The 72,089-nt window shown below is 32.6% G+C and overlaps 2 protein-coding genes across 8 annotated transcripts in view; both read left to right on the top strand.

Annotated features, from left to right (window-relative positions):
* Nucleotides 1-11,951: 11,951 nt before the first annotated feature.
* LOC114760866 (uncharacterized) lies at nucleotides 11,952-20,194 on the top strand. 4 transcript variants are annotated; one of them, XM_028950165.1, is made up of 6 exons: nucleotides 11,952-12,217; nucleotides 13,204-13,274; nucleotides 14,822-14,927; nucleotides 15,900-16,032; nucleotides 18,274-18,420; nucleotides 19,887-20,194. In XM_028950165.1, the coding sequence occupies exons 1-6, from the start codon at nucleotides 12,141-12,143 to the stop codon at nucleotides 19,887-19,889; spliced, it is 537 nt and encodes a 178-aa protein (XP_028805998.1). In that variant the 5' UTR covers nucleotides 11,952-12,140; the 3' UTR covers nucleotides 19,890-20,194. The 4 variants fall into 4 exon arrangements, with proteins under 4 accessions (XP_028805998.1, XP_028805997.1, XP_028805999.1 ...); XM_028950164.1 differs by lacking the exon at nucleotides 19,887-20,194 and adding an exon at nucleotides 18,601-18,694; XM_028950166.1 differs by lacking the exon at nucleotides 19,887-20,194 and adding an exon at nucleotides 18,604-18,694.
* A 48,572-nt stretch (nucleotides 20,195-68,766) lies between these two features.
* Nucleotides 68,767-72,089, top strand: part of LOC114760882 (RING-H2 finger protein ATL7-like) — a 6,652-nt gene continuing 3,329 nt past the window's right edge. For 3 of the 4 annotated variants that reach the window (XR_003742096.1, XM_028950189.1, XM_028950188.1), the window contains exons 1-3: nucleotides 68,767-69,347; nucleotides 69,483-69,565; nucleotides 71,751-71,931. Coding sequence is in view for 3 of the 4 variants with exons in the window: in XM_028950189.1 (XP_028806022.1) it covers nucleotides 69,111-69,347; nucleotides 69,483-69,565; nucleotides 71,751-71,931 (501 nt within the window). In the remaining variant the exon portion in view is untranslated. The remainder of the gene's footprint in view (nucleotides 69,348-69,482; nucleotides 69,566-71,750; nucleotides 71,932-72,089) is intronic. The other variant, XM_028950187.1, reaches the window with a different exon arrangement.

The raw sequence follows: 72,089 nt of genomic DNA on the forward strand, positions 1-72,089 counted from the left end.
ATTACATTGTTAAGGGGTTTGGTTGCTTGATTGATTTGTTTAATTTTTATACAAATTTGGGATTTGTTAGATAAAATATTAGAATGGAGGACCTAAGTGGAAAATATTTTACAAAAATTTACTTTTAAAGTATATATTGTTTTAATGTATTTTTCCAAAAAACTAAATTTTACATACAAATATATTTTATGTATTTCTATAACATTAAATTAGAAACAAGTGTTTGAAAAAAATTATATTAAATTAATTTAATATTTTATAAAACTTTATGCATGTTGAAATATGTTATGAAGAATAGTTTTAATTTTGATTTAAATAATTTTTGTTTAAAATTTTTTCATAACTTATATATGTTGTTTGATTTTATATTTTTATCAACATTTTGCTCATTCACTATATATATCAATTTCAAGAAATAGCTTAATTAATTTTTAAAAGTAATTATATATTTAATTTTTTTATAAATATTAATATATTTAAATAATTACTTTTAAATTTTTTAAATATATTTAATATAATTTATAGTTTAAATAATAGATATTGACTTTTTATATTCATACATAATTTTTCCTTTTGTTATTTATTTATTTAAGGGGAAATTCTGTCGAATTTTTTATTTTAAAAAAAAAAGACATTCCTTTTATTTGTAATTAAGTGTTACCCAATTTTAATTCATTGACTAACATTTAATTATTTTATTATTTTAATATTTGAATTAAGGAGTTAGAATTGAGCTTGACAACTATATTCATTGACTCTATAAAACAATGGATCGTAGTTAGATGAAAGCTAAGAGAATTAGTAAAGAATATGAGGATAAGGTTGAAAGGTTTCTTCAATTTGCTTAAAGAAATGCTCCTAATAAAAAAGATGGATTGTACTATTGTCCTTGTGTCAAATGCTTAAACAATAGTCGGAGAAGCATTTCTGAGATAAAAAAGCATCTTATTTGTGATGAGATAAATTTGAGGTATGCAAATTAGATATGGCATGGAGAAATCAGAAAGACTACAAAAGACTACACTGTCTGGAAAAGAGAGAGTTGTGAATGAAGACTTTAGTGATAGAATTTCGGATATGTTTTATGACATAAGGTCTGAATCCTCTACACAGTTCTCTCCCACTTTTGAAACTTTATATAGTAATGCAGAGACGCCTTTATACCCAGGGTGTAAAGATGATTACAAAAGTTTGACAACTATGTTGAAATTGATGAACTTGAAGGTAAAAAATGGTTGGACCGATACTAGTTTCACGGAATTACTTGAACTGCTGAGTGATATTCTTCCAAAGGGAAATTCACTTCCAAAACGAATGTATGAGGCAAAGAAAATTTTGTGTTCGATGGGTTTGGAATATGAGAAGATACATGCGTGCCCTAATAATTGTATATTATTAAAAAATGAGTATGAAGGGTCGAATAAGTGCCGTAAATGTGGGACTTCAAGACACAAAGTTAAGAAAGATGATGGTGATTATAATAAGATGATCGAAAATTCTCCTTTGAAGGTTTTGTGGTATCTTCCAATAATACCACGATTTAAGCGTCTATTTGCTAATGCCACGGAAGCAAAGAATTTGAGATAGCATTTCAATGAGAAAATATGTGATGGAAAGCTTTGTCACCTAGTAGATTCTTCTCAATGGAAAACAATAGATCAAAAATTTTCTCAATCGGTAGCAAGCCAAGAAACTTTCGGCTAGGGCTTTGTACGGTTAGAACTAATCCATATGGTAATCTTAGTAGCACACACAATGCTTGGCCGGTGCTCCTCATAATTTACAACTTGCCTCCTTGGTTATGCATGAAAATAAAGTATATCATGCTATCTTTGATGATCTCAGGGCTAAAATGGCGGGGGAAACAATATCGATATGTATTTAGCACCTTTGATTGAGGATCTAAAGAAATTATGGGAGGAAGGTGTTGATATGTTTGATGCATATAAACAAGAGACCTTCAATTTACGTGCCATGATTTCACCACGATAAATGACTTTTTGGTATATGAAAATTTGTCAAGATACAATGTTAAGGGGAATAAAGCATGTCCGATATGTGAAGAAGGCATCCACTGCATGCAACTTAAAACATGGTAGGAAGACAGTCGACCTTAGTCACAGAAGGGTTTTTAGTCGGCACTACCCTTACCGTAGGTTGAAGAAGGCATTTAACAGCTCACAAGAATATCAAATGACTCTAATACCATTAACTGGAGAAGAAGTTTATCAACGGGTAAAGGGAATTATTATACGGTCTTCAGTAAAAAGAAGAAGAAAACTGCCAGTGAGAGGAATATGTGGGAAAAAAGATCTATCTTTTTCGATCTTCCATATTGGCGAAGTCTCGATGTGATGCATGTGGAGAAGAATGTGTGTAAGAGCCTTGTTGGCACACTTTTACATATAAGTAGAAAGACTAAGGATGGAATCAATACAAGACGAGACTTAGTTGAAATTGGAATAAGAAAACTCCTCCACCCACAAGAAAGAGATGGTAGGAGGGCTTATTTATATCCAGCTGCGCATACATTATCAAAAGAAGAGAAAAAAAGTTTTTGTGGTTTTGTCAATAGCATTAAAGTGCCACAAGTTTATTCTTCTAATTTGAGCTAACTTGTTTCAATGCAAGATTTGAAGATAACGGGGATAAAGTCTTATGATTATCACGTGTTGATGCAAAAATTACTTCCACTTGCTATTTAAGGCATTATGAAAACCGATGTGAGAAGTACTATTATAAGACTTTGTATGTTTTTTAGTGCCATTTGCAGCAAAGTCATTGATTGTGCTGAGTTAGATGAATTAGAAAATAAAGGTTATGTGATCCTCTCCCAATTGGAAATGCACTATCCTCTATCATTTTTTGATATTATGGTCCACCTGATAGCTCATCTTGTGTGAAAGATAAGACTTTGCAGCCCTGTGTGTTTAAGGTGGATGTACCCGTTTGAGATATACATGAAAATCCTAAAAGGGTACTCTAAGAATCCTTATCCACCTGAGGTATCGATTGTTGAGAGATATGTAGCTGAAGAGACAGTTGAGTTTTGTAACGCATATCTTAATAGGGTAACGGCAGTTGGACTTCCTCAGTCTCGATGTGATTAGGGGAGAAGCAAGGGAACATGGGGTGTCATAATGAAGTCTATGTCAAGAGAAGTTGTAACACAGGCACATCTATACATTTTAAACAATACGGATGAAATTTTGCCTTACTTGAATGCCCACAAGAATATACTGAAGAACTTGAATCCAAGAAAGAATGATATGCAACTAGCTAATGAACATAATAAGTCATTTGTAGAGTGGTCCAAGCAAGAAGTATTAAAATATGGCAATCCTTCTGAGACAATATAGAGGTTAGCTGCAGGGCCTTGTTTTGAGGTTTTGTGTTGGGACGGATATGACATAAATGGTTATTCATTTTACACAAAACCCATGACGATAAGAGTACCACGCATAACAAGTGGGGTGATGGTAGTCTGAAGCTATGCACTTTGCTAGTTCTAAATATAGAAACCCAATGTTGGCAGCAATGTCCTATTATGGAATAATAGAAGAGATATGGAAGGTTAGTTATACCAAGTTTAAAGTTCCCGTCTTCAAATGTAAGTAGGTTAATAGTAATGTTGTGCAAGGAGATAAAGAATTTGGATTTGTTTCAGTCGATCTTGAGAGGTTTGGATATGGAGATGAGCCATTTATTTTAGCTAGTCAAGCGAAACAAGTGTTTTATGTTCCCGATCTAGCAAAGAAAAAATTGTCTATTGTGTTTCAAGATAAGAGGCAAGGAGTTGATGGAGATGATGGTGACTCAGAGTTTAATCTTGATGACCACCTCGCCTTTCACAACTACTCGACCTAAAACAGTTGAATTAGATTTGATAGATAATGACTATATTGTTAGAGATGATCATTGTGAAGGAATTTGGGAGGATAATCGTTGTAAGGCCTAAATAAATTATTTGATGTTTCTTATTAATTCATTTCATATTATTATTATTATTTGTAATATGATTTTTTTTGTTATATATACTTAATGTTTTATTAACTTGATATTTCTTATTCTTATATTTATTAACCGGGTTGTTCTTTGAATAGGAAATGGATAAATCCGATCAATAGGACTCTACCAACGACAGCTCCTTTACTACTAGCCAGAGAAAGGATAAAGGGCTAACCCATATGAGGCATTTGGCTTTACGTGATGAGACCACACAGCCCATGAGGATTACAGTGGAGTTTGATCATGGTTTGGAGCCTATAGGAAAGACTAGGGCTCAATTTACTAGTTATGTGGGTTATGTTGCATGCAGTAAGATTTTGATTGACATTTCTAGCAGGAAGAAGGTGGATAAAGATTTGAAGCAAAACATTTGGAAGGATATTTTGGTACATTACGAATTCTTTTATCACTTGATTGATTAACAACTTAGCAGAGAAACAGAAAAGCTCATTTTGTTATCATCAAAAACTTTAACAAAAGAGAGAACTACCATGAGATTCTAAGAAGGAAATTTAATTACCAAAAATTCTCAATGACAATTGACAAGTGATGAGGCTGAACTTGTTGTCATTCTTTACTATGAAACTTGTCATTACATGCTCTTTAATTATTAATAGGCTCTTAAGTAGTTAAACCTTCCTTCAAATTTGATTATAATTTTCCATTAAAGAATAAAAGTGAAAGGCAGACCCATTTTTGTGCATCCCCTCCTAATTGCTTCATGAGAAGCAAAAAAATTTCAACCAAAGAAATAGAGTTCATTGATCATTTTCTCCATCATCATTATTGAAGTCGAAACACCTTCCTCTTCACTGTTTCAAAGATTTTTGGGTTCACAACATTCATCTCTCTCTTCATCATGTTCTGTTAATAATTTAAGTTGGGATTTTATTGTGAATGGGTAGGATGATGAATAGATACTCTACTTTTAGGTATATTATGGGTGACTTGTTCTGTTTGGCTAATATGACGAGTTAGGGTTAACGAAAAGCTAGCTCGCCATCATACAGGCCTTTTTAACCCATAATGTTTAACCTTAATCTGCTATAGGCTAACCTTCTAGTTGGCGCATATTACCACCCCTAGTGACAATACACCCTAACACTTAGTTTATTACGCACCAACACTTAGTTAATATTGGATACATGTATGTTTATTTTGGATAGATTGTGTAAATTGATGTAATTGTGAGTCGCTTCGAAGGAGAATATTCCTTTAGCCTTTGTCCCAAGCTCTTTTGAGACCCATTATGCATGCCCATAACTCAGCAGTTAGTGCATCCCTTGCTTCAAGTTTGAGTTGAAAACCTTCAAGAATATTGCCATGAATACCTTTAATGATACCACCATAAGCCGTAGCCTTACTGAGACAAGAAAAGGCTCCGTCAACTTCAACCCAGCTGTTGAACTCCATTTCTGGGGGTGTGGGTGTTTGTAGGTGCAGTATTTGGGAATAGAATAGTTCCGTTGAGCTTCCTTTGAACCGCAATGGTGCTGTTCAGAATTGTAGATGCTCTAGCGTTAACAGCCTCCATAATTAATGGTAAATAAACATTTTCAGAGTGATAATTAATTTTTTAAAGATCAATAAATAGAAAAGAATTAACCAAAAACATTTAAGTAATAGCTATGGTAGGAAGAAGAAAACAATCAAATAGAAATCTACCATAATAAAAAACAATCAATAACAATCAATATCTTTAACAGAGTAGTAGCTACTGTTCTAGAATCGTAAAGATAAATAATCAAATAAGAAAGGGTCTAACACTTGATTTTTCATGTATGTATCAAATCTACCAACAATACTTTGGAATCTCAAAATACAGTTAAGACCAGTTGTAAATGGGCTAGGGTCTTTGAAGCTCATTAGAATAACAATCACTACTGCCCATAACAATCACAACCAAAATAAAAGTCACACGTGTCAAAAAGGGCTCCACCCAACAGCACAATTCCAGAATATAGCGGAAAAGTTAAAATTATGTCAAGTATAACAAAAAGGCCCTAAAGTTTGGTAATATAGATCAATCAAATCATGTATACCAAAACAGAGGCTATACAGAGTGGAAAGGAAAACTCAAGCCTCGAACAACTTCCCTTGGGGACTAACACCTGAACTCTCGCCTGAAAAAAATATTAAATAACCATGGGGTGAGTCAAATTGACCCAGTAACCACAATTCCAATTCAACAAGTATACAGGCAGTTATTACAAGATAGTTAAGCAGGAAAAATATAATTTCAAATAAACATATAGGGTAAACATCTTTACGGAAAATAATATATAGTAATTCAAAAAGTAACTTGCATGCACGGAATTCATCAACCATCCTTATAACCTTCTTGTAACCTCTGACAGAACCCATGGTCTATTCACACATCATAAGATTCGTCTCTTTTGTAAGACTGCACCAAACTCTCCAATAATGAGGTGTGACTCGGCCAAAAGTTACAGAGCTCATATCGGACCATGGGTTCCCTTTCCTTGGAATATGGAAAGGTGTCATGTCCCTTAGACTGACCCTTGACTCGACCAAAGAAAGGGTGATACCAAGGGCCCTATGAATGTTAAAGCTAGCCACTGGGTGCCAAGTAATGGCTATACCAGGTGGTATAAATAATCAAATCTCCCACAATTACATTTCAACACAACCCAATACAACTCCATAAACATTCCAACCATCCAATTCCGCATAATCCAATATTCATAAAGCATCCTCAAATTCAATAATCAAATTTTTGTTCAATATCAACAGGATATTCACAAGATAAAATAATTCATGCCCACTTAACTGATAAATTTATCAAAACATAAATTTTCATATATATATATTTCACTTTTTATACATAAATCACCAAAACATATAATAATAACATCTATAATATCAAAACATGCATATAATCACATCAACAAGCATACAAGGTAAATTAGAAAGTGGTTACCTCAAGTTTTTTGACACACACTACCAAAAAAAAGGCTTTTAACAGCAATTATTAAGGGTTTTTAACAATGAAGGCGCAATGGATACAATTGACGTTGAAAGGTAAATAAAATACGACGGTTCTGATAAAAACCACCATGCAAGATCAAATTTCCATGGCGGTTATTAATAAAACTGCCGTGGAAAATTCATTTTCCACAATGGTTTTTAAAGTAACTGTAGTGGAAATTCAATTTTCCACAGCGGTTTTTGGAAGAACTGCCGTGGTAAATATTTTTAACGGTTGTTATTTTAAATAACAGCCGTTAAAAGTGTAATGTTTTTTAATAATATTTTGTTTACTTTTTTTTGGCTCCCTGTAGTTTACAGTTCCAAATAAATGCAGACAGTGCAGAATATAAATACAAAACTATTTCAAAATGACCATATAACTAGCTGGTTAATACATACATCGTAGTAAGCATTGAAATTTCTTTTAACATAGGCACAAAGAGCTTACAAGGGTTCGAATCTATCTAGGCAGGATAGAAACCAATCCTATAACTACAAGATGATACCTTAGCTTGCTACTTCTCCTAACAACAAGTAAAGGCATAATTCAAAGAATAGTAACAAGCTAAGCTAATTATGTCTGCACAATAGAACTAAGGAACATGTATAGGGGGAACTAAGAGAAAAAAATCTAACAATGAATTTTTTGAGGAATGATCTAACTATTTCAAATTTTCAAAACTCTATAGAAATGTTGTTGACAAAGTATCTCTCATCAAGTTGATTTCTTCCATTTGATATGGCGCAACATTTTGAAATACCTATAAATCAAAAATAACATATCAACTTAATCAAAAATGTGAAAAGAACTGAAGAATTACATGTGACGTAACTTATCTTTACCTTATCTAATTTCTTAGTCACCCATGTCTCAATGATGTCATTCATGTAGCAGATAACATAATATCTACATTCAACACTCTTGCTGATAACGGTACTAACAAAATGAAATATAAAATTGAATATTAGACTTTAATTATAAACATTAACTTTAATTATTGAAAAATATTTAACAGTATATATTTAGCTCAAAACAACATACTTTTGGGAGAATCTATGTTGGTGGTTGTCTATTTTGCTTCTTTGCCACAACATTGAAACTATGAAAAGCCCTATCAACAATAAAATTTAATGATGTTAGAGCATGTTTTTATAAACTTCACACGTAATAAATATATAAACAAAAACTAACGTGTCGATGACATCTTTGGTTTCTTCAGATGGACTTCCATAGAGGGAATCGAACCAGTAGACTTTGTTATCAAAAAGGGCACCAACAATTAGGGTCCAATGATAACTGCAAAATACAAACCATGTTAATTATAATACTATACATACAACTTGTGTATCTCAAATACAATAATATACTTACCTTCCACGTAAGGTGCAAAATATATTTGCTTTCTTGTCTGAGTCATTGTGGTCATCATGTAGATCGGCCTCGCTTCCATAGTATTGACTATTTTCTGCACCCTTTGCAGACACATAAAGTCATATGTTCCTTTAAGTCCTCTTTGCCGAGAGATTTGAGTAAAATGCCTGTTGTTCAAATAAGAAACATTAGGACATGTATAAGTATAACATGAATTAAGAAAATGATATTGTAACTTACAAAATAGCCAGCTGTATAAGGACTATATCCAGCTCCTTAAAGTTGAGGAACTGAACGAGGTCCTTCTTGTCAATAGTGAAGTTGTATGTTATATTTGAACCCACAATCCCTAGCAGCATCTTGCAAGTAACGGGCTTATCCATGTTTGGCACTATGGAATGAAGAACTCCAAACTAGAATACATAAGGGTAAGATCACTAGGAAGAGGCAGGAGTACAGGATCTGATAATGCGCTCTTCGCTGTCACCTTTTTCGTCAATGGCTTTGTAATAAGTTTCTTTGGCCATAAAATGAAATGTCCTTTAGCCTAAGCTAATAGTCGAACCTCATCAGTAGAGTTGGGTATTGGTGTACCACCATGACCACGAAGAATCCTATCCACTGTCAGCCTTGCTTGATCCTTTGGAACTTTCATGCCATGGATCATTGTGCCCAAGAATGCTCGACCATTAGTGACATGAACACCTAAATCTCCAAAGTCCACATAAAGAGCACACGGCATTCTATCATCTTTGACAGGGTTAGGGCTACGGTCAGGGTTAGACACTGTCAGTTGCTACATCTAATTATTACTACCCTTCCCACTTTTTATCATAAGTGAACCCTAAAACATAATATGAAATTAGTTAAGGCACATTAAATAAGTTTAAATGGATCAAATGAACCTTTAGAAGATTTGAAAATATGTGTGATTATTACCTGGGAAGGTTCAGATACTCGGGGCATCTAGAATCCGGTCGTGCCCATCATCATCATAGCCTATTGAAACTTAACGTCGAACTCCTCACGTATCTTTTGCATCTCCGTCTTGTGTTGTTCACTGAGTTCAGCTCGAACTCTTTCTCTTTCTTCATGTAATCATTGGTCGAGCTCCTCTTTAGATACCATTTAGCAAAGAATGATCCAGTGCTTCTTTATGAACCAGAGCCAAAAAATTGTTTAATACTAATCCTTTCAGGGGCCCCTCTCACTCTGCCAGGATGGTCAGCCTTTCCAATAACAGTGGCTAAGATATCCATCTGTCTTTGAGGGATGAATGTGCCTTGGGATAATTGCTTCTCAAGTGTATTTTGTAACATTAAAGCAAGAAATTCAATTTAAGATAATTAAAAAAAATCAATTTGAAGCATAATGTATAAATATTACTTACAATCCTCTCAGCAACATCAGCAGACTCTAGAGTAATGTATTGACCCTTTTGATCACTGGTTAACCAAATAATTGTCAGATAACTGCTAATTCTTTCTTAATCATTTATTGTTAAGCTTGATCGAAAATGTGTTAGATAATTCAAATTTATGTGTTAATCAATCATGTGAACGATCATTAATAACACTGATTGTGTATAAGATGTTGCAGCAAATTATTGATCATTTAATCGATAATTTATTGATCGATAAGCTGTCGGGTAAAGATATAAACTACCATGAGTATAACATAAGGATTATCGATCACTTGATCGATCATAAAGTAATCGATGAAGACTCAGATAACTGGTAAAGTTTCCTTGACTTATTTACTGTGTTGAATAGTTCTTTTATTATCGATTAGTGCTTTATCAATAACTTATTCGAATTTTATGTGTCAAAACATTTTTGGTTAATCAATAATGTGTTCCATCAAAGTATTTTACGATATTTTGCAAAGTAAATTTTTTCACAATCTATCATCGATCAATTGATCGATCATCCTTTTATCGATAATATGATCGATCATCATGGTCTTTGTATCATCTTTTCATATCACATGATCGATCAAAGCCTTACTCTGGAATTTTCTAAAAACAAACTTTCCACAGGCATTTATTGATCACTTAATCGATTAATTATTAATCGATCTATTAATCAATCATCAACTCTTCTTTGTGCATTACTAGGAAAATATCTTTAAACCACTTTTCTATCACTTATTCGATCACCCCTTTATCGAAGAAGTGTTCGATTGTCATAGCTTGAAAATGGGATTCACTCTAGCTTAGCTTAATCAATAATATGATTGATCAAATGATTTTCAATCATCTATTTGATCAATGCATTATTTCATCACTTAAACAGTTCTTCACGATGATTCTTTATAAACCATATGAACATTATTTCTTCAAGCTTTTTTCAGCGTTATTTAGTCATACAAATCTCTTATTAAAAGGCATGCAAATTTGGAAGAAATTAGCCTTACACAAAATACAGAAGCATTTCACTTGCTAAGAACACTTTGGCTATATTTTGTCATTTATCGATGACTTGTTCTATCATTGAATGATCCATAACTTACTCGATAAATACATACATCTGTTAAGTCTATTTCTTTTGCAATTAATCAATAATATGATGTATCAAAGGATTATCAATCAAGACACCGATCAAGTAAGTTCAGTTTATTTTCTAAGTATTTGGTGATTGATTTTGTGTTTTTCAACTATTGCATCAGTTTCAAGATTCATCACTCCTTCTATCACTCATTCCTATTTTATTGAAGAAGGAAACTTACTTGTGCCAAGAAACTTCTGCAGATTACGATGCGCAACGGTTATTTTATAGCCTTTAACCTACTATGTCAGAAGTATTAATGGCGAACTACTGTTGTAACTGCCGAACACAAGCAAGCGATCTTCCAATGACTAGAAGCTCTTCAGTCTAACGGATAATTGAAATACTCCAACTATAAAAAGCGCAAAAAGCATTGAATGAAGAATTGAATATGTGAGCTACTGTTTGCTAAAAATTTACTGTTGCATTCAATACTCTATTTTATCGAACTTCAGTGTTTATCATTCAAATACTCTGTGAAATGATATATCTTTTTTACTCAATTCTGAGAGTAACTCAAGAGTGTGGACTCTTGAGGGGATTGTAACCTTACGAATAGTAAAGGGGTGATTGAGAGATTCAATTACTGTACTGAGGCACCAAAAGCCCGTTTAATCTTGAGGATATAGTGGAAGTCTCAGAGGCGTTCTGAGGACTAGACGTAGGTCAAGTGGTCGAGACTAAACCAGTATAAACTCTGTCTTCATTCTTTGGTAAAACCTTCCTGACTCATCTCCTCTGTTTTATTTGCTGAATTATTTTATTTCGTTAAATTTTTATACCTCACCTAATTCACTCCCTTCTTGAGTGAAAGTGCTACTAACACTTTTCTCATTCATTGAGGATAAAAAAGTAATTGCAGCTTTGCATTTTTATGTAAGGAGGTCCCTCGAACCTAAATGTGTGACCTGGCCTTTATGTAGCATTTACTCCTCCTTGGGACTCAGCACCATTTCCCCTAATTTCAATGTTAAAAATGTTATTACGAAATTTTGGTTCCTTTTATTGTAATATTCCCCACCGAAGAATGGGAAACTCGGGTCATGAATCCGAGATAATTAGGATTTGTTTTCCGATCTATGAAAAATGTTATTGATTTCATGTTTGATATGTGGTAGAATTAAAAATTTTGGGAACTTTTAAAGCTGGGGGTTTCTGAAAATTTCATCTCAATTCAATCAGATCGAAAAATTTAGTCGAAACTCGGTTGGGTTGGGACCAGGATGCCGCTTAAAACTATGGGTCTAACCAATTGGTTCCAAAACAAAATAGTTGATCCTCTGCTTCTGATTCTTCGCAGGTAGTTTTCCTTCCCAACTTGTAATTCATGTTTCTCACGTTTCAGGTGCCATATACTATTCGTTTGTAGTGATCTCATAACTGATTTGTGTGGGATTCAACTGCCATTCTTTTTTTCTTTTCTTTTCTTTTCTTTTCTTTTTTTTGGTTTACGTGCTATTCGAATATCATAAGCAATTAAGAATATGAAACTGATGTCTGCGAGAGAAGCTCAAAAACAATGAAACCACATTTGGGTTTCTCTAATTGTGTTGGGGTATCTTGTTTGGGCAGCAGTGGTGGATTGGTGCTTCTATGAGATAACAAGATTCCTATGCAACTATGTTCTTTTCCAGAATGTCATATTGTTGGGGTTTTAGACTTTCAGTACGTTCTCAGCGGTTTGGGTTTGTAGCTAACGAGGCTGCCCACTGGCTTGCCTCTGTTGCCTTGTAGGGTATGTGGTAAGGCCCTCATTCTCGTAGGCAGGGATTTTGATGCAAAAATCTTTCCTTCAATGGTTGGTGTGCGATGATGGAGTTCGAAGATCTCCCTGATTTGTTTTTCTGTAGTTCTTGTCCTAATCTATTGGCTCTCTGTTTGATGAAGATCTTAGTTTAGTTGGTTATTATATGCACCAATTTGGCCAGAAAAAAGTCTGGAGCGTTTACATCAGTCTGTTTGAAATACTTTCTATAATATGCATTTGCGATTATTAGATCTGTTTTCAGATGCCTTGTGACATCTAAAGCATAACTAATTGTATATGATTTTTATTCAATTTACTGATTTTGTATGTGGAGCTGAAATGGGGGCTTTCATTTTCTGGGCAGCCATGTGGTATTTTTTGTTTATGTTTGAAGTTGAAAAATGAATGTTTTCATGGAAGAGATTGTTAACAATTTGGAAATCTTATCCGTATGCTATTATGCCTCATTCTTTCAGCAATGAGGCTGCTAGAGACAACAACAATTAGTTTTCCATGTTAATGTTCTCCATTTTGTTCAGAGGTGCTGAGCCGAAACAGTTGGCTTTCTCTGCTGCTCTTGGCATTACTTTGGGAATATTTCCTATATGCGGTATGTTATTATCAAGCATTTCTTGATTTTTGGAAATTTAATTTCCGTTAAATGTATGATAGAATTACTTGATTGAGACTGCTATTGATATTGTCATTGTCATTCTAGTGTCTCTTCTTTTTCATTTCAACAACAGAATCTTCATTACATTGGAATATGTGAATTAGAAATTTTGCTCTTGTAACCAAGATCTATGTTGTTTAGTTGCATGATAGAAACCAGTGACCTAATGCCATGCTCAGAAACTTCCCTGAACTTTTGTTGAACTTCTAAGGAGGACCAAGGTAATATGAGATACCTAGGTCCCACATCAAGACTATTCAATGAATACTTAAATTAGGCAGCTCTCACCTTAATAGTCACCTTATGGAAGAAGGTTATCACCCTGTTTAAATGCCTATCATTGTGTATGAGAACTAGAGGTCAGTGGCTGAAGGGTTGCCTATGTTTTGGCTGGCAGAAGGATGAGTCAAATGTCACAAAGTATAGCTGCAAGGATCTAAGCTTTCTAAGGACTCACCAACTGATTGGGAAGTAGTATGGGATATCTAAACCTTGCATTGAGGGTAGTATGGGCTATTCAATGGGATACTTAAAGAGAATGGTTTTCCCATCTCAATAGCTAGAAGGAGGCTTTTCCACCCTGCTTGAGTGCATATCATTTGGTAATAGAGCTGGTGGTTGGTCTCTCTAGAAAAGGCTACCTGAGGAAAGTTTTAATTAATAAAAGTCAAGGCACGAGTGATATGTTGCAATGTGGAGCCAGTAGATGGTTGGTTTTACAAGGGAGGCCAATTGATAATGACGAAGGTAGGATGGCATGCAAAATTCCTTGTTTTGTAGTATGGGGTTGGGTTACTCAGTTGAGTGTTTCAGTGGAGTTATTCTATGATTTCTATCACCTAGCCTTGTAGGGAACCTTGCTTGGCTATGTATTGTCTTCCCACTGATTTACAATGTTAAAGTTTGAAAAATGTGGTTCATTTATGAAGAAAATGCTGTATAGCTACTGAGATGAGTATTTTTTCCCCCCTCAAATTAGCAGGGATTATGGGGAGGGTGATGGCAGTTAATATACTTTTTAATTTTAAATATTTCATTGAACCAACTGAGGCGATGCTAGATGATGGGATTGGTTGGAGTTCCTTTTTTAAATCATATAAGGATTAGATGTTCAACAAGGTTAAAATCCATTCTACTGTGCCGATATTTAAGTTAAAGCTTATGCAACTGAATAATGTAAGTCAGGGCAACTGTTGATTTCCAGCATCTAATCAAGTAGTCTTGCACAATGACAGATAGGTAACCCTGGTTTAATATTGGCAGCTGTCTGCATAGTCAACTATATGTTATTTTGGATCAGTATTTTACAGAAGTCGAGATGCAGCTCATGGAAAATGGAGAATTATATGGTACAATGTTAACTGTGTTTTATTTCATGACAGGGGAGCAGCTTCATAGCTGTGTTAATTTTTGTTTAAGTATAGCTGACATAATTCTACTAAGCTCTACTATGATTTCACATGCAAGCTTATTTTGTGTTGCAGGTGTCACTGTATTCCTTTGTGGGGTGGCAATTGCATTGCTTCGATCATTTTGTCATGCTCCGACTTTGATGCTGGCAAACTTCATTGCTACTCCAATAGAATTGAGGTTCTGTACATTCAAAACTGTCCATTTGTTTTGTTTTGTTTTGTTTTGTTTTTTTTTTTTTTTGTGATGGTGATTTGTTTGTTGAGGTGTTTTATGCAAATATATGTTAAACAACCTCTTTATGTCCTTATTATTATTTTTTTAGTTAAGAGGATTTTTTATTTCTTAATTTCTGAAAGCAAATGTTTGTCGCAATTTGCATCATTTGAATATGACACTTGTAAATGCATATACAATGGATGGTTAGGCAGTGTTGTACATTATAATGGTATAAATCTTGGGAATGCAGCAATGGACATTATTACTCCTAGAAAATTAGGATGAAAGTAAAATAGTCTTGGCATGGGCACATCCTATTTCGCTAGGGAGTCCCTACACCCAAGTTCAACCCTACCCTCAAAACTCTTCAGTTTATTTTACGAAAAAATCACTCTACTTTTGGAAAAATTTAGGGTATTTATTTAAGTTTCTAAAAGTAATCAGAATATAAAAAAGTTAGATATTTAATTACCGTGAGAAAGTAGTCTGAATTGCTTCTGATTATTTTGAGAAGCACTTTCAAGTAAAATGTACTTTTTGTGATTGCAGTCAAACAGAAAATAACTCCTGCTTTTCATATAATCTTTAAACAATAAAATATACTTTTAGACAATCTGAAACGTACTTTTCTTTTGTTTGTTTGTTTTTTTTTTTTTAAGTGTAAACAAACACGCTCTAAGTATATAAGTTTTGAACTCTTCAAAAATTTGAGAGAATGCAAAATATCTCCTGATTATGCTCATTTTTCTTTACATTTCCCTTATACAGATATACAATTTTATGGCCCTGCTCTCGTAACAGCTCCTCCCTGCTCCGCTTGGGCCATTTTTTTTTTTTTTTTAATGTTTCACATGTGCATTTTTTAATATGATTTCTTTTTAGTGAGAAGCATTGATTTTCATTTCTAATTTAAATTTTTTGGGGCATTTTCAGTCTCATTGTGCCTTTTTTACGGTTTGGTGAAGTCATCTCTGGAGGACCTCATTTCCCTTTAACATCTGATGCTTTAAAGAAAGTTCTAACTGGTCAAGCTTCTTATGAAGTTTTCTCAAGCATTGCCCATGCAGTAAGTACTGTAATAATTTCTTTTGTATTTGCATCCAGCAGACAGATACGTTCCGTATATTCACACAAATAAAATTAACTGTGGTTCCTTCTCTACCAATTGTGGCGTGCCTTTGGCTTCAATGAAATTTAGGACGATAGTTTTATGAAACTGATAGAATCCAACAGAAACTGATATTATTTATATATAGATGATGCCTTTATTTGCTTTGCAAATCACAGAAAGATTATAATTGACGGATTCAGGGATTTACGGAGGGTAAATATAAAAATTGCAGAATGAAAGAGAAACAGACTCCTTCCAGCTTTTAAAAGGCTAGAGAATCTCCACGAACAGCGAATTCTTCTTTGTTCCACTCCTGACAGACCCCTTACGATATATCCCCTTTGAACCAATTATTGGCCTCTCTCTGTGGGCTTACCCTCTTCCCTGGGAGGCGCTGCATATTTTGTTACAGGACTTCTTTGCTTGGCTCTGCTGGAATGAGTCCTGACCCTATGTTTAACCCCCTTCAGGCCCAATTCTCTTCTTTTGTACTCCCCTTCTTTTGTTATAGGTCTTCAGTATGTAAGTCCAGTGACTCCAGGTCCATCATATTTTACTTCTATTTCACTGGCAGGAAAGTGTGACTAGAAAAAGAACCTTGGCTCATTTGAATAAACTTATTTTGTTGGAAAGAAATGGTGGTGTTGCATGCTAGGTAGAATCCTTTGGTGGATGGGGAGTTCATTAGTCGTGATAACTCATGAATATGGACCTGTGAATTGCCGATTTGACATGAAAAGTGACAACTTCAGGGGCAAATGACCTCGGGCAGGCAGATCTAGTCAGTTTCTTAAGCAGTGTATTATGTTAAATATGCCTATTGCTGTCTACTGCTGATATGGTATAGTGTTGGGCTGGCTGCATGGCAAGAAATTTACATTTCAGCTTTAAGAAGTAATATTTTGTGTTGCTTTGCTTCGCTTAGAAGTAGAAGTTGATTTGTTATCCAGGATGATAATGAATCACAATCACCTAAAGATGGCTTGGGCTTGCACAATTCAAGGAAATGACCTTGTACAGTTTTTTGGGAATATAGATTTCAGCAAATCACACTAGAGTTATTAGAGGATCACGCCAGAAGATTACAGGTCATAGTCATGGATAAGAATGAATAGCATGGAATATTTACATGGAGGACCAAGTAATATTGGTTTGTTTGTTCAAGTGGGTTGTCCTTACTCTAATTTTGGAATCTATACTACTTGTGAGATGTGACCTGGAATCAAATAAGGATAAAAATGAACTGGCTGAGATGAGTTTAGGATCTTATGTAGAGAATAATATGCTTTAAAACGTTAAGGTAGAGGTGAGCATTGGTTGTCACTGACAATTCACCCTGACCAACCAATATTTTGGTGACAAAATATCACCCATCACCAAATGTAGTTTTAGGTAGTGGGGGCTTGTTAAAATCAGGTAGATTCGGTTAAGGCACGAAAAATATACTTTTTAACATGGCCGAGATCAATATTTGATCTTGCATGCTTTTTAGAATGGAGGCCTGATTAACTTAAAGAACTTGATTTTCATATATAAAACCCACCCACATGAAACTATTTGTCCAATTCAACTGAAACCTATTTTTGTTGGGGGAAAAAAATGGTCGGGTTTGAACGGTCGTGACCCCTTGAAAGCAAATGCTGAAGGTGATATGCTAGATTATCTTCCAGATAATAGGAACTGAATTCCTATTTCCTACACAGTCTTCCCAAACTATTTACTTCCCTTGTTTCTGGACCAAATTACAATGCTGAATGTTCCAGAATGCATCATGATTTCAGGTGTTTTTGTCTGAATAAAACATCAATGGCAGCATTGAACTACTCATGAAACTGGAATAGTTTTACTGTAATTCACAACTCGAGCCACTTAGCATAGAACGTAATGATGGTGCCTTGCATCGCTATTCATGAAGCAACATGGACAATTGAGCTGCTTTCTAATTCTGATCCTTTCTTACCATCATGTTAACTGTAATGTCATCATTATTTAGCAGTGATACTCCACCCATTATCTTTATAATATTACTATTTTTTTTTAATTTGTATTGTATTAGGTTCGAGAAGCTTGCATAGTCTACATGATATTTTTGGTACCTAAAGTCGCCAATTGGCAATGTGCCTATCAGGATTCCCTTGATTGATTTCCTTTCGAAAATATGCCATTGAAATATGTTTGTTTCTTTATCTCTTGCAGTTATTAGGGTGGCTTGTGGCAGCGCCTTTTATTCTGGGAACGCTTTACATAGTGTTTATACCATGCTTCAAGATCCTGGTTCGAAAGTTTGGCTCTGTTCCTTCAAGTCCAAAGACGGGCCATCCAAGCTTAGAAGCCAAGCAAAAGGTAAGAAATGTTTGAAAATATAGCAAGATATAGAAATAGAAGGTTTTGTCATCGCTTTACCTCGCTCAGCGAGAGTAGTAACCATTCATTCCTTTAGCGTTCCTTAATGATAACATTGTACATAAATGAAGACTCGTGACACTCAGCTTCTTCTTCTTCTTCTTCTTCTTCTTGTTGCAGCAGTAGACATGTTATTAGCTAACTTGACAACCAGAAACGGGATTTCCAGTGTTTTAGATAAATAAATTTCTGTGCATTTACCTGTGGGGCTGAATTCTTGAGGGCAGGGAAGCTAATTTTCGAAGCCTCGTGGTTAAGGGTGTTCAACTAACTCGATAGATTTAATCATACCCTCCTTCATATTGGGGTTGGCCCAAAAGACTAGGCTGGGTAGGACACACAGTTGAGGTTAAATTCATAGTGCCTAACCCAATCTACATGTGTATGCATTACTTCCTCTGTTCCTGTTTACTTGTCTTCATAGTGATAAAACACATATTAAAGAGAAAGCAATAAATATATGTACTATGTACTATCCAAGACCTAGGCACACCAAGGTTATCCAAAAAATGCTGTGTGTGACCAACAGACAATTGGGTTGTGTGTGATCGACAGGCACTGTGCCTTAAGCTTGTGGGGGAGCTGGATCCTTTGCTTAAAATTCTATCACCAAATATGTATATATATGTACTATGCAAGAATTATTTTTGCCTTTTCAGTTTTGCCCTCCATTTAGTGCCATACTATTTTAAGTCTTAACTATCTGCAGCTAACGGGTATTATTGGATATAAGTAATAATTATATCTTGGAATGTGAAACAAAGCATATTGGTTGGGACAAAATGAAAATTCAAATCAAGACAAATAAATAGGAATGGATAAATTATTATATAATTATTTTAAGACATCTCTGTTAATAGGTGATACTGTGAAATTTTTTATTGATAGATGATATGTAAATTGATTTTATGATTATGATGGAAAATTTTTAAGATTTCAATCCGTTAATTTTATTTAAAATTTTAAAATGATTTCTTAATATTATATAGAAATAAGTCATAGTTATTGGTTGTTTAGAATTTTAGAAAATGTTATTTTTCATCTTAATATTACGTAATCATAGTTTTGTTATTAAATAAAATTATTTGAGTTTATTTCATTTGTTTGAGGTTGACAAGGTTTATGTTAATGTTTGTTGGACCCACTGATTGTAACTTGTTACCTCTGTCTCTAATTATAAGACCTTTTTGGTAGACTATAGACTAAGTCTTATAATTAGAACCGGAAATAGTACTAACTTGTGTTGAAAGCAAACAGTTCACTTCTTACACATAACAAACTATTTTTGTAAGTGGTTTAGGCTGGATTGGGTCTGAAAAGTTGGATCCATGAAACTGATTTTTTATTGGGCAACCAATTCCATCTTCAACTACATGCCCTAAAGTTAAAAAGCTTCTTGTATGCAGTGATTAAAGAACCAGATCCGATTAGACGATTTTACCGATCGGATCGTCGATCAAACTTGCTAGCGGCTCCGTTTGAACCAGAAAAGGCTTTCTTATTTTTTTAAAACAAATTTTAACTTTTTTGTTCTTTTAGAACATTCATAAGTTTAGTTGATTCATAGGGCTGAACATAAAAATTCCTTTAGTCGTTATGCTAATAAATGTTAGTTGAATTGATAAAGCTATATTTTACATTCATAATAGTAATGTTTGAATCCTACTATTTTATATTCATGACTTTAACTAATAACAATAGGTAATTTCTAATCTTTGCAAGCACTTGTTGAATTTTAAGGCATATCTTAATAAGCTTCCAATATTTATTTCCTGTAAATAAAAATGGGGTGAAACACAAGAAATAAAGAATTCAATGTAATCACCGGTAAATAAAAAAAAAAGTGTTTTTACAATTTTATATTTAAGTTTCGAATACTAGCATAATTCATATCAAATTCCAGATATACATGGAATCATGTTCTAGTTAATCAAAAACTAGTTTAATTAAGTAGTGTTTTCTATAACAGTGTTTTTTAATTTGTATGAATATATGTTACAAAATGACTCTGAAATTTGGTTCTCACTATTCATTATATGTTTTAAGATTATATTCTATTTTCAATGGATAAAATTAGAAATATATTACTTAATTATTATCATTGAGATCATTATTATGTTGATAAATGGTAGCCTATTTGAATAACTTTGCATCCAATCAACACTTCAATTGCAGGAGATGCTTTTGGCAAAAGTACGAACTTCCGTGGAACAACTTTTTTTGAATAAATTTTACACTTTTCCTTTAAAAACGTAGATTGTTAGTAAAGGCTCTGCCTAAGGCAATTTTTTTCTTATAAACAGTTTATGAAAATTGATGTCACCAATACTCCTTTGGTTTTATTTACATAATACTTTTAATATGCTTCATCAAAATGAAAAAAAAAAATTTAAACCATATTAACTCTATTTTAAAATTTAATAAATTTTTAATTTTATCTCTATTTAATATATATGATATTTCTCTATTTATAAAGTATTTCTAACATGTTTTACTAAAAATTGAGAAAAATTTTGCGAATTAATAAAATCCTAAAAATAAAAGCTTGCAGAAGCATCATGAATCCTGGTATCCTTCCATCTGAAGCATGGATTTCTTGTGATCATCCTTACTTCTGATTCAAAAACATTCAAGATTAAATGGATTAATTACTAGAAGGAAGATTGGTATTCAATTTCCTATAAATTTTTATCCTTTTTATTAAACTTTTAATGTTTACATTGTTAATAATGTCAGTCCTTCTGTTAATGAAGCCATTAGTTTAATTGACAATGGATGATATGGCATTTGAGTCCATCGTCTTCCTCTTCCTCAGTTGACCTCAGCGTCTCTCCTCCCCCCCCCCCAGTCTACCTTCTGTCTCACCTCACTATCCTCGTGTAATTATGATCATGATTCTTTCATTACTGTTGAAATTAGTTGTTCCATTGGTTCCCAAAAAAGAAGAAGCAGTTGTTCCATTTAGAACATGATGCCTTCTGGGATGCTTGAATCATGACAATCAGATAGTGATAGCCTTGATAAAAGAGTGGTGAGGGGGAACGAATAAAAAACAAAGAAAAAACACTCAAATTGAAAAATCATATCTGATCAAAATATTTTCTTTTCATTTTTGGTATATGTACTTACTTTTTGGAAAAAATAACAAAAAAAGAAGTTAAAAATTACTGAATACAAGAAATACCAACAAAAATTTGTTGTTATTTACAAATTTAGTATCAACAGTATTGTTGCCAAACCTGATTTCAAATTTAATAATTTACAACTTCTTTTTTGTGTCACTTTTCTTACTTTTTGTGCCTAAGCTTTAGTATAAAAAAGAGAAATTCAATAAAACTAATAAAACAAGATCAAAGTTAGCCTAAACAGTTTCATATTTTTGATAGCTTCTCTCTATTTTTACTGTTTAAGGGAACAATACCATCTTAGTGTCTATAGTGCTGGCTTAGCCTTGGGCTTGATTCCCAAAAATAGTGAAAATCCCTCTAACAACAACAATAACAAAGTCTTGTCTCATGAAGTGGGATTGGCTACATGATAGCACGACGTTACAATGACCCAATATTTGAATATATTGTTAATTAAAAAAAATATCAATCAAAAAAGAAATCAAACCTAAAATTAAAGTTCCTAATAAAATACAATGATATATTTAAATTGAGTTAAAATGATCAAATTTTTTTTGTTAAAATTAAAATATTTGTTTAGAAAAAGGGCTAGCTAGTTGCAGGTGGTAGGTGTGGACTGAAAAAACCCATATCAAAATGAGCTCGTATTTTGCCAGCCCAACTCGTCACTTACCCCTAAGCTCAGCAGCATTGCTAGTTTAATAGCAAAAATTTTTTTTCACTTTATTGGGTACTTTCTGGTTATAAATAACTCATGTAACTTTTTCCCATTTAAACCACCTAGTTTGAAATCCTCCACTTACATAATTCTTATTTCATTGTTATTTTTTAACTATTAATTGTTATTTGTATTTAGTTTTGGAATTTTAGCATGCTATATCATTAATTCATAAGTTACTGCTTTTGAATGATGTCTCAACACTTGATACGCGCTTAAATGAATTACTAATTATTGTTTTGCTCTCTCCCCACCCCCAAGTCCTCTATATATATTCTCCCTAGCCCTCTCCTTCCAATTCTCTCCTTCTCTACTCCTTCAGTCCTTCACTTTTTTGCATAGTGCTTATACTGTACTTCAAGATTCTAATTCAAAAAGGAATCTGGCTCTTCAAAAGGGTATTTTACCTTATCCTCAAGAAATTACTCATGAAGGTCAAAGTTTACAATTATTCTTGAGTATAACTTCCTCGAATCCAACAGCTGCTTACAACAATCGACAGATGTTGTCATCGCATTCATGCCCTAACCACAAGGGCTATGTTAGAGTCCAGCGTCCCTTGCTTGTCTATTCAAGGAAGGCATGTTTGGATAAGGCTTGAAGTTATGTGAGGGTAGTTATGCAGGCTTAAGTTATTTTTAGTTTCTTGTCTTATTTTCTCTATCATGAAGTTAGGAGGTAGTTATTTCCAATTATCGTATTGTCAGACTAGTTAAGCTACTCTGTATGCAATATTATGGATGGAATGAGAATTATTCAGAATATCTTCTTTGTCTCTTTCTAGAATTACAAATCCTGGTTGTAGATATTCTTCTCTCTTTCCCTTCCCTTTTCTCAAATTCTCTCACTCTTCTTCTAAATTCTACTTCTAAATTTCCTAAGCCCTATCAGGTTAGAATATTTTCCTTCATAAATTTTAAAAAAATCAAGGAATCATTGCTATTATGGAGCCATCTGCTATCAAGGTTCGCTCTTGAAGGAATTTTTGTGAAAATGTAATTATGGAGCTGGTACAATCTTTGTGAATAGGTGTCTTCGTACATCCTTTTCATGGATTCATCGTTCCAACCTCGTTAATGTAGATTTAAGACCAGTGTTATCAATCTCTTACATCCAGAAGAGATTCATCCTCATTCCTACATCTCAACCATCTTCAGTAGATGTTGTTTGGTAGGACATTTTATCCTTTTTATCTACTTTCTCTTGTCATTCTGTTTATGTTGTTTCCTTGCCCTCTTTTCTTATTTACAGCAGTTTTTCTGCTCGTTATCTTATTGTAACTTTTAAACACTTATTCTCTTATTCCCCCCCCCCCCCCCCAAAAAAAACCAAACTAAAGTTAAGGGATATTTGAAAATATAGCAATATGTAGAAAGACTAACTCAAAATGAATGGTGCCTAACCTAATTTATATGAATACATTTTACTTCTTCCATGCCTATTTGCTTGTCTTCATAAGAAAAAACACCCATATACTGAGGAGAAAATAAAATCTATGCACTTTGTAACGATTATTTTGGCTTTTTCAGTTTTATCATCCATTTAATTTCACATTATTTTTCCCCTAATAATGTTACACCATTTTGAATCTTAATTACCTTCGTTTAATATTATCCATCTTCATTTAGCATTATAAACAAGTAATAGTTGTACACTAAAATTTAAAACATGACATGAATTTAGGATATCTGAATATATGATACTGTGTCAATTTTTATTAACAGATTATATGTAAATTCACTTTATGATTATCATAATTTTTTTAAGATTTCAATTCGTTAATCTTATTTAAAATTTTAAAATGATTTCTTCACTTGATATCATTTAAAAATAATGCATAGTTATGGAGTATTTGGAATTTTAGAAAATTTTATTTTCCATCCTAATATTATATGTAATTATATGTTTGTCAATAAATTAAATTAAATTGTTTTTTTAAATAATTTTCTCAGGATTGGGCCAAACCTGCTTGTTTATATTGGGCCAGCCTGGTTTCGGCTTTTGTTCACTTAAATGGGTCACTGTAATGGTAGGCAAACTGGTTACACGTGTCCTTGCACATCCCCAAATATCATGGAGTTTTTTTTCCCCCTATTTTTACTCTTAATTTATTCATTTTAATGGAATATTTTTGAATCAGTAAAAATATTCATGATGGATGAAAGGCTTTTCTGTGTCCAATTGATATGAAGATTAAGGCCCAAAAAAGGGAAAGAGAAAGGAAATCAAAGAAAAAGGTGAAGATATTACTGGGTATAATAGCAAGAATAATAAGAAAATACTAATAAATACAAGAAATAAAAGGATAATTATATGAAGATTCTTTTGCTCTGTACAAATGTTGTAAAAAAAAAAGTTTGATAAGGTTCATTTCAGTGTTTTATTAAACTCACTGGTTATTGGAAGTTACATGGTATCAAATACCCGACTAATGAGAGTTAGCTGTAGCAAAAAAAAAAAATTAATCCCTAAGATAAGTACCCAATAATGCTTTAAACATGATTGGCTTCGGTAGAAAGATACCAAATTGGTAAATGAATTTTCTAACTAATCTAGTTAAGAGTTTTGAAAAGATAACCAAATTGAATTTTACATTTTTCCCCCTTACTGAACTTGAAATTATGTCATTTTAAATTTTAAAAAAAAACAACGTGAAAAAATTTATGCTTTAATAATTCTATTTTATTAGATTTTATATACGAATATTTTATTTATTTGTATATGGATATTTTTTTATTTAAATATTACTCTATTCAAAGTTATATACTGATTTTTTATTGTTGAACCACTGACTTTTAATTCTTTATGTCAAAACTAATTCAATAATCGATTTAATTTTTGATCCTATGTAACTTGTGATGGAAAAAAACTGTCCACTACCCTACAAAACATATATTTTTGTAAGTGGTTTAGGCCTGAAAAGTTGGGTACACGAAACTTATATTTTATTGGACGACCAATTCCATGTTCAATTTCATACTCTAAATCTAAAAGGTTTCTTGAATGTGATGGAGACCTTCACAAAGAATTTCATATTCAATTTCACACCCTTTTGCCTCAATCGGTAGATAAGTTACACTCAGGCCGAAAAGTGGGGAAAATAACAGCCATACACATTTTTTCGACAATGATTAATGAGCAAAGGAGGAAATGTTAATTATATGAAATGCAAAATGGAACGCAATAACAACAATAAGAGCATCAACAACAATTTACTGTCTAATCCGGGTTCGAATTTCTACTAGAACAAGTAAATAAATAATTGCATAATTACAACTCATTTGATATACAAAATGAAATAATATATAAAGAGAGTATATGGGAAAATGGATCTAATACTGCAAGTACCTACGGCATATTTCATAATATAACGTTTGTTTGAAGCATTGATTGTTTCCACCTATAGCCCTAGTTAATTATTAAACTTACCAGCTAATAATCAAACTCCTCTAACTAATAATAATTTTTAATAAGGATAATTTTAATATTTTACAAGAAATGATTAATTTTAATTAACTTCACTAATTTTAATTAACTTCACTAATTTGTGTATGGCTTATAATAAAGGCTGAATGGAGTGAAAGGAATTGATTTTACATGAAAAAAAAATAATGTCTATAGAATCAAACAACAACAGCCAGGCATTGGTCTTAGTGAAAACAATTTTGATAAAATTTCGGGATAAATCCCTCATTAACAAATTAATTGGACAATGGTCCCTAAAATTAGGCTAAGCACTGAGGTCTTTTAGGGGTAATAAATGAGCATACGAAATTATAATATGACCTTAGGGAAGGTAATTTCATATTAGGGAAGTCCACTTGCACATTATGAAAGCTAATCGCATCTTAGAGAAGGTAATTACATATTGATTCATATTGCATATTAGGGAATGTAATTACACATTAGAAAGACCACTTTAACATAATGAAAGGTAATTGCATATTCATGAAGGCTATTAACACAATTTGGAAGTTAATTGCATACAAGGGAAGGTAATGGCATAATGGTTCATATTGCTTTCTTTTTTTTTTTTGGAATAAGACAAAATGATATTAAGAAGTCAAGAGTTTTTCATAGGACAATAAGTTAAAGTACAAATAGAATTGCTAAAACACCCAAGAAAAGAAGACAAAGACACAACTTTGACAAATGTATGAGAAAAATATCAGAATAATGACAAAATTTCCTATCAGGTTATGGAGGATAAATGGAGAGAATCCATAGGGACACGGATAAAAGACTTTTGAACATAGTAGATGGATAATAATGGCTTAGACCTTGCATCTATTAAGTCAGAGTTGTAAATCTAGAAAAGTGCAGCTTGAAACACTTGGTGAGAAATGGTAGTCCTAATGTAGATTGATTCCTCTATAAGAACTCATTGATTGAAAGGCCATGATAACATATGATGCCTTGATAGTAATGAAAACTCAACATTTTATACTTGTAAAAGAAAATATCCTGGCCTTTGGCATCAAGAAAAAAAAAAAAGAGGTTTTATGGCTAGTATTAGAGCAAAGCCCACGACTAACATTTGATAGTCCTTTGAAAGCTAAGTCCAAGAGAGATTTATATTTCAAATTTCTTACATAATGGCAAGGGGAGAATTATGTTTTCCATGATGCAAGGCATCATTGCACTTTCTCCAAATTTTATTGAATAGACAAATGATTCCACACATCAAAGAAGGAAGACCATCTCTATGAAGATGGACAAGTGTTTTTTTAACCATACTTTAAAATCTAGGAAGTTCATCTAAGGAATTCTATTGAGAAAGCAACCAAACCAAAGGGACCTAGATAGCGGGCATGAGATAAATAAATGTTTCCAAGATTCCTTAGCTTCACACCCAAGTAGATGAGGCCAAAAGTATTTAGGTGATGTTTCCTCAAGATATCACAAAAGAGTAATGCATTGTTTAATAATTTTCATATAAAGAGAAGCTGCTTGAAAGGAAATGGGATTTTCCAAAGAAATCTCCAAAAGTCATCAAAGCCACTATTAGAATGAATCAAAGATTCAGTAAGATGTGTCACCACATCCTTAACTTTTAAAAACCTGAGGTATTATCACTCTAATATAAATTATCTGAAAGATTCAAAATGGAGAATGAGGGTCTCAAGAATAGCAATAGCATTAGCTAGAGAGTATAGTGTGCGAATCAATGGCGAATTCCAAGAGAAAAGGACATGCAATAATAGGTTAGCAACATAATGAATATTCATTGTTGTTGCAAGCAAAAATGATGGTTAACAGGAATTAAAGTACTGTTACCAGCATAATCACCAAAGCCTAGAGAAATTGTAAGGTCTCTTTATAATCATAGGGGTATTTAGATCAATATATTTGACTTTTAAAGTGGAAGCCAATAAGGACAATGGTTCAAAGGAGATAATTAGCCATACCTACTTCACCAAAAGTGCATGTCAAATGATTCTTGTTGACCTTAAGCCTAGTCCCCCTCTATTATTAGGTTTAAAAAGGATGTCCTTCCTCATAAAATGAGTTTTCTTCCTATCTCCCATAGATCCCAATAAAAAATTAAGACAGCAAGCATTAATCTGATCAAATATATATTGGGAAAATTTAACACAGGAAAGCACATGAATGTTAGCAACAGATAAGACAAACTTAAAAAGGGTAAGTTGAGAGGTTTGGGATAATAGCTTTGTTTGTCATGAGCTAGTTCTTCTTTCCATTGGCACTGAGTTCAAAACTTGCTAGTAGATAGGAGCTTTGCTATGACAAGAATCAGTCCAAGTACCAAGATATTTTCCTAATCTAGAGGAGAAGTGAATGCCCAAAAAATTAGGGAAAAGTAATCTAGCACTATGTGAACACTTAGGCTGAAGAAAAGGAAAGATTTGGATTTGTTGCTCTCTTGACCAAACCAGAAACAATACATGTTAAGAAACAATTGAATAGAAGCAAATTTTTTGGCAATACTTTCCCAAAAAAAAAAAAACAGAGAGAGTCATCAATATATAGCAAATAAGATATAGGTTGAGCAATCTGGCAAACTTTGATAACCTTCCAGTTACGAGTTGATTCCAAGTGAGAGAGAATACAAGATCAAACATTTGCTGAAATGATATAAAGGCAAGAGAATAGAGGATCTCCCTGCAAAATACCTCGATTAGACAAGAAAACATTTGTAAGCTTACCATTGAGCTAAATCTAGTATTATAGCCTTAAGAGGCGTTGTTGAATTAGATTAATTCATTTATCAGGGAAGTTCATACATTTCATAGTCACAGTAATAAAATTCCAAGAAAGTCTATCAAAAGCTTTTGAAAAATCAATCTTTAAAGCTACCAATTTCTTTCTCCCTGCCCTAGTTGAATGAACCTAAGACACTAAATCTACTACTAACATGATGTTATCAACAATCAATCGACCTTTGAGGAAGACACTTTGATTACGATCAATCAGTCTATCAAGTAGCTTTTTGAGGAAGTTGCAAAGCACTTTAGAAATAATTTTATAAGCTATGTTACAAAGGCTAATAAGTCAAAAATCTTTAAAGGGTTGAGGCCTATCAAATTTTGGAATAAGAATAATCATATTTTATTTAGAGATTTCAAAAGATATTCAGAGTGTCAAACGCGAAGAACCATATGAAATATGTCATCACATAAAAAATCCTAATGCCTCTAAAAAAAACTTCCATAAAACCCATCTGGACTGGGAACACTATCTTTGGGTAAGTCAAAAATAGCTTCTTTGACCTCTAACAAAGCTAAAGGATTCATGAGATGTTGAATATCCTTTGTGTTAAGAGTAGGCATAGAAATATGAAAAAGATCATTTATAACTTCCTTAAAAGTTGACAAGTTCTATTGCTAGCAGATGGAGCTGAAGTATTAGATTGCCAGCTTTGAAAGTTCAAGTTGATCAGAGGTCCAACTTCCACAAGGTTTTTGCAAGCTACGAATGGTATTATAGCTATTCTCTTACTAACCATAGCATGAAAGTATTTAGTGTTTCTTTCTCCTTTAACATATCATTTGATTTTTGCATGATGAGCCTAATAGCTAGCTTCACAATCATATAGGAGTTCCAATTTATGTTTGGCATCTTAGAAATTAGAGAGTTGAGCAGATAAGAAGGGTATGCCTAGATCAATTTTCATGAACATATCATAAGGATTTTTTTTTGCCAAAGAAATATGAGAGGCAAGCTTACCTAGATGTACTTTTTCTCCATCTAGTTAACGTAAAAAGAGTCCTATTTAGCTTACTATGGACTCTGAAGCAAGGGGAACCTTCAATCTCCCAAGACCAACGATCATGAATGATTTTTTCATATTATTTCAAGTGATACTAAAAGGCTTCAAACCTTCTTGGCCTCCTTTTGTGAACTACACTTTCAGAAGAAAAGAAAGTTGGACTATGATCAGATGCAATAAGAGAAAGAGTATTGACATGAGAAGAAAGAAAGACTTGTATCCAATCAAAATTCCAAAAGGCCATGTCCAATCTTTCCATTACATTTGCTAAGCTGGTCTTGCTATTAGTCCGAGTGAATGTCTGACCATGTTGAGTGATATTGATTAGATTGGCATTTTCAGGACAATGTAAAAACTAGTTCGAGCAATAGACAACCCATTAGAACTAGTTTTATCATACAAAGACAAAATTTGATTAAAACCTCTAAGAAATATCTAAGGCAAATCAATATTAGAGCTAACAAAGTCGGTCCATCTGCATAAAACATATTTGAGGCTAGCTGCAGGAGGACTATAAATGAAGGAGATATAATAGGAAGGCAAATTACCATGACCATTCATGCAATAATGATAGAATTAAGGAGAGATATCAAGGATTTAGACATTTAAATTATTTTACCAAGCAACAAGAGTACCTTCCTGTTGTTTAATAACATATGTACCAGCAAAATGGGAAAAACACAATCTATTAAGTACCTTTCAAGCAACATCAACCTTAATTTTAATATCAAAGAGAAAAACAAAATCAGGCTTCATTTTCATGATTAGCTGCTTGCACTGATGTACTTTCATGACCTTTTTAAAGCCGTAACAATTCCAACTTAGTACTTTCATGGTGCCTAAGAAAGCTTTAATTGGGCCACTTCCCTAGCTACTATGATAGAATTATAATTTTAAAAAAAATCTAATCCTGATCAAGTGAAAGATTAAGGAATTCAAGTAAGCTCTGGCTCAAGAAAAAAGTTGATATACATGTCCTCTTAGATGGAGGAAAGTCATCAATAGAAATTTCCCATAAAGAAACTCTCTTTTTTTTACTCATTTCAGTCATTGTTCTTCTAAGTTTCTTTACCTTAAATGGTGATATTGAAACTTCTCATGAAAATTTATGTGATCTAGAAGAAAAGCTAACATCTTATATATTTTCAGATGTGGGAAGAGCTTTTTCAAGACATTCAACAGTGAAATCAGAAGAGTCAAAAGAAACATAATGTCTTTTTTTTCAAATTCTTAAAAAGCCAATGAGTTCTCGTTACCAAGAGATTTTCATTTCAAAGTTTGATAATGCTGGTCATCATTGATCATAGAACCTATAAGAATATTATCATGAGGCTTTTCTTTCATAATAGTAGTCAACCTGCTAAGACTTTATGTGAATTTCTTCTTCATGATAATATTCCTTAGAAATTCTTTTTAACCCAACAAAGAGTCAAGGAAGTCTTTGAGGATGACTTTTTGTGAGGAGAACAAAATCCTATTAAAGATGAATTTCTAGTCCAAACTTGAAATTTTTTCCCAATCATAAAACCACAATAAGCATTAAGAGATGCTTATAGAACTTATGCCATGCTAAGAAATGCTTTATCCCAATTGCTCAAGTTAATTGTTTTGTCTTGATGAACACCATATATGCCTACTTTTCTTTTACAATTCCTACAAATAAACCTATTAAAGAACATTTCTTGCCTATCTTCAAGAGATATATGAGGTTTAAAAGATTTCTTAACATCATAGTTTTATGTGTTGAGATTTTCAATTTTATACTATCAACCTGATTCTAGAGATGAAAAAAGGTATTACCCAAGTTCATGAGAAAATTATGAAGAGAGCTGGGAATAATGCATATGCATGACGTAGGTATGGAATATAAGGTTATGATGGTCAACATAAAGCTGCAAAGTAGAGGCAAGCATTTGTTTTTCCCACTAAAAGACCATTAGCTAGGCAAATCCACAACCAACTTATCAAGAAAATGGTTATACATGAAGTCACCAACTAAATCCAATTTTGAACCACAAAAGCATTATTAGTAACAGTAACTTTGAGCTTGTGATTGGCAAGATTGACCAAGAAAAGTCGGTTGTTTAATCTTGATGATCTTTTTTTCTTAAATAGTAGCTCTCATAGCAAGAACAAACTAGCAGTTTGAATTTAAAATTGATCATCAGTACAAATGAGATACTAGCAAGAGAGATTAATCGTGGTGGAACATTTAAAGAAGTAAGATTGATAATCTTTGTTCAACTCAGCAGCAAGTGAGATAAAGAACTTTCAAAAGTAGCACATCAAGTCTAACAAGTGGAAATGAAACTATCCATGCATAGTCTGAAATCAAACCCCAAATTGCAAGATGAGAGAGTTGCGGCTGGAGAATAAATCAGGCATGAGTAGTCTGATTCTCACAATTTCCAACATGTAAACTATAAAACAAGCTTATTAGCTTCTATTCCACCTTCCCCTACCACTTTATTGCATAATCTAAAAGTTTCTTTATTTTTCCTCTTTCAATTAGATTTTGCAGAGTTATTATCTCATCCCAAATGGTATAAATAGAGAAAGAGAGGTGAAATGCAATAGTTGGCACTTACCTCACTTTAAATTTAAGCTTGCATGTCTAAACCATACCCTTTTTTTCTTTTTTCTTTTTTCCAATTCTTCCTTCTTCTCCTTTCATCTCCAACGCTTTATCTAGAGAATGTAACACGACTATTTTTTGACTTTTTGTATATCCCCTCTAGTAAAAAAAAAAAAATTCAAAGTTTTAAATGTAGTCTTCAAAAAGCTAAACCTAGTGCTACAACAATGAGGGGTGCTTCTCTATTAGGTTGAGGCTTGACCTATAGTGGTGCTTGAAGGGTAGATACAACTAGATTGGCTAGGGTTAAAGGCGATAAGGGTGGCAGTGTTGGAAATTGTGCCCTAGGGGCCAATCATATTGCTATGAACATTGTTAATTTATGAATTTATTAATTACGTTATCATATTATTTGCATGTTTATTGTGATGACTATCCTTGGATAACTCATGGTTTATCCTAAATGTCTCTGGTCGGTCATCTATGTGGGAGCAGAGATGAAATAAGACCAGTATGACTTTAAAGATATATAGAGATATAAATTAAAGTCATAGGCACATGTAACAGTACAAGGTGTTGGACCGACCCGCTATGAGAGAGCTGCATGGGTTAAGTCATAAGCTTCTCTCATATACAAACCATGTCATTGTGTCCTTTGACCTGAGATCATCATGGATTCCTACATGAGAAACGCTTAGCTTTGACCTAGTCAAAAGTCACTTTTGACCGAGTGATCATAAAGACTATGTTCAGGCTTAGTGGTTTTTCATGCGGAGGAATGTGAATGGTCAAGATGGAATTTGTCCCTCACATTCGTAGAGAGACATTACTGGGCCCCTCGATGAGTGAATCTGAGAAATGTATGGCCATACTATAATGGAAAGGTAGTTCCATTTCTATACTCAGACTACTCAGGGATCGAGAAAGTAACGGTCATGAATAGGAGGATGACGTTCTCCATGTCTCATCTATGACCAAAATGTCGTGTGACAAAAGGGACGTGATATGGTTGTATGAAAGGTTGCATCGTTCAATGATCCTCATATGTTTTGGGTAGTCGTGATGTCTTGCTAGAGACCGCTTACGACTTGTGAGTCACTATAGTTAATGGCCCACTGCCAACTTCATATGGGCCTATAGGGTCGCACACAAAATAGCCCAACGCGAGTTATGATGTCCAGATTTATTGAATCTAAGATATGTCCAGATTCAATGAATAATATAGGGTGGACGTGTATATATATATTCGTATATATATTATATAAATATAAGAGATATTAATTGTTAGATTTAATTTATAAGGATAAATTAGATCTATGTAAATTAATTTCGTCATATCTTTATTTTTGAATTAAATAAATAGGTGAATTAAATCTGTGAGACGGATTTAATATAAACCGTATTTATTTAATTGTTCTCTTATCTAATTATGCAATATTTGATATTGTATTAATTTTGAAATTAATTTAGGATTAATTTCGAAGTTAAATATCATTCATAATACCTATAGCATCCTATATATTCGATATTAGGGAGCTAGGGTTTTAAAAGTGAGAGTGAAAGCACTAAGCAGATAAGGGACAGCCAAAAGTGAGGAGAGAGGACGGATTTTTGAAAACCCTAGACGGACATAGATGCTAGCACGTCGTTCGATATTGAGGGCTACTTGTGTGGATACCGGTAGAGGAAGCCGACCGGAGTTGTCGACTTCGAACGACAAAGGAGGCGAGCAGAGCCATCCTGAACGGCGGAATCACCGAGTCACCAGGAAATCGAACACCGAAAGGTAATGCTTCTTACTACCTGACTTAAACGCGATCGGTAGATCCGGGCAAGAGATTGAAAGTTTTAAAATTTTAAGTTTTTCCGCTGCGCGTCGTCTTTCAATTCCCTTCAGGCAGAGTTGGCAAAGTCATAGGAGCTGAAAGATTGAGATTAGATTTGGAGGTGTAAGAGATGACGAAAGAAAGACAGGGCAACAACAAGATGAGAGGTTAGAGGTCATGTCATGACTGCCATCATTTGTCTTGGATGGAGATTGCAGAGGTCATCGCATCTCCCTTATGAGGAAGGGTTTTTGAAAGGAAAAAGAGAAGAGGCAAAACTGTTCATCATCTTCCTTGTTAGTAAAAATGAGAGATACGGAAGAGCAAGGAAAAAGTTGTGGGGTTCCCTTCAAATTCTTTGATATTTAGGGCATGAAGGTGAGAAACTAAAATAACATTAGTGCATACCCTTATATGATTAGGGTTTGTTTATATTGCATATTATCAAAGGCAATTACATATTAGAGAATGTCACTTGTACATTATATAAGCTAATTTTGTATATTAGTTCATATTGCATATTACGAGAGGTAAGTGCAAATAAGAGAAGGTTATTTGCACATAATGGAAGCTAATTACATGTAAGAGAAAGTGATTGTATATTGGTTCATATTGCACATAACAAAAGTTAATTACCAAGAAAGAAAAAACTGAACCGGACCAGCCAGTTCAATAGAGACACCGATGAACTAGTCTAAGGTCTAATCTAGTTTAGTTTAAAAACTGGCCTTCAATCAACCTGGAACAACTTGGAATGAAGCAGAATAAATAAGTAAAAACCAAAAAAATTGCTGGGTTGATTGGGTTGGTTGGTTTTTTTTTAAAAAAAAACTTCTAATCTTGCTCTCACTGTTTCCAGGAGAAGGAATGGACATCTCATCTTTGGTGGGAAACCATGGATGCTACAAAGACAGGCAGTAGGAACAGAGGAGATCATGGAGGTTGAGGAAGAGAAATCTTTGTTTGTGTTACTCATATTCATAGAAGACTGGAAGACAAAGAAAAAGATAATAGAGAGAGTAGAATGAATGAATAAAGTGTAGAGAAGAAAAATGGTGCTAGTCTTTCGCTTTTTCTCCATTCTATTTGAGGAAGAAATAGAAGTAAGGAAGATAGGAAGTAATTTGAGAGAGAGGATTTCAGGCCAAAAAAAAAATTTGAGAGGGGAGGGAGAAATGGTGATGCTTGCTCAAGGAGGCAAGACAAGTGGCTACTACCCTAGTCTACTCTGTTTGTTCAACGTCCGAGGAGAGAGAAACTGCTTTGTAATGTGTGATATAAGGAGGAAATTGGGCATGGCACATGGGAGAGAGAAGATAGAGAAAAAGAAAAGAAAAAAGAATAAAATAAATAAAAGAGAAAAAATTTAATATACATAAACATTTTATAACATGATTACCCATTTAAAAATTAAATATTATATTTTATAATTAGAATATGAGTTTTTTTTACCAATTTTAACTAAATCATGTTATTTTAATTATTACTCGTCGGACCCCAATCTAACTCATTAACCCTTGAACCAGTGTCTTGTTTGGTTTATTGTCCGGTCCAGTTTTTTTGTTTCTTGGTAACTACATATCAAGGAAGATCACTTGCACATTATGAAAATTGGAAGCTAATTGCATATTTGAGAGTTGTCTATTAGGGAAGATCACTTGCAGTGTAAGGAAACTAATGGCATATTGACATGATTGAGCTTAAAAGGGTAGAGTCTAAAAGCCCGCTCACTCCAAAATTATGTTTTTTTTAAAAAAAAAAAGAGTATGACTCTCAATTTAAATGGGCCTAGCCTATTTTGTCGGGTCTAGTTATTTCGACCCTAGTTTTTATTTTTATCCTGAGGTTATTTGTCAATTAATTTTCAAAATGTAAGATTTATTCTCAATTTTCTTATAAAACTTTGAAAAAATGAATATTAAGTTAAATAATCTCTGAAGTTTTTTAGGCCCTGATGTTGAAATGAGCTTAAACCAGGGATTTTTCATCAACTTAATTTTTTTTTTCCCGAAAATTTTCAACCACGCATGTTGTCCCTTTTTTAAGTGGTTTTTATTTGGCCCACTGATACCAATTTGTGATGAAAAAGTCCATTACCAAACAAAAACCACATTTTCTGCGTGTCTTTTGGACCTGAACAAGATTTATGTTTCTTTTTTCCATCAATTGTTTAATATTGAAAAGGTTGGATCTAGTATGTTCACCTTTTATATGACAACCAATTTTATGATCAATTTCGTAATCTGTATTGAAATGTCTCCTTTATGTGATTTACACCTTTTTCATAAGAAAATCCATTGAATAGGGAATTTTAAATTTAAATTTATATATTAATTCATTAAGCTCCAACTATACATTTTTAATCAAAATCTCTAACTTAGGACCATCTACAAAATGACTAAGCATATCTTCAGCGTTGTCGATAAATATGTGTATCATGTATGCGCCATGTAATCATAAATATTTCGGGTAAAATTATTTAATACGAATAAATGTTAACTAATGCCTAACCTTCTATTTCGTCAGAGAAAAATGGAGAAGAGACGAACGAAGGAAAATTTTTAATAATTATATTTAAAAATAAATAAAGTAGAATTGAAAGTTTTGTTATGAATATTATCAAGAGTGGATGTTCATCTCCTCTTCCTCTTCAACTTTATCAACTCCCACTACTTCTGTTATGCATTACTCTTTTACTATACCTTTAATTTTGTAACTCACCTCCTACTCATATTCATGTGATTTATTATCCATTATGTTATTTAAGTACAAGTGTAACTTACATACAAGACTATAGCTATAAATAGGGCATGTCATTGTCAAATGAAATAAGTGAAGGAATACAATATTATTCTCTTATTTTCTTGTCTACATCTCTTTTCTAATTTACTTTCCTTGTTGATTAATTTCATAACATGCTATCAGCACAAGACTCTACCATTTGAGCTCATGACTTCTTGTTGATTTAGTTAATCGCATGGAGATAGTTTAATCCATATATTGTGGTAAGATTTTTCCAATTTATTTAGATGAAATGATGGTTTTGCATATAGACCTTACTGATTCATTGGCAATTTGAATATTTTGTTCATTGTATTGATATATGAAAATTTTTATTTCTATTTCTTACCTTATATTTTTATGATTTTATTACCCTTATACTTCTTGATTTACTATTAGGTTTATTTTTATCTATAACATTACTATATATGATTATCATCATTGATATTAGTGAATTGTTATCTTAGAAAGTAAAATGTTAAACACATAAATGAATGACTAATAGCCATTGTACTCTTGATCTTGTGATTAGATGATTAGAAGCCACATCCCATTTTGATAATTCTTTGATAAAAGACTATCTTGTGGTTGCAACAAATAGCATGGTAAGATTATCACAATTTGCTAATCCGTATCAAAGTCCTAAAGATGGATGGTTTAAATATCAAATTATACAAAAGAGTTTTGTAGTTCTGAAAATTTTTTCCATGGTTTGGAAGACTAATATGTGAGGAAATTGATGGTGTGCTATTGAAAGCAAGAAACATATCTATAAAAGTGATAAAGAGTATAACCACATTGTATCAGTGGAATTGATAACTGAACGAGCAATAATCTTTGGGCTTGACTATTGAATCATAACAGAAAAAATAGTATAGCTCTATAATCAATATAATAAAATTATGAACAAATATTATAATATGACCAGAAGTCATATAGACAAATATGTATAAATTTATTGCAAGTAAATGTAAAAAAAAATGGTTGTGAAGCAAAAATGATCATGTGATATTATGAAAATATTGAAAGTAATTCTAATATAAGTTGTGAAGAAAAATGTCTAAAATATCTATAAAAACAGAAGAGATATAACCATATGCTTAAAAGGTTATGTATATAATGTTTAATTGTTATCAGTCTTTTAATTTATTGTGATTTGTGAGAAATAAATTGTCATAAGAATTTGATATTGTGGTATTGATAAGTGTGTGATATGAAATTAAATAGATCCAATAGATCAAAAAGTTACTGGTTATATTTTGTTTATTTATATCTTATTTATATGATCTAATTTAATATTAGTTTTGAATATTTTAAATATTTATAGTACCTTGATCAATATTGAGAAGTTTTGAATGTTCTGTTTGATTTGTACTTTTTTTGTCAAAAGTTCATTTTAAAGGTTTTTTTTTTACATTTTTGTGTTTTCTCTTTGTGTATTGCAAGTTACTCTTTTAGTTTTATTTATAAAGCACTTCTAGCATATTTCATATAGATCAAGAAAAACCTTAAAATGCATTAACTCTCTATTAAAATATAGCAATTTTTTAACTTTACCTATATTTAATATATGTACGTTTCAAAAGAGATAACTATCTACACCATAACAAATAAAGGCAAAATAGTACATTTACACTGAAAATTTAATGAAATAACTTATAAATCGGATTTAAAAAACCCTTCTCTCACTGTCCTATAAATAGGACCACAAGAGTATATCTATGATACTCATAATTATTTATTATTATGTTAATGTTATATTGAAATAAAGTTATCTTTCACATTCCTCTTAAATTATATAGCTCTTAAAGAATTATAAGTAACAATATTAATATGGTTCTATAAGAACTAATACTGATTTTTTTTAGCAGACAAATTATTAATAGTGAAAAATATGATCCATAAATCTACATCACAACTTTGGTTCTCTAAAGGGTGTAAATGTGATAGCACAATTAGATTAAAATCTATAATTATATACTAACTAAAAAGTACTTGGGCTTCTAAGCAAAATGTAGGTTATTAGCCTTAGTAACTGTTTATGAAATATATGAATAAAAGAATCATGTTTGAATGACTCACACTTGAGGGACAGACTATTGGAATACAAGTGTGAGTTGATATTGGATATATTTCTTATATAGCTTAATTAATCTCATAAATGGATATCATATAAATAATCATATATTATATTGAAAAGTTTATTGTTGGTAAAGAAACATGGTACAATAAACCAAAAGTTTATTAATCTAATTAGATTTGTTATTGGCATGACTTTTTTGATCATCTTGAGTCATATAATGGAACAAATTATTGAGTATTATGTATTGATATCCATTAAAAAAACTAAAAGATTCTTTAATAATAGCCAACATATTTAAGAATTCATATGTGCTGCTTGTTCTTAAAAAAAATTGATTTTAAAAATATCACTAATCTTTTTTTTTAAATAGATCTCTACATTTCTTAAAATATATTAAACTCATGTATATGGGTCCATTTAGAAGCACATAAGCAATACACGTATTCAATATTTGATAGATACATCTATATAAAATGGTAACATGTGTAATTGACATTAATTTGCAAGATTGTTTAGATAAATATTTCTAAAATATGTGATCTTTAAAACTTGATCTTAAAGATGCCAATGAATTTATATATAATCCTTTTAATGTTGAAAAGCCTGCTTAACAAACTGATCTAGCAAAATCATCTGTTAATATCTCCATGAATAGTTGGATCAGTATTTATGAGAACAAGTTTTATTTTTTCCATTTTAGTGTTGGCATATTTAATTTGATATATTGTAGCAATTATGCATATCTCCCATTAAAATTGGCTTTTGGTTAGGTGCTAGATATTTTTCATCTTAAAAGTTTAAATGTGCAATGTTTATTCTTACTAATCTACCACAATCCACATGGATGGATATTTAAAGAAAGTTAGGACATACGTTGGGTAATAACCTCTTTCTTTTTGTTTGTCTCTAAATAGAACAAAATGGTGTTTCTAAGAGAAACAAATGGATTTAGAAGACTTATACTGCATAATTAGTTGATTATCATTCGACAAAGTTTTTCCAACATAAAGAAAAGAAATTGAGTTGTTAGAAAAGAAAACGCATAGAATGCATTATTACTATCAAATATAGATCCTCAAATATTTCAATATGGACCAGAAATTCATCAAACATTACATTCATGAAATACTATAAAATATCTTACTGACCTGAATGAGAATTTCTAAATCTCTTATTCTTGCTGATAATGCTCCAATTAGTATAAACAAAAGTGAGACACACCAGAAGCATAAGAGATTACAACAACAACAAGCCTTATCTCACTAGGTAGGGTCGGCTATATGAATCACACGACGCCATCGTGCTTTGTCAACAACCCAGTCCTTAGATATGTCGTTGACTAGGAGGTCTCGTTCAATGACCTCACTAAGCATTCTTCTCGGTCTTCCTCTGTCCCTTTTTATGGGACTCCATCTTGTCTGATCCACCCTCCTCACCGGGGCCTCTAATGGTCTTCTCTACACATGTCCAAACCATCTTAAGCGATGTCCAAACCATCAGAAGCATAAGAGATTAATCGGTTTCAATATGAATATTTTGAATAATGAGGAGCAAAAAAAAAATTAGAAGTTATATTGATGAGGCATATACTCTAGAAGAGTGTCAAGACATAATTAATTGTAAAACCCTAGAAGAGGTTCAAGTACCTAAAAAGTAAGAAAAAAATCTCAATAAGTTATGTCACAAGAGAAAAAATAAAAATGAAAAAAATAAAGTTGTCGACAATGATTTTGATAATAATATCACGTGATAAAAAGAAGATCTTACATGTAAAAGGGTCATGCAAAGTAGACAGATATTTATCCAAAAGGAAAAGTAAAAAAGAAAAGAGTAGTGAATACATGATTATATTCTTTCAACATGAGAAAATTATGAACCTATAGTCAAAACACATAAAATATGAAGTATTATGGGATATATGAACATTTATATGAAAATAAAGATTTTCATAGAAGTACGATAATGATTATGACGACACATACTATTTTATGGTGGATGTAATTATTTATGTATATATAGTCTGGCGGTGTATGAAAAATAAGATGTACATTTGTTAGATATTGTTATAGCCTATCATTGGCTCAGTAAATAGTAAAATTTACATAATAAGTCTTGAATGATCCAAAATATGCCAAAAGAATGTGTAAGAAAGTCATTCAATATATGAAATGTTATGAAGATTAAAATAACATAAGTATGTATCATCCATTTTATAATTTTGGATCAAAATATATGAAATTTCCTAAAAGATTTAAGTTGCCAGAATCATACAATTCAAGTTCTTGAGAAGAATATTTAATAGTGTTAAATAAGTCTCTATAAGAATTAAAGCAATTAGGATGTATGTAGTATAACTGAGTAAATAAATATATGTTGAAGAAAGGATATAAAAATGATTCAATTTGTCCATGTATTTTTATGAAACAATATGGAAATGAGTTTGACATAATTATTATTTTAGTTGATGACATAAATATCATCAGAACTCCTACAGAGCTGAAAAAAGCTATAAATTGCTTGTAGGAAAGAATTTGAAATGAAGGATTTAGGAAGAACAAAGTTTTGCCTTAGATTGCAAATTGAATACTTGAGAAATGAAATTTTTGTATATCAAATAATTGATACAAGAAAGGTATTAAAGTATTTTTGTATGGATAAATTACATCTATTTCATTATGTATTCTAGTGGTTGTTGTTGGATTTAAGTGTTTTGATGATAACAAATTAAGTTTTCAAGTTTCTCTGCATAATTGTCATATTAATTGATCAAGTGTTCGATCACTAATTAATCAAATATGTGTTAGCTAATTGATAGCTTGTTTTGAACCCAATACTGTTAAGTTTAATCGATCATCTATTAGATAATTCACTGTGATAGATCACTTGATGAATGTGTTGATCGATCATTGATAGAATTGCTCAAAGATAAGATGTTTCAGGAAATTATCGATCACCTGTTCGATCAAGAAGGAAAAAAAAAGGCTTAAATTCCTCACTTATAATAGAAGAATACTCGATCACCTGTTCGATCAAGAGGAAATTGATAATGACACAGATAATTGGTAAGTTCCCTTGACTCACTCACAGCTTTAATCAGTTTATAAATTATCAATCATATTGTTGATCATTAATTTATCGATAACTTATTCGAACATTGTTTGACAAATCATTTCTAGTTAATCGATAATTTGTTCTGTCAAACTCTTCCTGTTATATTCCAAAACAAAGTTTTCATAGACAATAATTGATCACTTAACCAATTTCTATTAATCAATCATCTAATCAATCATCAACTTATCTTTATGCATAACTGTTCAAGTCTTCCTGAATTGTTTTTCAAATCACTTGTTCGATCAATCCTTTATTGATCAAGTGTCAGATCATTATGTTTAAAAGATATTTTCACAATAACTCAGAATTATCCATGAGTGTCTGATTAAGCGATTATCAATTATTTGTTCAATCAGTACATCAATTCATCACTCAAACAGTTCTTCACGATGTTTTTTCATAAAGCATATTTTTATTTTATCTTCAAGCTTTTCTCAGCCTTCTTTAATCATATTATTCTCTTTCTAAAGATACAAAAGCATACAAATTTGAAAGAAATAAACCTTGCACAGAATTCAGAAGTACTTCACTTGCTAAGATCACTTTGTTTGTATTTCACTATTTATCGATCACTTGCTCTATTATTGTATGATCTATAATAAACTCGATAAATGCACACATCTGTTAAGTCTACTTCTTTGTAATTAATCAATAATATGATCGATCAAGGGGTTATTGATCAAGACATCAATCAAGTCAGTTCATCTTACTTTCTGAATATCTGATGATTGATTATATATTTTTCATCTGTTATATAAATATCAAGAATCATCACCTTTTCTGTTATTCGTTTATATTTACTTGAAGAAGAAAGCTTACTTGTGCTAAGAGACTTCTGTAGATTCCAAAGTACAACGGATATATTATAGACTTAAACCTACTATGTCATAAGCATTTATTATGAATAACCGTTGTAACTGCCAAGCACACGCAAGCAATCTTCCAATGGCCAGAAGCTCTTTAGTCTAATGAATAATTGAAACACTCCAACTATAAATGGCGCGAAGAGCATTGAATGAAGTATTGAATAAGCCGAGCTACCATCTATTGGAATTTCTTATTGCATTCAATACTCTGTTTTTTTGTACTGAACTTTAATGTTTAGAATATATATATATACTCTGTGAGAGAGTCTGAAATTTCTTTTAGCCAAATTTGAGAGTTACTCAAGAGTGTGGACTCTTAAGGGGTTGTAACCTTACGGGTAGTAAGGGGGAGTGATTGAGACTGACTCAATTGCTGTACTGAGGCACCAAGAGCCTGTTCAATATTAGAGAATTAGTAGAAATCTCAAAGGCACTCTGAGAACAAGACGTAGGTCAAGTAGTTGAGATCGAACCAGTATAAACTACTGTGTCATCCTTCTTTGATGAAATTTTTCATACTCATCTTCACTGTTTTATTCGTCCAGTTATTTTATTTAGTTAAATTTTTATATATCACCCAATTCACTCCCCTCTAGGTGAAACTACCATTAACAGTTGTAAGATCTTTGGGGGTGAATAAATAGTGTTTTAGATTCAAGAAGGTGATGGATAACTATTTGGTCCATAAGCATCAAAGCACAAGTCTAGAAGTATCATCATAGTACAATCGGTGCACTTATATATCTTGCCAGTTACACATGACCTAATATATCATTTGCTATTAACTTATCAATAAGATATAGTTCTTTACCAACACAAAGACATTAGAATAGAATTATAAATTCTTTTCTCCCACATGTTAATAATTCTAGATGGAGTATTTGTCTCATAATATTTAAAAAATGGTTAAATTTATATCTAGCAAATTCGGTCAAATGAAAATCTGGCAGATTTGTTCACTAAGTCACTTCCTGCTACAATATTTAAAACATTTGTTCATGATATCGAATGTCACAGACTTGGGGATATCAATTGATGTTACCAAGAGAGGGGAATTAATACATATTGTACTCTCTTTTTTTCTTATCTATGGTTTTCTTTCCCTATTGGGTTTTCCTAACAAAGTTTTTAACGAGGCCGCATTGAATAGTATATCAATGGATGTGTGCTCTTTTTCTTCTGCTAGGTTTTTGTCCCACAGGATTTTTTCTAGTTGAAATATTTTAATGAAGCACATTCTTGTATAATGGACATCCAATGGGGAGTGTTATAAATATTATCAAGAGTGGATGCCCATCTTCTCTTCCTCTTCAACTTCATCAACTCCCACTACTTCCACTATGCACTTTAATTTTATAACTCATCTTCCACTCATATTCATATGATTTATTGTCCACTATGTCATTTAAGTACAAGTGTAATTTATGTGCAAGACAATACCTATAAACAAGCCATGTCATTGTGAAGTGAAGTAAATGAAGGAATACAATATCATTTTCTCATTATCTTGTTTACATCTCATCTCTAATTTACATTTTTTATTGGTCAATTTGATAACAAGTTTCTAATTAATTTTTCTTAACATCTTTTTCTTTAAGAAAATCTCAATTAAATCCAACTAATATACCAAAATTTAAATTTATATCTACATTTTTAACAAATTCACAACCAGGCCAAAATGTGTAATTAATAATTTATGAATATTGTTAAAAGACTAGAATATCTTTTCGTAGTTTGATCACATTATGATTAGGGTTAGAAAGTTTGAAAAGAAAACTAAATAGGAAGGAAAAGCGTAAAATGGGATATTTTCTATCTTGGTAATCAAAGAAGAATTTTCTGTGTTTTGTCAATAAAAGAAGAATACTTCCTGTCACAAATTGAGGATAAATTTTATCTAAAATTTAGTTTCTAGTGAAAAAGCGAAAAGCGATTAGCGATGTAAAAATTCTGCTAGAATTAATTGTTCTGAGTTCTATCTATTTTGGAATTGTAATGTCAAGCAAGAAAAAGTATTACTAGTAAAAATTTCACGGTCCTTTCTTCTTGGCTAGAAAAAATTAGAGGTGGAAAATATATGCTTCAAAATTGTAAAATTATATTTGATACACTCAGTTAACAATAATTTAATCAGCATCAAAACATTCATAGACTGTTTGAATTTAATTTAGACAGTGTAAATCTCTCATTATGGTGCAGAGACTTGCTTATTCTAAGTAAGAATTGTAATGATGCTAAACACTATTCTTGTGTTGTGGATCTCGTGGCTAATATGGAAGGGCAGAAATGAGTTTGTCTTTAACCAAATAAAACTTGACCCTGTCTTTGTCATCGAATGTGCCAGCCAGGAAGTGAATGGATGAATAATTCAAATGTTAAATTTTGGATTGCACCTAATGAAAGTTGGGCGAAAGTTAATTGTGATGGTTCTTTTGATCCAGTTACCAAAGATGCTGAAATTGGGATTCTATGTAAAACTGATTTGGGTGAGTTTGTCTGGGGCTGTGGTGACAAATTAATTGCTAATTCCGCCTTTATATTTAAAGGTTCTTCGAATAAGAAAAGCATAGATGTTATAACAAGATGAACTCCAGTTTTCTTAGGTTACTACCTCCGACAATTGATTAATTTGAGAAGATTAAGAAATTTAGTTATTTGTAGTAAATAGATATTGTCTTTCTTAAAATATCCTTATTAATCATGTGTGTTTGAATTATAAATTGGTAGTAACTCCTTGACATATATAACTATTATAGGAATGACTTGAAGAAAAAAATCGATAAATATTGGGACAAATTAGATTAGAATGTCATATTTAAGGTCAAATTAAAAGTTAAGTTAGCTTTTATATTAAGAATCGAATGTAGTATCATGGAAATTGATATCAAGGAATTGTATGATTGAATTAATAGTAATAAGATGTTTCGTAGAGTGTGAGAATGTTGTTTGATGGCACAGGATTTGCGAATTATCTTGCATCTAAGGTGAATTAGTCTTCCGGTAAAAAAGAAAGGTGAATTAGTCCATTTCTTTCTCTCACAGAGAAGGAGATTCCGCAAGCAGATTTCATTGCGGTGGATGCTAGAAAGGGGATGTGTCTTGTTGGGTGGGTAGATGATGTACCTAACCCCCTCTTGCGTTAATAAAAAATGAGATGGTAAGTGAGAAAATTATAATTATATTATTTTAAATAAAAAATGGAAGAAATTAAATTTTATGTAATAAAACTAAATCTCAATGTCCCCATATATTTTACAGAGGTCATGGGAAGAAGTCGTACTTTTTTTTTTGGTAATTATTTTATTAGTATGGCTTCTTCAAGTTTATAACTGCGTATGCTGAAAACACACAATCTGTTGTTAAACAACTCAATTGGGGTCAAAAAACTATTTTTATGGTCCAGTTGAGTTACAATTAAATTGGAACCCGAAATTAGATTGAGAAAGGAAACGGCTCCAAAAAAAAAAAATCCCATATGGGTTTTAAGCCTACCCCCAAAAAAAAAAGGTCAAAAGATTAAACTTATTTATAGATTATTTGTACCTATATAAAGTTTTTTTTTAACACATAATATCCTCCTATTAAAAGTAATTATATTCGAGACAATGTCGAGTACTAAATATAAATATCTCCTAACGATAATTTAAACATCGGTTCCTCAAGTTGTAAGGACTTATATAAAACTACTTTATTGAAAACTTCACATACTATGGTGCTATTAGATTGATAATTAAATTTGTTATGAATTCATTTCTTCTATAACTATTGTATATGCATATAATTTTTTAAATAATTTTTTATTTAATTATTATATCATCTGCCTAGCTAGTTTGACTATGAGAATCAAGACCTATTGGCCTTTTTAGTTTGACATCGGACCTGACTTTTAAAATATTATACACAGTGAACTATTAGGATAACTTACCATTTTACGCTCGTATTTTATTTATTATATTTTTTAATTTCATTATAACTTGGTAAATTAAAGTTTGACTTTTCACTACAAGATGTGCCCATAGTTAATATCACACTGTCTCGAATAAAATTGTCTTCTATATAAATATAGTTATATGCATCAAGCAAAAAAAAAATTAAAATAAATCATTGTTAGCTTCATTTCATATCCATGAATTGAATAGCATATATAGCAAACGAAGACACTGGCACGTCAAATAATGCCAGAGAGATGCTTTCCATATTCCACCGAACAACCCGCAAATTGGTGACAACTGAGAACATTTCGTCTACGAAAGAAATATCATCTTGTCCACTTCTCAAATATCCTATTTATTAGAATGAAAGCTGCCTCCCTCTAATTAATTAATCAATCACAAGATTAATTAAGGACTTCAATTTAAATAATGCGTCTATGCAAAGCTGGCATATGTGAATCAATGATATTAACACATGACTATTTTATATATAAATATAAATTTATATATGTAAATATCAACCACTTTTTTTTAAAAATAAAAAGTTATGTTGGACCTCGGCACTTATTTTTTCCCGTAAGAAAATGGACAAAACTATAAAAAAAGAAAGGCACAAAATGCATGAGTATAAAGTATGCGTTGATTTAATTGGCCAAAAAAAAAAGTATGCGTTGATTTCACATTAAAAATTATTGTTAAAAGTCACGATTTTGATTTTTGATATAAATTTTTGCTTTTCCATTAAAATAGAATAAAATAAACCCTCATTTTTTAAAAAAGAATTTGTGAAAGACAATATCTTATCTTCAACATAATGAGTTTGTCTAACAAACCGATCCACACACTTATCATATGCTCCTCCAGTCCTTAATATAAGACCTATTTAGTTAATTTGATTAGATTAAGAAAGTTAAATAAGTTAGTTAATTATAAGAAAAGTAACACATTTTTCCTAAAACACCATAATCATCTTTCTTAATATCCCATCTCCCTCTTCTATTTAATTATGGTTGATAGAGTATCCATAGAGGTAATTTAGAGAAAATTGATAAATGTGATAAATAAGTCTTATATTTAGGATCAAAACCAACTCAAGAATTGAGCTTTATATTAAGAACCGGAGGAGTACTTGAAAATTAGAGATGTGTAAATAATGAGATTTGATCGCGATAATCCTAGGTGGTATCCCATTTTAGGAATGAGAATTGAATGGAAAGAAAATTTCAACCCATGTCTTGCGCTGTTCTATGCGGGTTGGGAGGGGACTTGAAAATTTTGATAAAGAAATAGAGTATTCGGGATAAAGAAAGAAAGGAGAGGATATAAAAATGAGGGTATTTTTCAAACTTATATAAAGCATTTAATTTAAAAGAAGTCACTATTTGTCTCTATGCTCTCTTGAACATAACATCAAACACTTGATATGCATAAACTTATCATAACTACAACATAAACCAAGCTAAGCCCTTTTCTTACCAGGAATTAAAAAATGTAACTTGTCTCGTTCCATTCCTAAATTTGTCTCAGTTTTCGTGTGTCTCACCATATGGCAACTTTTTTTTTTTTTTTTAATTTTGGGGACCAACCTACCAAAACAGAATTTTCATTTTTATTTTTTAATTTAAAAAATTTAGGCTACATTTTAACATTTATAATTTGGTTATTTTTTGACAATTTAAAATTTAAATAAGAATTTTGTAAAATTAAAATCTGAATTGTTGTAATGTTGATATAGTACATAAAAGAAGGAATTTTGTAATTTAAACAAGAATTTTATAAAATTAAAATCTGAATTGTTGAAATGTTGATACAGTACATAAAAGAAGGAAGAAGAATTCACCCAAGAAAAGAAGGCAGAAGAAAAAAAAGAAGAGATGAAAATAAAAGTTGAAATAACCTCAATACCTCATTAATACTCTGAAAGCGGTGACTTTTGTTTAATAAAAAATCAATTATATAAAATGAAGAAAATCAAACTACCACTTATGGCGTCCCATGCAGCGAGATCCTAACAACCAGATGAATATTTCTCTAGTAGTGGATCTCTTATTGCATTTTCTTCTTCTTGGAATCCAACTTCTTGCAACTCCACTTTGGTCGAATTTGTTTATGCTCAGGATATTGCTAAACAAATTCTTGAATTATCAGTCTCCATTTTAAATTTTCTTGATAAACTTTCTCAGAGTCTTAGTTAGTCAAAATTGGTGTCAAGCTCCTATGGGCTTCCTCAAACGCTGTTGCCATAATACCTGCAGAATTTTGGAACCTTTTTCGGAAAATTAATCTTTCTTACAAACAGTTGCTATTCATTTGGAAGCTCTTGCATATAGCTTTACCCTCAACTAACATTCTCCAAAAGCACCATCTCAACACTTTAGGACTATATATGTTTGCTTGTGACATGAAAGAGGTTTTAGAGCATCTGTTGATCTCTTGCTTTTTCTCTAAGGCTATCCGGTTTAGATGTTTTTCAATAAAAGTTTCTACTCTTTCCTTTGAGGAATTCAATAATTGCTTCATTTCTCACTTTTAGAGCTAAACAAGGAAGGTTTGAATAATTTCATTCATGGGCTTATATGCTTGCTTAATACTATTTGAGGAGAAACAATTTGCTTCATGAAGGGAAAGGAGACCACCATCCTTTATAGATTATGTTTTTGATAATTTTAGATTCTCTTACTTTTCCGAACAGTACCCTATTCATGATTCTTCTCACTTAAGTTCGAACAAAGATTATTGGGATGTGCTACTTTTTAAATATGAAAAAAAATGAGGAGACACTTATGTCATGGTACTATTTGCTATGAGGGGATGCTCCTCAAAGAATTCTTGAGGCAAAACCAAGATTTTTTTGGATTTGCTTTCCACAACAAATGTTTGCGAGTTGTTCTTCTTTGGATCTATAATTCCAATCTACAAATTACTATAAATATCACTACAACAAAATATGTTATTTACCTCCCTCATTTATGTCTGTTTTAAAAAACAGAAGAGAAATATTAGTGTTCCCGTCTATTTAGGAACAACAGACATTACTTCATGTCTGTTTTAAACAAAACAGACGTTAATTCACGTTTGTTTACATAAACCAGACGTGAAGTAACATTTGTTGCTTCTAAACAGACGTTAATTCACGTCTGTTTACAAGAAACAGACGTGTAGTAACGTCTGTTGATCCTAAACAGACGTGAACTAACGTCTGTTGTTTCATAACAAGCGTTACTTCACGTCTGTTTAGCAGCAATAGACATTACTTCATGTCTGTTTTCAAATAAATAGACGTGAAGTGGCTTGATTTTTTTAAAAAAATTTGCCTGCAGCTAGCGCATCAGCTTCATATCATTAGTACCGCGAACCTCCAGCCCGCAGCTATCTCGCGCGGCAACTTTGATTTTTCACTCTCTCCCTCTCATTTTCGTCTTCTACTTGCAGCATCCGTGAGCTACTCGAAGACTCTCCCTCTGATTTCAGCTCTCTCAAGGTCGTAGCCCTCCCTCCATTGCTGTTGCGCGTTCTAGATTAGCTTGATTTTTTCGTGTTATAGCAGCTCGCCGTCGATTACCAAGGCTGAAGCAGTGAAGTTCACATGCACAGCAGCTCACTTTCCTTGTCCTCTCTCTAGGCCGTGATACTCTTTGATTTGAAGGCATGCCAGAACAATGAAGGTAAGTTTATTCAACCGTTGCATTGTGGGTTTAGTATGTTGTACGTGGGTTTGAGTAGCTTGAGGAATTTTGAATTGGTTTCTGAGGTTGCTGTTTAAATTTTTATTGAAGAATTATGTTTAGATAGTTTTAAATTTGTATATATTGATTGGGTAGAAAATTTAAAGATTTCAAGCCTTGTTAATACTTGTTAGAAAAATAATGCATACAAGGTGTTTGTCAAAATGCCTAAGAGGGATTGCATTTAGATAGTTTTCTATATGTATTGAATTTAGATTAAGGATTGGGTATACATTAAATTATTAATGAAAAAATTGCATTTAGATAGGTTAAAATTTGTTTACATTGATTGGGTAATGGATTTGAAGTTTGAAATCCTTATTAACTAACTTGTTTGAAAATTAATACATAAAAAGTGTTTGTCAAAATGTCTAAAAGAAAATTTTCCTATATGTATTGAATTAGATGTTGATTACATTCAAGAGGAAGTTTTAAAAATTGGATGTTTATTAATTGGATAATGGATTTGAAGATTAAAAAGATTGTTATGCATTAATTAGTTGTCAATGGAAAGCTTTGTTCTCATAATCTTTGGATTTTTGTTATGTTATATGTAAAATCTCCACTACTTGTAAAAGTAATTTTTATGTCTTTTTAAATTTTAGGAATTGGCATGATGATATAGTTATTATGAGATGTTTTATATTGTAATTGGAATGAATCGGATTCAATTGATATCATTAGTTTTGAATTTGGTTAATGTTTATTGGGCCTGTGCTGAATGGATTTAAATTGTTTAAAATTCCTTAGGTAGTAACAGAATGGATCATAGTTGGATGAATGCTTTGAGAACAAGTGATGAATATGAGAACGGAGTAGAACATTTATTGAATTTGCTAAAAAGAATGCTCCTAGCAATAACGGAATATATTTTTGCCCCTGTGTCAATTGTTTAAATGAGAGGCGACTAAGTGTTGATGATATTAGGGATCACCTACTTTGTGATGGTATAAATCTTCGATATAGAAGATGGATATGGCATGGTGAAGTAGGAACAAGTTCAATACTCGAAGAAGAGGAAGTTATGGATGATGTAAATGATAGAATGAGCGATATGATTCGTGATGTAGGGTAGAGTTCTTTGTGCGATCACATGCAAATGATAACTTGAAGAGTGATGCAGAGATGCCTTTGTACCCTGGGTGTTCTAAGTATACGTGATTGACAGCTGTATTGAAATTGTTCAGTTTAAAAGCAAATAATGGGTGGACTGACAAAAGTTTCACAGAGTTGCTTCAATTGATTAGTGATATGCTTCCAATTGATAACGTTCTTCCAAATCGTGTGTATGAGGCAAAGAAAATCTTGTCTCGGATGGGTATGGGCTATGAAAAGATACACCTTGTCCTAATGACTGTGTATTATATAGAAAAGAGTATGCTGGTCTACGTGAGTGCCCAAAATGTAAAACTTCACGATATAAAGTGAAAAAGAACATGGACTGTGCTGGTAACTATGATGGTGATGAGACAAGTAAAGGGCAACCTTTGAAGGTGTTATGGTATCTTTCGATAATACCACGATTTAAGCGCTTATTTGCTAATGCAACAGAAGCGAAGAAGTTAAGATGGCATTTTGATGAGAGAATATCAGATGGAAGATATCTTCGGCACCCTGCTGATTCTCCTCAATGGCAGAAAATAGATGAAATGTTTCCGGAATTTGGTCTTAAACCAAGAAATCTTCGCCTTGGGCTTTGTACAGATGGAATCAACCCTTACGGTACTCTTAATAGCACACATAGTGCATGGCCAGTACTATTGGTGATTTACAACCTACCTCCCTGGTTATGTATGAAGCGCAAGTACATGATGCTTTCTATGATGATTTCAAGACCGAAACAACCAGGAAACAATATCGATATCTACTTGGCACCTTTAATTGAAGATTTGAAGATGTTGTGGGAAGAAGGCGTGGATGTGTTTGATGCATACAAGCAGGAGTCCTTTAAGTTATGTGCCATGATCTTTACAACGATAAATGACTTTCCTGCATATGGAAATCTATCAGGATACAGTGTGAAGGGGCATAAAGCATGTCCTATATGTGAAGCAGACACATACTTCCACCAACTTAAGCACGGAAGGAAGACAGTTTACCTCGGTCACAGGAGGTTTCTTGATCGGTTCCACCCATATCGGAGATTGAAAAAGGTTTTTAATGGCTCACCAGAGCATGACATGGCTCTGAAGGCATTAACTGGAGAGGAAGTTTACCAACGAGTAGAAAGAATCAATGTCATCTTCGGTAAGACTCAAAAAGCTGCAAGTGAGAAAAACATATGGAAGAAGAGGTCTATTTTCTTTGATCTTCCATATTGGCGCAGTCTTGATGTAAGATACAGTATTGATGTGATGCATGTGGAAAAAAATGTGTGATAGTCTTATCGGTACTCTTTTGCACATACCTGGAAAACTAAAGACAGAATTAATGCAAGACTTGATCTGGCTGAAATGGGAATACGAGAGCGCTTACATCCACAATTGAAAGAGGGTGGTAAGCGAGCTTATATGGAACCTGTGGCCCACACATTGTCTAAAGTCAAAAAGACAAGCTTGTGTCGTGTTTGCATGACATCAAGGTGCCCCAGGGGTATTCTTCTAATGTGAAAAGGCTTGTCTCAATGCATGATTTGAAGTTAGTGGGAATGAAGTCTCATGATTATCATGTACTGATGCAACAATTATTACCAGTGGCTATTCGAGGCACAATGAGAGATGATGTGAGGAGCACTATAACTAGATTATGTATCTTCTTCAATGCTATTTGTAGCAAAGTCATTGACATAGAGAAATTGGATGAATTGGAAAATGAGGGTTATGTTATTTTGTCTCAACTAGAAATGCACTTTCCTCCAGCATTTTTTGATATCATGGTGCATTTGATCATTCATTTAGTGAGGGAGATAAAGCTTTGCGGCCCTGTTTTTCTAAGATGGATGTATCCATTTGAGAGATACATGAAAGTCTTAAAAGATTATTCCAAGAATCCTTATCGACCTGAAGCATCAATTGTTGAAAGTTATGTAGCGGAAGAGGCTATGGAATTTTGCAAAACATATCTATCTATAGCTAAGACACCATCTCAGCATGAAAAGGGTACAAGTAAAGGAATAAGGGGCTGAAGGTAAAGAGTATGGGTCGTGAAGAAGTGTTACAAGCGCACTTATACATATTGAATAATATGGAAGAAGTGCAGTCGTATTTAGATGATCACAAAAAAAGTTTAAAAGAAAAATATCCAAAGAAAAGTGATATGCAGATAGCTAATGAGCATAACAAAACATTTATAACATGGTTCAATGAAAAAGTTTTGAGAGAGGCCAATGTGTCTGATACAATAAAATGGTTAGCTTGGGGTCCTTGTTTTGAAGTTATTACTTGGAGTGGATACGACATAAATGGATATTCCTTCTACACAAAAGCTCAAGATGACAAAAGTACTGTGCAGAATAGTGGGGTAATGGTGGTTGCTGAAGCGATGCATTTTTCGAGTTCGAAAGATAAAAACCCCAAATTGGCATCTATGGCTTATTATGGAGTTATTGAAGAGATATGGGAGGTAAACTACACCAATTTCAAGATTCCTGTCTTCAAATGTAAATGGGTCAACAACAATGGTATTGAAATAGATCAACAATTTGGATTTACATTAGTTGATCTTGGCAGGGTTGGTTATACAATGAGCCCTTCATTTTAGCAAGCCAGGCAAAACAAGTATTTTATGTTACTGATCCAGCGAATAAAAAATTGTCTATTGTCCTTCAAAGTAAAAAGCAAAAGGACAGTGATCCAACCATGAATCTTGAGGAGACACCACCTTTTGCTTCAAATCTGCCTAGACCAAGTGAAGTTGAATTGGTAGATAATGATGAATATGCTGCAAGAGATGATCATTGTGAAGGGATATGGGACAATGCATAAAGTCAGATTAAGTAATGTAATTTTGCAATGTACCTTGTGTTATTTTCTTTCATTTATTTCATTACAATGTACTTAATATTATTTATGTTAATGCATTTCATTATAATTTACTTATTTATCTAATTTTGGTTTTTCAACAGGCACATGGAGGACGATTCTAATAGAAATATGGAGGAGGATTGTGATAGAGATATGGAGGAGGATTGTGGCAGCGATGATGTCAATGAGCCAGAAGGAAGGAAGGGTAGAGGTAGTACAAGGCTACCAAAGTTAGCAGTACGTCATGGTCGTATTCAGAAGAGGCATGTGGATTTTGATGTCAATATGAATCCAATTGGTGAAGAGAAGGATAGATTCATTAGCTATATAGGCTCTGTTGCCCGAAGCAAAGTTAACATTCTATGGCCTAATTGGAAGTCGATTTCTAAGGAAATGAAGGATATGATTTGGGAATATATTTTGGTCTATCACTTTCTAATTTTATTTGATTTATTTTTTTGTAAATATAGTTATAACTGAGATCTTTAACTCAAACATTTTTTTTTTGCAGCAAACGTATGACATCCCTCGTACTGAGCAAATGAAAAAGCATTTGTTGCAGCAAGTTCGTCAGCGCTGGAAAGATTTCAAGCACACACTCACGAGCCAGTATGTGCGAGGGCCTAAGAAAGATGATGATCCATGCCAAAAATACTCCTTCCTTGATCCAGATGATTGGAGGAGGTTTGTGGCATCACAGCATGATCCTAAATTTCAGGTACGTTGCCTTATAAAACATTTAATTTTGATTTAATTTACTTCACTTACTCAATTTACTTTGTTTTCCTTTCCACAGGAATTAAGTGCGATGAATAAAGAAAGGCAAGCTAAAAATTTATATCCGCACTATTTATCTCGTGGAGGTTACAAGATGCTTGAGGAGAGGATCATGCAGAATGACTTGAAGGCGATGCAGGAAGCTGCAAAATCTGATCCTAGCATCGTTGTTCAGACCCCACCTCCTCCTCCACGTCATAGAAAATGGAAGGAAGCAAGGATGAAGAAGGGTCACTATATTAATCCAGTAGTTGCTGAGATTGCTAAAAAAATTGTAAGTTCTATAATTCAAATAACTTTAACTTATGGTAATAGTCCTTATACTTTGTCATTAATTTTTTATCATACTTAAAATGTTATAGGAGATACTTGAAGAGCAAAGTAGTGAAGGTTCATTTAGTCCGAGTGGAAGGATGGACATTTTAGCGACGGCAATTGGGAAGCTTGATCACCTCGGATGTGTTAGAGGAGAAGGGAGGACAATTGGTCTTACCCAATATTTTGGACAAACTTCACGAGCTTCCCTACGAACTCAACCTACTGATGAGATGATAGCTAAACTTCGAGACCAAGTTCATGATGAGCTCCAATCTGAGCTAGAGGTCAAGATTGAGGCCCAGTTATGCCAGTCACTTCGACAAGAGCTTATGGCTAAGCTTTGTGATGAGATGAAATCTATGGTCTCTAGCATGCAACTTGGGACAGTTCAACAACAATGCGCACCTCAGGTTTGTAATCAATTTCACTTAAATTGATATTGAGTTTTACCAACGTTTTTCTTATTTAATTTAATACTTGCATTTCTCTTATTTAGGATTCCTTGTCTTTCCTAGCACTAAAGACAGTTGTAATCTACCGGGGGCATTGGGAGAGCATGATCCTAGTAGTCCCATGCCGGACTTTGGACAACCTTGTTGTCTTCGTTTAGAGGTCCCAAGGATGCGTGTTGTTGACGCTCTCCTCTACAATCACGGGAGCACCATCCATCACCAACAAATTCCAGAGGACCAAGTGAGGGTTACAGTTATGACTGTTCGAGAGGGAGAGACAGGAGTAGATGTGCCATTCCCGACTACTGAAGTTGTGAAGTTAGGTCAGGCAATTGGAACTTTCATTCTTTGGCCTAGACACCTTGTCGATGAGGAGATAATACCTTTGATGGTAAGAAAATGTCATGCTTATTGTGTGATTTTTTTTTAACATAATACTTATAATACTTATTATGTTTATTTGATGTTTCATTAGGACCAGAAAGATGTTGATAGATATCCTTGCTTGGCACAATTATATGAGGAATATAAAACAATTAACAAGGTCAACATAAAGATGCCTGTAGGGATTGTGGGTGAAGAAAAATCATATTTCTTTGGACTTGACAACAATGATATCAGGGAATTCTTATCTTTGAAGGAGTTGGACATAGCATGGCTTCAATTAGCAATCATGTAAGTTTATTTTTTCATTTCTAACTTAAACTTCTAATTTCTTACTTTGCACATGCTAATAATTACCTTATTTCAATTCAATGATAGCTTTTTCATAACAAATGCATGTCATCAATGGAGAAGAGAAATTTGTATGGATATTTATGCCCTGCAAGTGTCCAGAAGAAGTACAACCCACTAGATAGGAGAATCAGATATGTGAGCAATACGATTGGAGACACTAAATTACCTTGTTATTTGGCACCAATTATTGAAGGGCAAGTAGCTTAATTATATTTTTTAGACATACTTAAATTGCTAAGAATTATTGTGATATCAATAATGTATAAGTCTTATTCTATGATGCAGTCATCATTGGAGTTTGTGTGTTTCTTGTCCTATCGACAATGTCATCTACTGGTTTGATCCCTTGGGTCGTTGTCCAAGCACTGAGATGAGGGGCATTTTCAACACGTAAGTACCTTAATGTAGATCAATAATTTTGTTTTTACTATAAATTATTTAACTTGTGTTTTCATTTGTTTATAGGGCTTTAAAGACTTATTATATAACCGGTGGGAAGCGTTCTGGCAAAAATGGCCCAACAACTTGGGTCTATCCCAATGTGAGTACTTTGAATTGAAGTTCTTTCATTGATGAGTTATTTTATATATGAATTTAGATTATCATTTCCTTGTGATTTGTAGTGTGCTAAGCAATGAGGGTCAACAGAGTGCGGATATTACATTATCCATTATATGTTTGAAATTATTGAGAGTGGATGTACTATAAAATTTGATGAGGTAAGTAAATATAATTTTAGTTTTGTAATAGTTGTTGAATTTTTAAATTGAATTGTTATTTATTTTATTTTCTTCATATGTTTAAATTTGTTCATTTGTCAATTTACAGATTTTTGATAATGACTGCTTATATACTGTTGATGATATTGACTTCATCCGAGACCTTTTGGCACAGCAACTGATTCAAGAATGGTGGTATAGGGATTGATCAAGTTTATGTTTATAGAGATAATAGGTTATCAATTTTGACTTTTGCAATTTGTTCTTCTTTTTTGACTAGTTAGTTAATGTGTTAATATATTGATGAAGTTGTGATGTTGATATGTCTTAGCTGAAACTATTGACTGGTTCATTCTATTTCAACTTGCTGGAAAGTGGCTATTATGGCTATTGTGGCTGTAGGAGAAGTGGTACATACGAAGTGAATTTTTTTTTTAAAAAAAAGAGCACATTCACGTTTGTTTTAGGAAACAAAAGTAAAAAATCATACTTTTAATCTCTGTGTTACATCAAAACAGAGGTAAATTTTGTTAAAACAGATGTCAATTTACCTCTGTTTTGTTAAAACAGACGTGAATTTACGTCTATTTTAATGTCACAAACGTAAATTCATGTCTGTTTTCTTAAACCAGACATGAATTCACGTTTGGTCTTTTTAAACTAGACGTGAATTTACGTATGTTTTTGGAGAAATAGAAGTAAAAAAGTGATTTTTTTACTTCTGTTTAAAACAGACGTAAATAACACCATTATTCACTTCTGTTCAAAACAGAAGTAAAAAGGGGGTACTTTTTATGTCCCTTCTTTTCATGTCCCCCACAAAACAGAAGTAAAAAGTCATAGAAAACAGAAGTAAAAAGTCTTCATTGTAGTAGTGACAAGCCCTCTGTTCAAGTTTACTATGGTTGAAAAGAGATCTTTTCAGCTTCCTTCTAATGGCTCTTTTGTCCTTGTTAGTGGTAGTTTCACCCAAAAGAGAGGTGAACTAGGTGATAAAAATTTTCTCTTAAAAAAAAAAAAGATAACAAAAATGAGAGAAGTAAAAGAGCTCAAAAAGATTTCACCAAAGAAGAGCAGGAGAGGAGTACACAGGAATTTATACTGGTTCGATCTCAACTACTTGACCTACGTCTAGTTCTCAAAACACTTTTGAGTTTTTCACTATACCCAAGACTCAATAGACTCTTAGTGTTCCGTATAATAATTGAGCTCATTCTCAATCACTCCTTTTTACTTCCTGTAAGGATACAATCTTCTCAAGAGTCCTATACTCTTGAGTTACTCATTGAAAGAAGTAAATGATTCACAAACTCTCTTTTAAGAGTGTATAGGATAAATATTGACATTCAGAATGGAAAAAGCAGAGTATTGAATGCATAAGATTAATTTCAACAGTTGGTAACTCGATTCATTCACTACTTTATTCAATGCTCTTCGCGATTTTTATAGTTAGAAACTTTCAACTTTCTGTTAAACACAAGAGCTTATAACCGTTAGGATATCGTTTACTTGTGTTAGCAGTTGTAACAATTGTTTTGTATTAAATGCACTTCTGACAGGTAGCTTAAGCCTATAATGTATCCGTTGAGCCTCGTAACCTGCAAATTTGTCTTGATAAAAATGTAATAAATTATTTCACCAGAGAATATAAGTGAATAGTAGAAGAGATGATCATCCTTGAAATTTAATACATGAAGTGAAAAACACAAATCAAGGATCAGAGAATCATAGAAACAATTTATTGAAGATCTCATCGATAAGCAGCTTAATCGATAAAGTTATTGATTAATTAGAAATGAGAAAACTTGAAAATCAAACTCATTTATTGAAGTCATTGTGGATTAAGGTCATTATGGAGAAGGTTATCAATAAAGAATGAAAGTTGACCAAAATGATTTATCAAGAGAAACCTTCTGAAGTTAATTGAAAATATTAATTCCTTGAATTAGTGACCATTCTTACCTTTTATAAAACATATAAGATAATTAATAAAGGCTGAGAAAAGCTTAAATACACTAATAATATCATATTTTCTGAAAGACACTGTGAAGAACACTTTAGAGCAACGTAAATGAGTCTTTTAGAAAATGTTATTGATAATTCACTTTATCCAAAAGCTTATCGATAATTGAAGTAACCTTAGGAAACCATTTTACATAGTTTTATCTGAAAGGTTATCGATGAATACGTTTATCAAAAAATTGCTAGAAAAACTCAAAAGAAAAGTAGCTTAGTCAGAGATAAATTATGACAGGACAATGTTACTTTGATCAATAAGATGATCGATAAGTATATTTATCGATTAAGTGATCGATAAGTGTATTTATCGATAAGGTTATCGATCAAGCTTTGAACAGAACTGAAGGTTTGGGGAAAAAAATAGATAGGAACTTATCAAATAGCTTATCGAACAGCAGAAGAAGTTTAGTAAAGCATACTTACTCAGTTTCAAAACACGTTATTGAATATTAAGGACATCGACAAAAGGTTCCATAACATATAAAGTGTTCTAATAGTATATAGTTCATTGAGATTTACCTATTTTTCTGATATTGATCAAAAGCCTCATTTATGTATAAGGTTATTGATAAATGCTTATCAATAAAGCACAGAGACTTACCATTTATCAGAATGGTGTTCTGAAACTCTATTTATCAAACAGGTGATTGATAATTCCTTAACAATAACTACACATTTAGCTAATTATCCAAAAGGTGATTCGAAAATGCATTTATCAAACATGTTATTGATACAAGCTTAATAGTAACTATTATAAAAAACATTCAGACATTTATCCAATACGTGATCGAATAATTCAATTATCCAACAGGTGATCGATAAACAATTATCAGAAATGAAATGCATAAAGATTTGAATCTTTGTCATTATTAAAACCTTAAATCTAACAGTTCTCAACATCACTTGGTAAGAAACACTTTCCCTTATCCATAGTTTCTCTTCATTTAATATTGTTATTATTTCTAAACTTTGTTTTCTTAGTTTTAATTCTTCTAATGGAGGAATGTTGAATATTTGTAACTTTTAAGTACTTTTATCACGAATGTCATTTTATCTTTGGTTAAAAAAAACAAGTAAAGTCGGTATATCATAGTTCAAGAATACGGTATTAATTAAAAATTAGAGAGAGTAATTAGAAAAATTGAAGTAGGGAATTGATATCTTTTAAAAGATGCCGTTGAAATTAGGATAAACAAAGACATTATTGAGTAAATTTCTTTTACATACCATGATATCAATGTGTTTCAAAGATGATTAAATTGACGAGGCAACCTAAATAACTCAATGCAGCAATAATTTTAAACAAAAATGCAAAAAAGAAAAGAAAAGAATTAGTAGATAAGAAAATAACCAAAAAATTATCTGTTGAATTTCAAGATCACAAATATATAATTTTAATATGTTAAGATTTTTATAAAAATAATCTGCATAATTTATTTATCATTTTAAAATTTAATAAGTATTTTTATTATTTTTTCTCTAGAGAGAGATTGGGCATTTGCATTATCCTCATGAGGGGACTCAATAGTCAATTTTCTCAATTTCAATTTTTTATTTTTACAAAAAGACGGGATAAAAACACACACGTCGGGATTTTTACCAAAATGCTATGAACAGTGAAATAAAATACCAAAATGCTATAGCATGGGAAGATATTACCGAAATGCTACACTTGAAATTCATCACCAGGAGATGAATTTATAAACTTCATCTTGCCCTAATCGACTTCTTCAATAAACTGAGACATTTACAAATTCATTTGGTGGAGATGAATTTTAGAAGTTCATCTGGTAGAAGTGAATTTTAGAAGTTCATCTTTGGCAGATGAATTTCAGAGCCCCTAGGCCACTTTTGTCCTCTTCTACCTCCATTCCGTACGAATATCTGAATTTTTTTTAAAATTAAAAAGAAATTTTCAAAATGATACATTCTTCCCAAGATTGATAACACATTTTAAAAAAAAACATTTTCTGCCTTACCCATACGTCTCAATCATCCTTCCCAAGAATGCAAGCTTTTTTACTGTTGACCTATAAACAGTAAAAAAAAATTATCAAAACGCTATACTTTAAAAAGATTTACTAAAATTTATATTCGAAATTCATCTTCAAGTGAAAATTTTCCAAAATTCATCCACAAAAAGAATAATTTGTTCGATATCTTTCATCATACTTGCAGTGGAAGTTCATCTTCTAGAAATCAATATCAAAAATTCATCTTTTAAGGAACAATTTCAAATTTCACTATAATGAGTAAACAATTATTGGAATGAAAAATCATAATTATTAATTAGAGGATATTATATAATATTAATAATACTAATAATGATTATGAAATTAGGATGAACTAATAAGATGTATCAATTTAAAATAAAAAAGTAATGAATATATTTTGTAAAAAATAATTAATAACAAATAATAGTTAAGTTTACATGAATGAAAAATAATAATAATCTACCTTACAAAAGGTGACTTCCGGTACCACACCTTATTCTCCTTCGTATACGTTGTGGCTGTTGTTGCTGCTGCATGTTGGCTTCTTGAGATTGAAGTGTCTCATTTGTTTGTGTAGTTGGCATGTTCAAATCAAACCAAGGTGACTCATTCAAATGTATGGACTGTCGAGGGGTGATAAATGCTTCATTTGATGGTCCACCATGCTCAAAAGTAGAAGCATTATATTCAGCAGAAAATATTGATGGATTATCTAATAAAGTCATGAACGATTGAAATTGAGAAGGATTGACTGAGTCAGAAGGGGACAGTGATGAGGGTGTCATGTAATGCTCAAATTGTATATGAATGAGAGAGATAAAAGGGGATGATGGTGAGGCTGACATGTGATCAGCTTGACTAAAAATTAGAGGCTCCTGTTCCCTGATGTTTTCATCTTCAATTATAAGTTGTGTTGACAAGTAACCCCCACGTCGCTTGCTTAGTCTATCTCAAGGAATTTGTGAGCGAGACAACTCAATTGTTGGTGGAGCAGGTTGGGGATTCATATTAAAACATTGTTCTCTAAGAGCAAGCAAAATGTTGCGTTGATCTTGAGCAACCCTATCTCGATAATCAATGCAATTAGGGCATGTTGAACGAGAATTTATGGATAGCCTATATAACTCCTTTGCTATGTCAGACTGAAATAAATGATAATAGATTGAGTTATAACACTTTTAGTATGAGGAAAAAATGGTATTGGTGAAAAAAGAAGAAAAACATACCGCGCAACCTGTATCACCACTAATATGTTGGATCTATCGCCTCGTATGTCTCCAATACCATTGCATATATTGAGATGTTCGATCAAGTTCATCAAGTGTCATAGGAGCATTAATAACTGCATGTGGCCATCCATCCCATGCTTGAATAAAGTTTGAGTATTTGTCAATCCAATTTGTAGTTGTTCTGCCTCGTAGTTGCATTGTGTGGTAGTTTCGCAAATAAATAGGCGTGGCAGGAATTGGTTGCTGATGATTGAATTGCCTTAATACACGATCAGGGTGATGCCATTCTATAATATTGAAACATATCAAAGTAACTGAGGCACGCCAATTTTCAAGTGTAGTCAAACAATACTCTGGAATTAATTGGCGCACTTCAGTAGATTCATATGGCTGCCAAATTATCTCGTTATCAACCATTTTATCCAGGAAACTTCTATATCGGAGTAAAGAGACAGTAAGTGGACGAGCATTCTGTCTCACATTCTTCCACCTGTTATTACAAAAAGTAATGTTAAAAATCATATAATTTAAATGATATAAGTGCATATCAAATAGTTAAGTGAATTTTACATACCTAAAACCCAATGGAGGTAAAAAAGGATAGATATTAGAGTGCGGATCTGGATACACAGGTCGTTGTGGTGCTAGCATGGGGAAGTGATCCCATGCCCATAAATGCAGCAGTGATAAGCATCCTCCAATCCCATCCTCAGTTGGATTAGTAGCATTACATAATTCTCTATAAAGGTGAGCTAAAACTGCCAATCCCCAACTATACTTTCCAACTTCTTGCAGATCATAGAGTAGTGGGAGGTACATTAAATATACTATTTGACCTGATCTATCTGGTAAGAGGTAGCCGCCAATTAACCTTAGGATATATGCACGAGTAAATTGTTGAACTTGTAAATTATCTGCATCATCGAGTCATTAAATTGCTCTTCCAATCAACTTATAAGTAGTCATTACCTATGTAGTCTATCTGCAGATGGTCTAATGCCTAGAAGCCATTCACAAATGTCTAGCCAGTTATAGTCGGTACGCCCAATGACAACCATTCCTGTGCATGGAAGGCCTAATTGTATAGCTACATCCTCTAATGTTATGGTACACTCTCCACGTGTAGTGTGAAATGTATGAGTTTTAGGACGCCACCTCTCAACAAGTGTTGAGACCAAGCCTCCATCGTATTCAAATTGTCCTACTCTAGTAGCACCATAAAATCCGGTTAATATAAGATATTCAATAATTTGATTGGGTGGGTCAATCATTCTATTAGTGTGCATCACTCGTCTAGTATGTAGGATTCTATTAATCTATCATAGAAAGAAAAGGAAAAAGGTTAGTATCGAAGCATAGAATTTATAATCTATAGTAAATAGATTTTACTTATATTATCATTCCACACACGTTCTGAAATATGTTGAGGTTGCATTTATAAAAGAGAGTTATCCTTTGGGCCAAGGGTGATAATCTCTTCTGGACATTGTGCCATTTTAAAACGTCTATGTATAAATTAAAGAAAAATTTACAAATAACATAACAGATAATCAAAGTAATTATAGTCTAATCTTCACAAAAAATAATAATTTATTACAACAAGTGAACTACATAATTTATTGCTTGGATGCTACACTTTGTGGACACGTAGAACGGTTATGACCAACTTATCGGCACAATGCACACTTGTTAGTTTGGTTGGGAGTGATCTAATCCATTTCATTACATATGCGACTTGAACGAGGACGTCCTTTTTCTCGAATCATTGATGGGTCTGGTATTAGAGTAAGACACCCATTGGTTGGAACTTATTATTATAAGCTATTTGTATGATGTCTAATATGAAAACAGGATCCACATATTACAAATGGTCTATGCCTACTCGTGCACATGCAGCAATGCTATGTATGCATGGATACTTTTCTGCTTGAAACTCTCCACAATCGCATTTTTTTTCAATCAAGCTAACCTTGCAACATCGATGAAATTGATGACATTGAACATTGTAGGGCTCCACAACCTCAAATGATGTTGATATTCTGTCAAATTCTCGAACAACACACGCAGAAGCATTTTGTGTTGCTATGTTTAACTTCTTTGTCATTGTCTCAGAGAATACTTTACCAACTGTAATTTGTGCATGAATTTGTTGGGCACGTTTGACAAAATAGTTGTTGACTCTATACATGGTTGCCTTAACTAAACCAGTTATCGGTAGGCTTCGAACACCTTTAAATAAATTATTCATGCACTTTGCAAGGTTAGTTGTCATGTGTCCAAAGCGACGGCCTTCAAGGTCATATGCACATGACCATTTCTCTTTTGGGATGGCTCTAATCCATCTTGCTGCAGGTGCATGGTGCAATACTATCTCTGCTAATTGTTGATCAACAACATGACATTCGTAGGCATATCCTACAGAAAAATATTAGTTTGTTAGAATGTTTATAGAATCATGTAGTTATAAAATCATAAAAAGCACAAGGAATCTCGCCAATATTTATAAACTTCTCTTTCAACCAATTTGTTTTATGTGCTTTGTGAAGATTTGAAGCCACGTGCCGTAAACAAAAAACATAATATGCATGTGGTGGTTGCCATCCTACTTGGGGATTAGCAACAGCGGCCAAAATTGAACGATGCCTATCTGAAATTAAACAAATTCCCGTTCTTTCTTTTACGACATATTGGCGCACAATGTATAAAAACTATGCCCAAGCAGATCTTGTCTCCCCTTCAATTATGTTGTCATCATTATCACTCCCACTACTGGAATCTAAATATGAATCATGTTCATCCTCATCCTCATCCTCATCCTCAAATTCATCCACAATGTCTTCTATTTGAGGAAAAGAGCATGATGGTCCATTGTTGCCACCATCTATGGGAGGTTCAAATGGTTGAAAATTTTCCATGTCATTGCTAAACATGGACCCTTGTTCCATAATGTTCACCTCATTGCTACTTAACGGGAGTGTATTTCCCACACAATCATCCATTGGTTGTGATTTTACATGACCATAATCTGAAAAATTACATATGTTGGCATACAATTCTGCACATGTCAATTGAGTTGAAAATCTTCTTCTGACTTGCCACATTTCTTTTATATATGCATCATCCTCCAAATTGCATGCTTGGTATTGTGGTGGATTTATGTATGTAGGATATCTATATACTAGATTTGTCACCATTTGATTGGGAGGAAGTCGTAACTTTTGTCCAATAACTTGCTTCAATTTGTCCAATGTAATATTTTCATCAACTTTGATTATTTTCACGCTGTTGGACTCAAATGTTGTACCGGCTTGGCCATTATAAATTCGTCCATTTGCAAATATACATACGAACTCCTTTTTATGATCCATTATATTTCCTAAATATTACATTATAATCATTAATTAAGTACAACTGGGAGAAGACAAAACTTTGAAAATAGAAAGACTCACAAATCATGGTTTCTCATGCATAGTTCGCATAAGTTTAAGCCTAGTGCTAAAAAAATTATTCATATATATATATATGTATTATAATTCTATTTTGATTCATTTCGTACCTTTTAATTAAATTTATAATAGTTTTAAAAGTAATATCAAATCTATGTATACTATAGATTCTTAAAAATTAAATTTTTTATGATATTCATTTTTATTAATGAAAAAAGTTTAGCAAAATATTGCCACCTGTTTTCTTATTAATAAAAATTTACTTTTATATTATATTTTATTCTCATTATTTTATCCAAAATATTTACTAAATAGGTAAAAATTATATTATTTTAAGAAAAACTTATGGGGAAGGACCTAGAAAAATAATATTTATTGAGAAGGATCTTAAAAATTATAATTATTTAGAAAGACCAAATACTAAAATATAAATTTAAAAATATTAAAATACGCTTAACTAAATCCCTACATTTTTTCTTATCATGCTTCCATTGAATAGATCTTTTTTATAATCTCCTTAATTTGTACTAAAAAAATTTATAATCTTTTTCTTATCAATATTTATAACAAAATTTATTGGAATCAAATTAAAATCATTCATTATTAAGCTAACATATCTTACATATTTAAACACAATGAAATGAAATTATTCATCTACATGAATACCCTTAGCGAATAGTTAAATTTTATCCGTCTTTATTCTATTCCGATTGAAATTTTCTCTTTTTTTCAAACATCTCTTTCGTTACTTTTAATTTTATAAATTGTTTTACCCCATATATATTTTATAAATATGTTTAAATGTAAATAAACATATTTTACTTGATTTCATTAAATACAATTTAAATTTTTATAATTATTTTTCTTAACCTCGGTTTTTTAAAACAATAAATAATTAAATGAATAAAAATATTCAGATTTATTTTAATAATTTTTTAATTGTTAGTTGCTTTAATTCACACCTATCAAGATTGAGTAAAACAAAAAAAAATTATGAAAATTGATAGCAAATAAGGAATAATATGGGGAAAAAAGTTAAACCTATGAATTTTTTTCTTATATATTCATTTCAAAAAAAATCATATACTTAAAAGATACTCCTCTAGTTTTATTTATAAGACAGAGAGAGTGTAAATTTTAATCCTATATATAAGGCACTTGATATAATTTTTAATACAAACATACATAATTATCCTTATTAAGTTATTTGCACAGTTAGTACATTTTCTTCACTCATTTATCCAATGCTAAATGTCCTTCAATTTTGTCTTCTTTTTATGCTATTATTCCCGCATGTTCCACTTCTTCTCTCTCTCTCTCACTATTCATCTTTTCCACTCTCCCCTACTCATTCCTTTTGTTATTCACCTCTTCTACTCTTTTTTTTTCCTATGCCATTAGTTCTTTTTATGCATAACAGATCTGACTCTTGAAAAAAAAAAAATACTTGATGAAAATATACATTTTTGTGCTTGATTAGTGTTACTTTTATAATCAAATTATGAGATAGTGGATGTGAAATTATTTTAATAGTTTTTTAATCTATGTGAAATATACTAAAAGTGCCTTATAAATAGGATTAAATGGGTAATAGAGATCAAAACAAAATCTTGAGATCTTAAATTTACAATGGAGAATTCTTACGGGCAAAATAAGAGGCACCTAAGAGTATAGATTTTTGAAATTGTTCAAGCCACCACTTAGCACCTAGAGATTTAAAATAATAGTTTATCAAATAAAAAATAAAGAAGAAAATCAAATTAAATATTATAATGACAAAATAAAAAATACATAAGAGAAGTAACATACCCTCAGCAATAGTAAAAGTATGTGTCGAATGTTTGGAAGTAAAAGTAGAGAAACAAGACAACAAAAGAATGGAGGAGGCTAGAGCAACTAATAAAACAGGAGAGTAAGATGATGAGAGAGAAGAGAGAAGTCTAAATACATGAAGTGGGAACACAAGCTCAACATGCGGAGGACTCAGACGCATTCATGGGCTACTGGCATAAGAGGAGATGCAAAATGTATAAGTAAAGCTCAAACGATTCAGACGCATTCATGGGCATAAAAGGAGATGCAAAATATATAGCAAGCCACAATACTACTGTAGCTTCACGGGCAAGGGAGATAAGATGACTTAATATTCTTCCTAGCTTCAGACACATGCAAAGAGTTCAGTTGCTTTTTTGACTTAGACAAAAGTGGTTATGAGAGATTCGTACGGGGAGAGGATACTCATACGCATGGAAATGGGAAGAAAAAGACAAAAGTACTTTTTCTGAAGTTCATCACTCAAAGATGAACTTTACAAATTCATCTGGTAAATTTTCCCACTTTATTGAAGAACTCGTTCTGGGCAAGATGAAGTTTATAAATTCATCTCCTGGTAATGAATTTAAAGTGTAGCATTTCGATAATATCTTTCCATGCAGTAGGATTTTGATATTTTATTTCACTGTTCATAGCATTTTGGTAAAAATCCCCACACACGTCATCCTCTTGTCTTTTCCTTACTCCTCGCTGCTCTCTGGGCCATGTACTTGTGAGTTCCATGCCGTCATATTTTCTCTTCGATTCTCTTCAATCCGTGTCATAAATATTTTTCTCTTTTTCGGTTTTTCCTTTTTGTTCTTTCGTTTTGTATAAATCCAGCTGTGCCTTCTTCAAGTACAGCCGCCATCAATCCGCATCCCAGGCCCGATCCTTTTCTCACGCAGGTCAATTCCAGCCTTTAAGTCTCTCTTCAATTATTTTCTCCACATTTCTTCATTTTTCTCCGATTGGGACATCGTTGTTAGTTGATTCGGAAATTACCTGTCTTCGGAAGGTTCTCGTAATTTCAACTTCACTACAGGCTATCAGTTCTTGCATTCAACTCAGCATGATTGCTCAGCTAGATTTTGGTTCATAATAATTGACTTTATAGAGTGTCGGTGCGTTAATCTGAGAATTACTTGACATCTATGGGATTTCTGGGTTCTGGGAAGCGGGTTGGTAATGTCTCAAGACAGTTCAGACACTTCTTCGGCTTGCTGCTCAAGATCGGATCATTTGGATTCAGCTTCTGCTGAGCTCAAGCTTTACCGAGCCTTCATTTTCTCTGTACCCATCTTCTTCACTTTCATCCTGCTCTTTCTGTTCTACGTGTTCTACCTTCGACCTCGTCGGGTTGATTGGTCGTCTCTAAGGATGAGAGCGTTTGCGGCTGCCGAGGATAATGACGGTAACTCCAGGGTAAGATCACATCGTTGGCTATTTGTATTTTCGATAGTTTAGGTGAACTTTTGAGTACGGAAAATGAAAACTGATTTGCACATGCATGTTTTGATATTTACCTGTTAATATCTTGTTTCGTGATTGATTTAGCAGTCGGAATTGGGTTTGAAGAAAGAACTGAGAGAGATGCTGCCGATTATCGTTTACAAAGAAAGCTTCTCAGTTAAAGATACACAGTGAGTTAGATGGCTTCTTCGACTTTTTGTGGTGTTTATTTTTATTTAACTTTTTCGCTGTCGCTATGTTCATGTATCGGTTCCTATTTTGCATTTCTTTATGATTATTAAGCAATTTTTGGAAATGGAAATTCTTGCACAGACTTGGTCTGCTAATTTGCCTATAAAATTCACCAAATGCGCGTATAAAAGTGAGATCCACCTAGAACTGACATTTTAGATGGTTATTTTGCCTTGTTCTACCCTATTGGAAGTTTAAGTCCATGTAAGATTTTCTCTCCTGGGAGAGTCCTTTGGCTTAATTAGGGACTGGGAATAACCTTGACTATATGTTGTGAATTCATGGAAAGTATGGTTTGTGGGGAAGGGACCTAACAGTTAGCTTAGTTGAAGCCGGAGGGACAGGGATATTTGCAATACGTTGAAATATATTATTTTTCAATCTGGCTTGTTTGTCAGCTGGAACTTGCTTGATTCCGTTATGAACTAAGCTTGAAGTGAAATTGGCTTGTTTATTAGTCAAGGTGAGTACTGTTTTATCATACTCTTAAATGGACTTTTGGTCAACACATAGTCAATTATTTGTATAATTACTTTTATTGTATGATCCATTTTTCATTATCTTGCAACGTGGTAAACATCAGAAAATTTAAGCCGTAAATTTGGGTGCAATAATAGTTGCCATCATGAGTGGGCATCTTAAGACATTGAATAGTAAAGTCTCTTGATCATGAAGTTCTAACATGATATATGTTATATTAAAGTCAAAGCCTAGAGATATCATTTGAATAACTGTTTTTTAATGGAAAAAATAGTGTTTGGAATACATAAATTATGTATTTTAATGATGCAGATGGAGGTAAAAACCAATGTTTTTAACGGAAAAGACTGCCATAAATAATTGATGTTCCATGCTGGAAAAGACACCAGGAGGAATTATGATACGTGATCAGTATTCAGTCATGAAAATTGACTGCAGCTATGATGCACAGATTTTGGTGTGCTTTTTGATTCTGAAACCACACGACTAGGGCATATGGCAGATTTTGAAAAATCTAGGGTACAGCATAGAGTTTAATCAGGCTATTATCAATTAAAAACTAAAATTGCAGTTATATATATTTAGAAGCTAACAATAATATTGAGGATTTGATTACTTAGTGAGCATTAAATATGTTCAAATTTTCTTTTTTATTTTCTCACGGTTAAAGCCTTTTTTAGGTCATATTTCATTTCAGTTTAAAGTACTTTAAGAGCACTTGCTTCTTCTTGTTTTTTTTTCCCCCCTGGGATTTTGGAATGCTTCGATGCAGGTTGGAAAGGATTTCACCTGTTTCTGACTTGTAATAGTTTGGCATTGCCTAAAATGTATCGGGCAAAATTTTTCAGAAGGGGTATCGCAAATCAGGCATATGGTGTACCTTATACTGACATGAATAAGCTAATAAAAGCAAGTAACCTTGCATATTTTGATTCATTGTTGGAGTGCACGATGCCAGCTGACTTTTTATTTTTCATTCACTTAGCAATGACAATTTTAAGGGAGAATTACATATAGGTCTCAAATAAGAAAATTAGTTTCTCAGAATTCTAACCACTTGTGGATACAAGAGTTTGACGTGTAAATGGGACTGAGGAAATAATTAATTTCCTTATTTGGGATCTGTTTGTAGCTCCTTAATCTTAAATGAGAAAAATTGGCTCGGAAACAATCTTCTGGAAAGTTTCTTCACAGTAGCTTCTGGGTCCTAGAATACTTTGTGCATGGGTATTCTCAAGTTATTTGATAAAACTTGTTTTGCTCTCTTCATTTATTGTTGAGATTTAGACTGCATATTAGAGGGAGCTTAGTTATTGTGGGCTGTCCGTATGATAAGATGGTTTGAATGCAGCGAGCATGATATATTCCTCTTGGATAAAATTCACAGTGAAAGCAAAATATTTGCCCCTTACCTCATAAGATGTATAAAGAAAAAGTTATCGCAAGAATTTTCCATTGCAGGACATCACACTACTTTTGATCTTTTTGATCCTCTGAATTTTAGCATTTCACTTGTTTTAACGTGTTGATTTCTGTTTCTGTTTAACTTGGCAATATAGAGAAGCTCATGTTCTTCTTAAGTTTAGGGGAATTTGAACCAAGACCTGTACTATCTATCCTCATTGATGAGTTATCTTGTGGCAGATGCTCAGTTTGCCTTTTGGACTACCAACCAGAAGACAAGCTTCAACAGATACCTGCATGCGGCCATACATTTCACATGAGCTGCATTGATCTTTGGCTCACCAACCACAGCACCTGCCCTCTCTGTCGCTTGTCCCTTTTAGCTTCTGCTAAATCTTCAACTGAGACATCTAATTTACAGGTAGAAGTCGGTAATTACTGATCATTTTGGAGACAGGTATATATAGGGGTCTGTATTTGACACTCCAAACACATGCAGCGATTTGATCATGAATTAGCTGATAATCATTTAATTAATTGCAAGCATCTAACTGCAGCGTCATAAATGTGTAAACTTAC

Source organism: Neltuma alba, unplaced genomic scaffold (genome assembly GCF_004799145.2).
Source record: "Neltuma alba isolate B1F8T4 unplaced genomic scaffold, ASM479914v2 tig00011033_pilon, whole genome shotgun sequence".
NCBI classification, from domain to species: domain Eukaryota; kingdom Viridiplantae; phylum Streptophyta; class Magnoliopsida; order Fabales; family Fabaceae; genus Neltuma; species Neltuma alba.

Coding starts and splice junctions, on each gene's coding strand:
- LOC114760866 (XM_028950163.1), top strand. CDS start 12,141: ATGCCGCTTAAAACTATGGGTCTAACCAATTGGTTCCAAAACAAAATA. Junction 13,275..14,821: donor GGGAATATTTCCTATATGCG/GTATGTTATTAT, acceptor TTTGTGTTGCAG/GTGTCACTGTATTCCTTTGT. Junction 16,033..18,273: donor TCTCAAGCATTGCCCATGCA/GTAAGTACTGTA, acceptor TATCTCTTGCAG/TTATTAGGGTGGCTTGTGGC.